We start from the raw sequence: 72,089 nt of genomic DNA, 5'->3' as shown, positions 1-72,089 counted from the left end.
TTGGCCCATGTATGCCTCTGGAGCATGTGGCCCCACTTGGTGGACCCCCGGGACCCTCCCGGTGGTCCCGGTACAATACCGATATCGCCCGAAACTTTTCCGGTTACCAAAACAGAACTTCCCATATATAAATCTTTACCTCCGCACCATTCCGGAACTCCTCGTGACGTCCGGGATCTCATCCGGGACTCCGAACAACATTCGGTAACCACATACAAACTTCCTTTATAACCCTAGCGTCATCGAACCTTAAGTGTGTAGACCCTACGGGTTCGGGAGACATGCAGACATGACCGAGACGTTCTCCGGTCAATAACCAACAGCGGGATCTGGATACCCATGATGGCTCCCACATGTTCCACGATGATCTCATCGGATGAACCACGATGTCAAGGACTTAATCAATCCCGTGTTCAATTCCCTTTGTCTATCGGTATGTTACTTGCCCGAGACTCGATCGTCGGTATCCAATACCTTGTTCAATCTCGTTACCGGCAAGTCACTTTACTCGTTCCATAACACATCATCCCGTGATCAACTTCTTGGTCACATTGCGCATATGATGATGTCCTACCGAGTGGGCCCAGAGATACCTCTCCATTTACACGGAGTGACAAATCCCAGTCTCGATCCGCATAAAACAATAGATACTTTCGGAGATACCTGTAGTGCACCTTTATAGTCACCCAGTTACGTTGTGACATTTGATACACCCAAAGCACTCCTACGGTATCCAGGAGTTACACGCTCTCATGGTCGAAGGAAGAGATACTTGACATTAGAAAAGCTTTAGCATACGAACTACACAATCTTTGTGCTAGGCTTAGGATTGGGTCTTGTCCATCACATGATTCTCCTAATGATGTGATCCCGTTATCAACGACATCCAATGTCCATGGTCAGGAAACCGTAATCATCTATTGATCAACGAGCTAGTCAACTAGAGGCTTACTAGGGACATGGTGTTGTCTATGTATCCACACATGTATCTGAGTTTCCTATCAATACAATTATAGCATGGATAATAAACGATTATCATGAACAAGGAAATATAATAATAATCAATTTATTATTGCCTCTAGGGCATATTTCCAACAGTCTCCCACTTGCACTAGAGTCAATAATCTAGTTCACATCGCCATGTGATTAACACTCACAGGTCACATCGCCATGTGACCAATACCCAAGAGTTTAAGGTTTGATCATGTTGCTTGTGAGAGAGGTTTTAGTCAACGGGTCCGAACCTTTCAGATCCGTGTGTGCTTTACAAATCTCTATGTCATCTCCTAGATGCAGCTACCACGCTCTATTTGGAGCTAATCCAAATAACTGTTCTACTTGGAGCTATTCTAAAATGTTGCTCCATTATATGTATCCGGTATCTCTACTCAGAGCTATCCGGATAGGTGTTAAGCTTGCATCGACGTAACTCTTTACGACGAACTCTTTTACCACCTCCATAATCGAGAAAATTCCTTAGTCCACTAGTTACTAAGGATAACTTTGATCTCTGTCCCGTGATCCATTCATGGATCACTCTTGTACCCCCTTGACTGACTCATGGCAAGGCACACTTCAGGTGCGGTACACAGCATAGCATACTGTAGAGCCTACGTCTTAAGCATAGGGGACGACCTTCGTCCTTTCTCTCTATTCTGCCGTGGTCGAGCTTTAAGTCTTAACTTCGTACCTTACAACTCAGGCAAGAACTTCTTCTTTGACTGATCCATCTTGAATACCTTCAAGATCATGTCAAGGTATGTGCTCATTTGAAAAGTACCATTAAGCGTTTTGATCTATCCTTATAGATCTTGATGCTCAATGTTCAAGTAGCTTAATCCAGGCTTTCCATTGAAAAACACTTTCAAATAACCCTATATGCTTTCCAGAAATTCTACATCATTTCTAATCAACAATATGTCAACAACATATACTCATCAGAAATTCTATAGTGCTCCCACTCACTTCTTTGGAAATACAAGTTTCTCATAAACTTCGTATAAACCCAAAATCTTTGATCATCTTATCAAAGTACACATTCCAACTCCGAGATGCTTACTCCAGTCCATGGAAGGATCGCTAGAGCTAGCATATCTTTTAGCATCCTTAGGATCGACAAAACCTTTCTGATTGTATTACATACAACCTTTCCTTACGAAAATTGGTAAGGAAACTCGTTTTGACATCCATCTGCCAGATTTCATAAATGCAGCTAATGCTAACATGAATCCGACGGACTTAAGCATCGCTACGGATGAGAAAATTTCATCGTAGTCAACTCCTTGAACTTGTGAAAAAATCTTTGCCACAAGTCGAGCTTCATAGACGGTGACATTACCGTCCACGTCTGTCTTCTTCTTAAAGATCCATTTATCTTAATGGCTTGCCGATCATTTGGGAAAGTCCACCAAAGTCCATGCTTTGTTCTGATACATGGATCCTATCTCGGATTTCATGGTTTCTAACCATTTGTCGGAATATGGGCCCACCATCGCTTCTCCATAGCTCGTAGGTTCATTAGCAACATGACCTTCAAGACAGGGTTACGTATCACTCTGAAGTAGTACGCATCCTTGTCATCCTACGATGTTTGGTAGTGACTTGATCTGAAGTTTCATGATCACTATCATAAGCTTCTACTTCAATTGGTGTAGGTGCCACAGGAACAACTCTTTGTGCCCTGCTATACACTAGTTGAAGAGACGGTTCAATAACCTCATCAAGTCTCCACCATCCTCCCACTCAATTCTTTCGAGAGAAACTTTTCCTCGAGAAAGGACCTAATTCTAGAGACAATCCCTTATTGCTTTTGAATCTGAGATAGGAGGTATACCCAACTGTTTCGGGTGTCCTATGAAGATGCATTTATCCGCTTTAGGTTCGAGCTTATCAGCCTGAAACTTTTTCACATAAGCGTCGCAGCCCCAAACTTTTAAGAAATGACAGCTTAGGTTTCTCTAAACCATAATTCATACGGTGTCATCTCAACGGAATTACGTGGTGCCCTATTTAAAGTGAATGTGGTTGTCTCTAATGCCTAACCCATGAACAATAGTGGTAATTTGATAAGAGACATCATGGTACGCACCATATCCAATAGGGTGCAACTATGATGTTCGGACACACCATCACACTATGGTGTTCCAGGCGGTATTAATTGCGAAACAATTTCCACAATGTCTTAATTGTGTGCCAAAACTCGTAACTCAGATATTCATCTCTATGATCATATCATAGACATTTTATCCTCTTATCACAATGATCTTCTACTTCACTCTGAAATTACTTGAACCATTCAATAATTCAGACTTGTGTTTCATCAAGTAAATATTCTCAACATCTACTCGAATCATCTGTGAAGTAAGAACATAACGATATTCACTGCATGCCTCAGCACTCATTGGACTGCACACATCAAAATGTGTTGCTTCCAACAAGTTGCTATCTTGTTCCATTTTACTGAAACCGAGGCTTTTCAGTCATCTTGCCTATGTGGTATGATTTGCATATCTCAAGTGATTCAAAATCAAGTGAGTCCAAACGATCCATCTGCATGGAGTTTCTTCATGCGTATATACCAATAGACATGGTTCACATGTCTCAATCTTTTCAAAACGAGTGAGTCCAAAGATCCATCAACATGGAGCTTCTTCATGCGTTTTATACCAATATGACTTACATGGCAGTGCCACAAGTATGCGGTACTATCATTACTATCTTATATCTTTTGGCATGAAAATGTGTATCACTACGATCGAGATTCAATAAACCATTCGTTTCAGGTGCAAGACCATTGAAGGTATTATTCAAATAAACAGAGTAACCATTATTCTCCTTCAATGAATAACCGTATCGCGATAGACATAATCCAATCATGTCTATGCTCAACGCAAACACCAATCTCGATGATAGAGGGAGCGTGCGATGCCCTGGTGCTACTAGGAGTACTAGTAAAGTACACATTAACATAATGTATATCTAATATACTTCTATCGACCTTGCCAGCCTTCTTATCTACCAAGTATCTAGGGTAATTCTGCTCCAGTGGCTGTTCCCTTATTACAGAAGCACTTAGTCTCGGGTTTGGGTTCAACCTTGGGTTTCTTCACTAGAGCAGCAGCTGAATTGCCATTTTATGAAGTATCCCTTCTTGCCCTTGCCCTTCTTGAAACTAGTGGTCTCACTGACCATCAACGATTGATGCTCCTTCTTGATTTCTACTTTCGTGGTGTCAAACATCGCGAATATCTCAAGGATCATCATATATGTCCCTGATATATTATAGTTCATCACGAAGCTCTAGCAGCTTGGTGGTAATGACTTTGGAGAAACATCACTATCTCATCTGGAAGATTAACTCCCACTCGATTCAAGTGATTGTTGCACTCAGACAATCTGAGCACAAGCTCAACAATTGAGCTTTTCTCCCTTAGTTTGCAGGCTAAGAAAAATCGTCGGAGGTCTCATACCTCTTGACGTGGGCACGAGCCTGAAATCCCAATTTTAGCCCTTGAAACATCTCATATGTTCCGCGATGTTTCGAACACGTCTTTGGTGCCTCTACTTAAACCATTTAACTGAACTATCACGTAGTTATCAAAAAGTGTATGTCCGATGTTCACAACATCCACAAACGACGTTTGGGGTTCAGCACACTGAGCGGTGCATTAAGGACATAAGCTTTCTACTGACCGCATAATCGCTACTGTCAACTTTCAACTATATTTTCTCTAGGAACATATCTAAACAGTAGAACTAAAACGCGAGCTACGACATAATTTGCAAAAACCTTTTGACTATGTTCAGGATAATTAAGTTCATCTTATGAACTCCCACTCAGATAGATATCCCTCTGGTCATCTAAGTGATTACATGATCCGAGTCAACTAGGCCGTGTCCGATCATCACGTGAGACGGACTAGTCATCATCGGTGAACATCTTCATGTTGATCGTATCTACTATACGACTCATGCTCGACCTTTCGGTCTCCGTGTTCCGAGGCCATGTCTACACATGCTAGGCTCATCAAGTTAACCCTAAGTGTTTTCGCTGTGTAAAACTGTCTTACACCCGTTGTATGTGAACGTAAGAATCCATCACACCCGATCATCACGTGGTGCTTAGAAGCGACGAACTGTAGCAACGGTGCACAGTTAGGGGAGAACACTTCTTGAAATTTTTGTAAGGGATCATCTTATTTACTACCGTCGTCCTAAGTAAACAAGATGCATAATCATAATAAACATCACATGCAATTATATATAGTTGTGACATGATATGGCCAATATCATATAGCTCCATTGATCTCCATCTTCGGGGCTCCATGATCATCTTGTCACCGGCTTGACACCATGATCTCCATCATCATCATCTCCATCATCGTGTCTTCATGAAGTTTTCACGCCAACGACTACTTCTACTTCTATGGCTAACGCGTTTAGCAATAAAGTAAAGTAATTTACATGACGTTCTTCAATGACACGCAGGTCATACAATAAATAAAGACAACTCCTATGGCTCCTGCCGGTTGTCATACTCATCGACATGCAAGTCGTGATTCCTATGACAAGAACATGATCAATCTCATACATCACATATCATTCATCACATTCTTCTTGGCCATATCACATCACATAGCATACCCTGCAAAAACAAGTTAGACGTCCTCTAATTGTTGTTTGCATGTTTTACGTGGCTGCTATGGGTTTCTAGCAAGAACGTTTCTTACCTACGCAAAACCACAACGTGATATGCCAATTGCTATTTACCCTTCATGAGGACCCTTTTCATCGAATCCGTTCCGACTAAAGTGGGAGAGACTGGCACCCGCTAGCCACCTTATGCACCAAGTGCATGTCAATCGGTGGAACCTGTCTCACGTAAGAGTACGTGTAAGGTCGGTCCGGGCCGCTTCATCCCACAATACCGTCGAAACAAGATTGGACTAGTAACGGTAAGCATATTGAACAACATCAACGCCCACAACTACTTTGTGTTCTACTCGTGCAAAGAATCTACGCAATAGACCTAGCTCATGATGCCACTGTTGGGGAACGTAGCAGAAATTCAAAATTTTCCTACGGGTCACCAAGATCTATCTATGGAGAAACCAGCAACGAGGGGAAGGAGAGTGCATCTACATACCCTTGTAGATCGCTAAGCGGAAGCGTTCAAGTGAACGGGTTGATGAAGTCGTACTCGTCGTGATTCAAATCACCGATGACCAAGTGTCGGACGCACGGCACCTCCGTGTTCAACACACGTACAGCCCGGTGACGTCTCCCACGCCTTGATCCAGCAAGGAGAGAGGGAGAGGTTGAGGAAGACTCCATCCAGCAGCAGCACAACGGCGTGGTGGTGATGGAGGAGCGTGGCAATCTCGCAGGGCTTCGCCAAGCACCAAGGGAGAGGAGGAGGAGGAGAGGGAGGGCTGCACCATCAGGCAGAGATCAAATCGCGTGTTATGGGCAGCCCTAGGCCTCATATATATATATATATATATAGGGGAAGGGGAGGGGCTGCGCCCCTCTAGGGTTCCCACCCCCTAGGGGCGGCGGCCAGCCCTAGATGGGTTTTGGGGTGCGGCCAAGAGGGGAAGGGAGAGGGAGGCGCACCAATATGGGCCCTAAGGCCCATATCCCCTTAGGGTTTGCCCCTTCTCCCCTTCTAGCCGCATGGGCCATGGTGGGAGGTGCCCTAGCCCACCTAGGGGCTGGTGCCCTCTCATACTTGGCCCATGTATGCCTCTGGAGCATGTGGCCCCACTTGGTGGACCCCCGGGACCCTCCCGGTGGTCCCGGTACAATACCGATATCGCCCGAAACTTTTCCGGTTACCAAAACAGAACTTCCCATATATAAATCTTTACCTCCGGACCATTCCGGAACTCCTCGTGACGTCCGGGATCTCATCCGGGACTCCGAACAACATTCGGTAACCACATACAAACTTCCTTTATAACCCTAGCATCATCGAACCTTAAGTGTGTAGACCCTACAGGTTCGGGAGACATGCAGACATGACCGAGACGTTCTCCGGTCAATAACCAACAGCGGGATCTGGATACCCATGATGGCTCCCACATGTTCCACGATGATCTCATCGGATGAACCACGATGTCAAGGACTTAATCAATCCCGTATTCAATTCCCTTTGTCTATCGGTATGTTACTTGCCCGAGACTCGATCGTCGGTATCCAATACCTTGTTCAATCTCGTTACCGGCAAGTCACTTTACTCGTTCCGTAACACATCATCCCGTGATCAACTTCTTGGTCACATTGCGCATATGATGATGTCCTACCGAGTGGGCCCAGAGATACCTGTAGTGCACCTTTATAGTCACCCAGTTACGTTGTGACGTTTGATACAGCCAAAGCACTCCTACGGTATCCAGGAGTTACACGCTCTCATGGTCGAAGGAAGAGATACTTGACATTAGAAAAGCTTTAGCATACGAACTACACAATCTTTGTGCTAGGCTTAGGATTGGGTCTTGTCCATCACATGATTCTCCTAATGATGTGATCCCGTTATCAACGACATCCAATGTCCATGGTCAGGAAACCGTAATCATCTATTGATCAACGAGCTAGTCAACTAGAGGCTTACTAGGGACATGGTGTTGTCTATGTATCCACACATGTATCTGAGTTTCCTATCAATACAATTATAGCATGGATAATAAACGATTATCATGAACAAGGAAATATAATAATAATCAATTTATTATTGCCTCTAGGGCATATTTCCAACAGACTGCTCATCCACCACTGTACCACAGCCCATTCAGTGCCGGCCTTGTCCACGGCACCGGATCTGCTTCGCCGGTACTCTCGTCAACCGCCACGCATCTGCAGTGGCTCATTCGTACTCCCCACTGGAGACGCTTCGTCCACACCCCCTGGAGCCGCCCCACCGACGCCCCCATCGACGGCCTCTGGTCCTCTTCGCTGACACCTTCCTCAACCCTACCGGAGCCGCTTCGCCGACACCTTCCTCAACCCTACCGGAGCCGCTTCGCCGACACCATCGCCAACCCTACCGAAGTAGCTTCGCCTATACCATTCTCAACCCTACCGGGGCCGCTTTGCCAACTCACAAGTCCACGGCCTCAGATCCGCTTCCTCGCACCCTCATCCAACCTACCGGAGCAGCTTCTGACGCCCCGTCCACGGCCGCAGATCCGCATCGTCGACAACACCCTTAACCCAACCACCGAAGTAGCTTCTGATGCCCCGTCCACGGGCGTAGATCCGCATCATCGATGCCATCCTTAACCCAACCACCGGAGCAGCTTCTGACGCCCCATCCATGGCCACAGATCCGCGTCGTCGACACCATCCTTAACCTAACCACTAGAGCAGCTTCACCTACACCCTCGTCCACGGCCACAGATCCTCTTTTCCCACACCGTAATCCACCCTACCGGAGCCGCTCCACAAACACCCTACTGGACGGTTCTAGATCTCCTTACCGGACCCTGACAGCCAGCACAGCGTCATCACCCTCGACGATTGTAACCTGATTCCCACCGTCTGGAGAGATGCCAAGCACCCGCCACGACCTAAGTACTTGTCACCTTTAAACCCGTCCAGGATCACCTGCCCGATGTACTTCAAATATACTAACCGGTCGTTGTTACCTGTTATGTAGCTGGCAAAAACTACAAGGACGATGTTTCTTTTGGATCTAACAGCTTGACCAACCAAGATCCTGGACTGAGGCATTTCTATGATCTTGTAAGCGCGTCTCTCTCTCTTGTATTGTTCTGTGCTTGCCATCGTGCTTTGCTAGGATTTTCGACCAGTATTCCCTTTGTGCAGACAATGATTTCTACTACTGGCTGCTAAATTAGATATGTAGATGTCATACATGATACTACCTCGTACCTCCGTTCCTAAATATAAGTCTTTCTAGAGATTCCACTATAGGCTACATATGGAGCAAAATGAGTGAATCTACACTCGAAAATGCATCTATATACATCTGTATGTGGTCCATGCTGGAATCTCTACAAAGACATATATTTAGGATCAGGGGCAGTACATTACACAAAATCGTAGGTGGCATGTAGGAATTCCAGTGCACTACATTAGGCTCCCTTAGAGTGCCTGCTAGTCCAGCATACAGAGTCATGGCTAGTTTATGGTACGCACACAATCGTTAATTGGTGGTTTAAATATGCGCAAGGGATATGCAATGTAGTATCATGTAGAGATGTCTGAAATTAGCCATGTCAACTTGCAGATAGGGTTACACAATGAAAAAGTACAAGATGTATGTGGCAATTTCATGGAACATCGCAAAAAAGGAGAGGCAGCGGTGAGCCTATACAGTGTGCTATGGTACGTCACTCCTCTATTGCAATCATCGTGACATGTTATTTGTATGCCAGTTCTATTAGCCAAGTTTCTTAGGGACAGTTATTACGAGTTATCCTAAGAAAATAAGCACATGTGAATATAAGCTCCATGTAATAAGCCAACCAGTTCTTTTCATTGCGTTTTTAGCTTATCTTTGGTATTATCAGTGGAAAGTCTAGATTGCATTATATTTTTTTCATTTTGCTGCCCATATGGAAATTAATTTGACTTGCAAACATCACAAATTGAACCCAATGCAGTAATTAATATGATAGGAAAACAAACCATCACTGTTTGCTCAAAATGCAAATACAAAGATACCATCTACTTGGCACAATCTACTTTGGTCAATGTTTTCCATAGAGATCCCATTGCCTAATTTAAACGAAGAACGCATGACCCACAATTAAATGAAGAACAATTATTTATTGAAATTCGATGGTCCAAGTGGCTGGTTATTATCGTATAGCAGCACCACTTGAAAGCATCATATAGCAGCAGCAGCTCATAGCAACTCATCATACAGCAGCAGTAGTCTGCAATTCATCATATACCAGCAGCAGCTCATAGCAATTTATCATATAGCAGTAGTAGGAGTAGCTCATAGCAATTCATCATATAGCAGCAGTAGGAGCAGCTCATAGCAATTCATCATATAGCAGCAGTAGGAGCAGCTCATAGCAATTCATCATATAGCAGCAACAGGAGCAGCTCATAGCAATTCATCATATAGCAGCAGCAGGAGCAGCTTGTAGCAACTCATCATATAGCAGCAGCAGCAGCTCATAGCAGCTCATCATACAGCAGCAACAGCTCATAGCAATTCATCATATAGCAGCAGCAGGAGCAGCTCATAGCAATGCATCATATAGCAGCAGTAGAAGCAGCTCATAGCAATTCATCGTATAGTGGATCAGAATGAAAATTTGGCAAAAAATCAGAGGAGATCCTCACCTTGTTGGATGAGCTCATCCTTCAACAGCACCTCAAGGCCATGGCCTGGGAGGAGGGGAGGGGAAATAAGGTGCCTTCTGCCACAATGTGGCATCAGCCGTAGTTGTGCAGCGCCCGCCGGAGTAGTGCGTTGGATGAACCACAGTGGAGCAGCTGCTGGAGACCATGAGAATGAGGGGTGGCGCCAAAGGGAGGAGCAGCCAGGGAGATTTTCCCCTACCCGCCGGCCATGTAGCCTAGCTGGACATAGCTTCATCGAGGACCAGGCCAGATGGGACCAGTGGCGACGGCTCGCTGGAGGAACCCTAGTGCTGCAGGCAGGGGATCGAGGTAGATGGAAAGGGGAGAGGAGATGCAAGCGGGCAGGGCAATGAATGCTTGCGTGTTTGATTTTACTTGAGGGTCAGGTGTGACATGGGCGTCAACAGTTGCATTTTGAGTGTAATATAGGCAGACAACAGAGTCATTTCACTATTCCCCTTCCCTTCAATTTTTAGTGAGGTTCTACCCGAAACACCCCCCTCCAAAGCGAAATTAGTTAAGCCCAAGCCCATAACTCAAAAATGAATTCCTTACATCTTTTATGGCTTATTTTGACAATATGCCCTGAAAAGGCGGAATCGAACTGGCCCTTAACCTGCAATTCAATTGTGTGTGCAATGATGAATCACTCATGCCTGCTATCTGTATATTTAGGCATCATCATACATGGCATAACCTAATACATGTGCATTCCATTGTAGAATCTGGAATATGCAATGTTTATGTTAGTTCATACGTTGCACATGATGTTTAAATGCCCCTTAAATCTGGTCAGTCAAGTGATGGTCTTTAAGCCTCCTTCTTTGCTTCTTTTCTTGATATGTAAGATTTGCTCACACATCTGTTCAATTGCTTGTTTGCATCAGCCAGCTATACTGGGATTGTTTGCTTTCATTACTTGCTGTTCTTGACCTAACACTCTAACAGAGCTTGTCAACGATTTAAACACTAAGGGCTGCTATAGTGGGGCCTTGTCTAACACATAGGTGACATAAAGGTTTGGCTGTACACTACAGTAGGCTCTTCAAGAGTACCTGGAGATCCAGTTAGAAGGTATGCCTAGTTTTTACATAGTGCAGACATAGTAAATGCTCATTTCATTGTGTGGAAGTGCAAGAGATGCGGCATGTTTCATTATGTGGTGTTGTTTTGTTATAATCTCGTCCTTTTGTGTTCACAGACTGGAAAGTATGCATATTTATCTTCCAAGGAGATGAGTAACTAGTTTGTGTCACCTTGTAGAGGGGGTGCAATGAAGATAAGATTGAGGATTTCCAAGTACAAGATGTTAGGAAGGAGCCTTGCAAGAGAAGTAGGAGCTGCACTGAGCCTCTTCAACCTGCTAAGGTAAGTCACTGTATGTAACTCCACAGTTCAATTCCTTGTTTGTTTCAGGCATAGTTAATTTTCTCTTTTCAATTGCTTTATTTATCCTCAGTTAATGAGATGCCCAAATAATCATGCCTGATGTTCGGCACTTGTATCACTATTAGTTGACATAATTAAAGGCCTTGCCATTTAATTACTCTGCCGAAGTGTGCCTGAAGCTTTGAAGTCTATTAACCAACTATTATTGCATGAGGCTCACAATCTAGTTTACACTACGCTAATGATTGCATAGTTTTGCCTGCTGTAGTATGTTTGTATGAAACCCTCTGCTATTCATTATGCTCCCTAAGAATTTAATTGAGGCACATAATGGCCAACTGCTTGCTTGCTTATACGCAATGTGTTGTCTAAATTTGTAACTTGTCTGTGTTTTCGATTGGGCCCCAACATCATGCTCCTCTGGTGAGCTAAGAGGGATTTCTGTATGTAGGCTGCACAGACTATCTTTTTTATAATTTTTAAAATATCACCTGCTTATGCTTCATGACGTGTAACATTTTTTTTGAAAGTGACGTGTAACATTGTAAGTGCATCTAGTGCCACCCCTAGTTGGTTTTGGAGTATTGACGACAAACCTAGTTGAGGGACTAATGTGATTGTGAGAATTGTAGGATAACACAGGTAGAAGTCCATCATTGATTCGGTTTTCCTACCAGAGATGACCCCTAAAAATGTATGAAGACATTGAAGTCAAAGGTGGTATGTGAAGACATTCACATTGAAGACTATGACAAGAGAAGACATCGCATGAAGACTATGGAGCGCGAAGACTTAGATCTTTCGTAGTTCTTTTTCTTCTTTGTTGAGTCATAGGAACCACCGTACTGTTAAGTGGGGTCCAAGAGAACCAGTCAGAATGACTGAAGTGATGCTTAACCAATCCTATGTCTTCGAGTGAAGACTATGAGAGCGAATCTTGTCCAGAGTTGGACAAGTCAGCTTTGCTTGTAGCCCAAGTAAAGTTGTCATGTGTGTTTGAAATCTGACCGTTGCAACACGTGTCAGTTCCTTAGTGACCCAGGGTCATTTCGGACAAATCAGGTCGGGTTGCCTAGTGGCTATAAATAGCCCACCCCCTACAACCATAAATGGTTGGCTGCTCAGAGTTAAAGTACGGCTTTTGTCGTTTGAGAGCAACCCACCTCGAAGCCTTTGAGAGAGAATTCCTTGAGAGGATAAAGCCCTAACCACCCAGAGCCAAAGAGTGTTAGGCATCACTTAAGTCTTCCTGTCTGTGTGATCTGAAGACTTATTACACTTGAGGACTGTGAATCCTCCAGCCGGTTAGGCGTCGCGTTCTGAGCATCCAAGAGTCATTGTGGATCGCCGGTGAACGAAGTCTGTGAAGGTTTGGAAGTTTACCTAGAAGACTTACCAGAGTGATTGGGCGAGGTCTTTGTGACCTTAGCTCAAGGGGAATACGGTGAGGACTAAGTGTCCTGAGCTGCGTGCTCAGGACTAAGTGTCCGGGACTGAGTGTCCTCATGTTTAAATACTTATCCGCCCTAACCAGACGTACAACTGTCACATCAGTTGGAACTGGTCTACCAAACCTTTGTCTTCGTCACGCACACTGGTTCTATCCTTCTCATCTCTTTATTTACAGGTGGCTCTTGTGAAGTCAATGCCTATTTGCTTTATCTATTTGTCTTCACTGTGTACCTGATCCTTACTGCCTAGCTGCTATTAGTCATTGTGGTTTCACTTCATTGAATGCTTGACTATTGTCTGTCTAGAGTAGTCTACCTTCCGCTGCATGGAAATAGGTTCATTTCTATCATTTGTCTTCGAAACTTCCATGTTTTGAAGACTTTCATAAAAATCGCCTATTCACCCCCCCCCCTCTAGTCGATATAACACACTTTCAATTGGTATCAGAGTAAGGTACTCCCTTGTTCTGTGTGATTTTGGTTTAACCGCCTGGAGTTTTAGTTATGTAGACCACAGGTATGAAGACTGTGTCACGCCCCATCTTTGACGGTCACGAGTATCCCAAGTGGAATGACATGATGAAGAAGCGCCTAATGGAAACGAACAGCAAACTGTGGACCGTCACTGAGATTGGTCTGACCGATCTATGCAAGATGGCGGAAGCTGATGACATTCGCAAGTACACTCTTCTCAACCTCACGGCGAAGGACGTCATCTGCTCCTGTCTATCTCAAAATCAGTTTAGGAATATCCTGCATCTCGATCATGTGAAGCTCATCTGGGACCGTCTCTCTGAGGTCTATGAAGGTCATCGAAATCGTCATGATCCTCGGTTCGAGGGCTTTAAGGAGTCTCTCAAAGTGATGACATTCGAACCAGAATCATCATCTTCTACATCATGCCTTATGGCAAATGATGCTAAGGTAATTGAATGCTATCTATCTGAATCCAATGATGATGAATCTGGTGATGAATTTGGACCCAGCTATGCAAAACTTGCTTCCCTTGTCACTAAACAACAGAAAGCTATGGAACATATTAAAAAACTATTAGACAAAAGCAATGACCTATTGGATGCTGAAATGACTCGATCTCAGTCCTTAATTGAAGACATAAAAAATCTTCATGTTAAGTATGAGGAACTTGAAAGTCGTCATGAAACGCTCTCAACAACTCATGAAGAACTCGAGAAATTGAGAGCGGCTCATGAAAATCTTCAAAAGGAAAACGAGTCACTTCGCGTCGAACAGATCAGTTCAGCTCAGGAAGGTTTTGAACCACCATGTCTTAAACGCATTGAGCGTGATAACGCTACTTCTGCTGCTGAATGTTCTACTGCTGCTACTGTTGCAATATCTTCAACTGTTGATATGGAAACTAACCCCTCTACTGAGGACACCACTGCTATTGCTGATGAGAATGCTAGGTTGAAGACACTGCTTGAAACAGGGATGTACAAAAGTCTCAAAGGGCATCAGACACTATGTGATGTCCTCAAAAGGCAGATCCTGAACCAAAACCCTAGGAAAGAGGGTGTTGGGTTCGTAAGGAAAATGAATGCTGATGGCTCTTACTGGAAACCTGAGCAATACCCCAAAACCACATGGGTTGCGGCAAAGGAACCTTCAGCATATCCATCCACCCTATCTGGCTTCACTTGTGCTAATCCCATTGTTATTGATGAATCCTTTGATGCAAACTATAAATTGTTCAAGAATCAGAATGGTGAAGTGTTTGCCAGGTATATTGGTACTAACTGCAGGAATGGGCCGCCTATGAAGAAGGTTTGGGTGCCGAAAAGGTGTTTGGAGAATCTTCCTGTGAATGTCGTCATGACACCACAAGTGAAGAAGTCAAATCCCAGACCACAGGCTTCATACATCCCAAAGGCTTCATATAGACAGAGGACTCACCTGAGTCGCACTAATGCAAATGTTTTGCAGGGAAGCCATACTCAGGCCTATGAATATGAGCACGGTTCATCAAACCGCCATGTTCATAAGACCAAGAACTATTCTGCTTATTCTTATGAGTACTATTGTCCACATGCAAGACTTTTTGCTAGGGCTCCAAAGCCAAAGTTCTCAGATGCTGCACTTAGACTCATTGCTTCGAAGCCACCCTTGAAGATGTGGGTGGATAAGAAAGCTTAACTCTCTTTTGCAGGGAAAGGTCTCCAGCCGAAAACCGAAATCGTCTAACACTATTGCTGGGGACCTTAAACATCTTGTAGGGCGCAAGATCAAATGCCCAAATGGTCTTACTATATACTTTGTTTCTGAATCGCTTGCAACTTGCCCTATCAGTCCTAACCTCGATCTAAGCTTTAATAATCCACTGGTTCGTCAAATGTTTTTGCTTCACAATTCTCTTCGTGAAGCCTATCCCCCTAACTACACTATAGGGTACGACACCAACTGCTTTAGAATGGATTATTGATAGTGGGTGTACAAATCACATGACTGGCAAGCGAAGCCTTCTCATGGACTCAACTTTACGTTCATCTGACAAAAGTCACATCACATTTGCTGACACTGGTAAAAGCAAGGTATTGGGTCTAGGTAGAGTTGCAATCTCAAAGGATCAACACATGGATAAAGTCATGCTTGTTGAATCCCTTGGTTTCAACTTAATATCTGTCTCAATGCTTTGCGATTTAAACATGATTGTGATGTTTGGAAAATATCCTTGCCTTGTACTAATGGAATCTGACAAGTCTCTAGTGTTTGAAGGGTATCGGAAAGATGATTTGTACGTGGTAGATTTCTCAGCAGGACCACAACTTGTAGTATGTCTTCTAGCAAAAGCTTCTGAATGCTGGCTCTGGCATCGAAGGCTAGGGCATGCTGGCATGAGGAACCTCCACACCCTTGCAAGGAAGAAGCATGTCATATGCATCGAGGGCATCAAGTTCAAGAAGGATCACTTATGCGGTGCCTGTGAAGCAGGAAAGATGACGAGGGCCAAGCATCCCTCGAAGACAATCATGACAATGACTCAACCCTTCGAACTGCTCCACATGGATCTTTTTGGTCCCACTCATTACTCAAATCTCACTACTACTGCTTGTCTCTATGGCTTTGTCATTGTTGATGATTATTCAAGATATACTTGGGTGCATATAATCCTCTACAAGACTGAAGTGCAGGATGTCTTCAGACGCTTCGCCAATCGAGCAATGAACAACTATGACGCCAAGATAAAGCACATCAGAAGTGACAATGGCACTGAATTCAAGAACACTGGCCTGGATACATATCTTGATACTTTGGGCATCACACATGAATTCTCAGCTCCGTACACGCCACAGCAGAATGGCATCGTCGAACGCAAGAATAGAACACTTATTGAGATGGCTCGGACGATGCTTGATGAATACAAGACTCCAAGAAAATTCTGGCCTGAAGCCATTGACACTACATGCCATATAATCAACCGTGTTTATCTTCACAAGCTTCTGAACAAGACATCCTATGAGCTCCTTACTGGCAAGAAGCCAAATGTCAGTTACTTCAGAGTATTTGGCGCCATGTGCTAGATCAAGGATCCACATCATACTTCAAAATTTGCACCAAAAGCACATGAGGGTTTTATGCTTGGATATGGAAAGGATTCGCACTCCTACAGAGTCTTCAATCTCTTTCATTATAAAGTGGTTGAAATAGTGGATGTGCGGTTCGATGAGACTAATGGCTCACAAAGAGAGCACCTACCAAATGTGCTAGATGAAGTTCCATCCAGTGAATCAATCAAGCTTATGGGAACTGGAGAAATCATACCTTCTGAAGCTCAACCTAAAGAGGAACTTATCATCTCTGCACCTGATCAACCTGAAGACAATGCTCAGCCTGAAGACAATCCCTCTAACAATGACAATGATCAGCAAGAGCAAAATCTTCGTCCTGTACATCCTCGTGTTGCAAATGAAGTGCAGATTGAGAGAATAATTGATAGCATCAATGCACCAGGTCCACTCACTCGTTCAAGGGCAACACAGCTAGCAAATTTCTGTGGGCACTTCACATTCGTCTCAATAACTGGACCCAAGAAAGTTGAAGAAGCCTTCATGGAACCTGAATGGATTCAAGCTATGCAAGAAGAGCTTCAACAGTTTGAGCTGAACAATGTATGGGAACTGGTTAAGCGTCCTGATCCTCGGAAGCACAATATAATAGGCACCAAATGGATATATCGCAACAAGCAAGATGAGCATGGTCAAGTTGTCAGAAACAAAGCTCGTCTCGTTGCTCAAGGATACACTCAAGTTGAAGGGATTGACTTCGATGAAACATTTGCTCTTGTGGCTAGACTTGAAGCCATACGCATACTGCTGGCCTATGCAAATCATCATAACATACTTCTATATCAAATGGATGTGAAGAGTGCCTTTCTCAATGGCAAGATTGAAGAAGAAGTGTATGTTGCACAACCGCCTGGCTTTGAAGATCCAAAACATCCTGACATGGTGTACAAGCTCAACAAGGCACTGTATGGCCTCAAACAAGCTCCTCGGGCTTGGTATGACACACTCAAAGACTTCCTGAAGAGCAAAGGCTTCAAATCTGGTTCCGTCGACCCCACTCTCTTCACGAAGACATACGATGGTGAACTGTTTGTGTGCCAAATATATGTGGATGACATTATCTTCGGCTGCACCAAAAATACAGTGAAGAGTTTGGATATATGATGCAAGAGCAATATCAGATGTCCATGATGGGTGAGCTGAAGTTCTTCCTTGGTCTTCAAATACGTCAGCAACGCAACGGCATCTTTATATCTCAAGAGAAGTATCTCAAAGATTGCCTGAAGAAGTTTGGTATGCAAGACTGCAAAGGCTTCACGACGCCAATGCCAGCCAAACATCATCTGGGTCCCGACGACAATGGTAAAGAGTTCGATCAAAAGGTATACCGCTCCATGATTGGTTCTTTACTTTATCTATGTGCATCTAGGCCAGATATTATGCTTAGTGTTTGCATGTGTGCTCGATTCCAAGCGGCACCAAAGGAATCGCATCACTTAGCTGTGAAGCGAATTCTTCGATATTTGGCTTACACCCCAACTCTAGGATTATGGTATCCAAAGGGCTCAGAGTTTGATCTGGTTGGATTCTCGGATGCTGATTATGCTGGTGACAAGGTGGATCACAAGTCTACATCAGGCACATGTCATTTTCTGGGACGATCACTTGTATGTTGGTCTTCAAAGAAGCAGAACTGTGTATCTCTCTCCACTGCTGAATCTGAATACATTGCTGCTGGATCTTGCTGCGCTCAGCTTCTGTGGATGAAGCAAACACTCAAAGACTATGGCATTCATCTGAAGCAAGTGCCACTCTACTGCGACAACGAAAGCGCCATCAAGATTGCCAACAACCCAGTTCAGCACTCGAAGACAAAGCACATTGAAATTCGTCATCACTTTCTCAGAGATCATGTTGTGAAGGAAGATATTGATATCATACACGTCAACACTGAAGAGCAATTGGCAGATATCTTCACCAAGCCCTTGGATGAGAAGAGATTTTGCAAGTTACGGTGTGAGCTAAATATCTTGGAATCCTCAAATGTCCTGTGATCAGGCACACATCCTAACACTTATGCATATTGATGACTTAGATGTGCAACACATGAAGTAAAGTATATCTTCAATCAATGAAAACATACATTCTAAGTGTGAATACATTAATGTGGAATTTGACTTCGGAGCGTCACGATAATTGTGCGCCGTGTCTGGGTCTAATACTTCCTATACGGTGGGTAACGCCACCACCAAATTCTTCTGTTTGAAGTGTTTTGCCCATGGCGTTACATTTGCTATGTCTTCACATTTTGTTTATCTTCATTCTCAACTTGTCTTCATGATTATCCTCACTATGTTGGTTTGGTTGTCTTTCTCACACATATATACATATACTAGTGTTCTGTCCTCTACAGCATTCACTTATAGCTATGTCTTCTTGTTGAAACTTTTGAACTAAGTGAATGTGATCGGACCCTAACCTCTCTATGCTTTCTATCTCAAACTCTATCTCTCCAAATCATATGCATTCTCTTGAAACTGTTGAATGTCTTCTCCGCGTCCTTGTCAGCAGAAGATACAGAGACAAACATTAAGTCCGCTTTCAATGACAATTCCTTCACCTGAAACCCGGAGAAGTGGGAACGACCACCCGGCAATCCAGGCATGCGTGGGAACATGGAACAACCTCCGATATGTTGCATGATGGCCACGTGTCCTTCAGATGTGAATCGCCAGGGGCACCTGTGTAATAACACTGCGTCGTCCCTGTCCCTATAAATACACGTCTCACCACAGTCATTATCCTTTCTTCCACTCTCACACGAACCCTAGCGCCACCGCTAGCCCTCGACGATGCCGGCGACGAAGCGCTTAGCTGCCACGACCTCTCCGACGCCGTCTTCACGTCGGCCGCAGACATCGTCTTCTCCGTCATCGCCGTAGGTGTCCTCCATCGCCAAGTTAGGGCATGGACGATCGAACTGCTCGGCCTCTTCTTCCACTCCGTCTAGCAGTTCTTGGTGTGGTAAATAAAACTTCCTTTTTACGGCCCCTTTGATCCTATAGATTCATCACTTTCTGCCACAAGAAGATTCTATTCACACAAGTTGGATCTATTTCATACTGCATCTCAGAATATGCCTAGTATGTTCACTTATGCTTCACAAAGTAGTTAGATTCCTCACTTGTATTGAACCATGGATTCGTACAAATCTGGAACCAACTCTTTATCTATGAGTGAATGTCTTCGCACGATGAGGTCAATGTCTTCTAAACTGATTTATCTTCAAAATCTTCTGAGAATGCATATGACCTCTTCCCCTTCCCTCGCACCTTAATGTTGTCACAGGTACATGTCCGTGGGAGAATCCCTTGGTTCTCATAGTCCGCATTCATTTGCAGAATTCTTACGGTATCATATAAATTCTCCCAAAGCCAGTTCCTGTTTGTCCAACAAGCGAAAGCCTTTGAAGCCTTTGAACGTGTTGAAGCCATTCAGTTTGAAGTTCATGGCTGCAGAGAAATCAGTAAGGAAGGGTGGCAGACAGCATCGTGGGGGAACATCAAGAGATTTGCCTGATGACCTCTCAGAGCTTTACAAGACAGATCCTGAAGAGGATTACAATCAGCGCAAGACACGAATCCAATGGATTCGAAGATATTGGGCAGAACAATGGTTCAAATACCGGTTTGTGAACCAGGAATATGCTGAGAAAAATGCCATCAAGCGACCTTGGGGAGACATCCTATACAAAAATCTTCAACCCAGGTCCAGAGACGAAGCCATTGATCAAGGCTTCTATCCCTGCATGGTCCGAGGACCACAGTCTGCAGATGCACACCCATCGTCACTACTATGGTGTCGTGACGACAATCTATTCAGACGCAACTTCCAGTTTGCCAAGAATTCAGCGAAGCAGAACAAGAAGTCATTGGGACTAGACTTCAACCCTGGTCCCTCTGCTCCCCGTGCCAATGGCACCCACGAAGCTGAACCCAATCTTGTTGGGCCCTTCTACAACCTGGAAGGTCTCATCACTCATATCATGGTTCAAGGGACAGCCGTGGATGAGCCTGTAGATGACGCTGAATCTGATGAAGCGCCTGCACCGCTGAAGCCAAAGAAACTGAAGCAGCCTAAAGCTTCAAAGCCTGGCTCAGCACCAAAAATCTCATGGGCGAAGCCACTGGCTACTGCTCCTCCTGAAGACAGTGTGTAGTCTGAAGATTTGTCACGCATCTCCAAGCCCTCGAGAGTCCAGATGCCTCTGCAACACACCAGCCAAGAACTGACTGCCGCTGCTATTCTGCGCGACGATGCCATTGATCTGTCCAGCGATGAAGATCTTGCAGATGACGCTCTTGAGCAACTGATCAAGAGCAAAGAAGAAGCAGAAATCTTCAATGATTTGCCTCTCTTTGACGTGGCAATCATCCACAACTTCATCGATGAGTGGTTTGACACGCCCAACCTCAGCTTTGAAGATCTGCAACTTCCAATTGGCCTCAGTGTCGCATTCCATGGCGCCATTGCTTCAGAGCTAGCTCTAGCTCAGCGCATTGTTGAACTGAAGCAAAAGATCAACTTTGAGAAAGCTCAGTTCAAGAAGCATATGGCCAAGCTCAGCGTGCAAGAGGTCAAGAACTTCAAGATCATGCTGCACGAGCTCAAAGAAGTCTTTCTCAAGAAGCGTGAAGAAGCTCAAGGTCCTCGTGAGCGCATGAAGAGCCTGGCTGACAAGTGTGTGCAAGGCTACAACAAGGCTGAGAAGCGCAAGGCCCTTGGGCGTCCTGGGATCGATCCCAGGATGGCTGCAAAGAAGAAGAAGAAGCCCGCTGTGGCCGAACCCGACGCACCAAGGCAGGAAGCACATCCCATTGTCTTCCCAGCCAGCATGACTGGCTTGAAGCCAAAGGTCAGGTCAACCGCTTCATAACTGAAGAAGACGACGACTGCTGAGGCTGAAGACCGAAAGAGGAAACATCCTGAAGCCTCTGATGCTGCTCCCTCTAAGAAGAAGCGCAAGACCAAGAAGGATCGGGCTGCTCCCATAGAGCCCTTAGTTGTTGAACCTATCTCAATGGTTCGCCCTACATCTACACACCAAGAGCTCCAATTGATTGTCCATGAACCTGCTTCCACAAAGGCTCAGCAGCTGAAGACATTCCAGCAGTTGATCCCACCACTACTGAAGACATTGGTCACCATGACAATGTTGAAGATGATGCAGTTCTTCCTCAGATCGAGCACCAACAGGTATCATCGCCTGTGCTTACGCACAACGAACTCATCAGCATTGGTCGTCCTCTGACGCCAATTGCTCAAGATGCATCATGGGCTGATCACCCACAACAACAAATCACACCACCCCGGCAAGAAGAAGAAGACGAGTTTGAGGCCCAGCCAACTCCATCTCCAAAGGCGTCGCCAGCGTTCCGCAGGCTTCGCAAAGGATCAAGGTCTCAAGTCCCTCCTTCCAGCATTCCAGAAGGAGAAGTGCCTCACCAATCTGTTACACGTCAAGTGTTTCCAGGTGCCACTCCTACTGTGACTGGATCCGAAGCCAAACTGGCTGAAGATGTTCCGGCTGCATCAGCCGATGAAGAAGAAACCCCAATAGTTGCTACACCCCCGTCTCACCAAGAAGTTGTTCTCGAGGAGAACATGTCTGTGCCCGACCCTCCAGCTCATCAAGTGGAGGTTGAGAATCTTGAGGCTGCCACCACCAACACAAATGAAGCCAATGACGTAGTCATGGCTGAAGCAAATGTGGAGCCTACACCAACCCATGAACCAGAAGTCAGTGATGCTACTGCTCCTGTTCCCGCGCCTGCTGCTGGTCCTCAGTTTGACTATCATGTTGAGCACAGGCCTCAGGTACAGAAGCCAATGCCAAGGTTGCCCAGGTTTCCAGGTCCTGCATCAGCACCTGGATCCTTTAATGTCAACGGCTTCAAAGTAGACAACACTTTCTTCAATAGCTCCAAGAACCCATACTCAAGGGAAAGAATATCTTCTGATCGGTTCTGGAGCTATCCGCGGCGAAGTTATTACTCATGCATTCTATACAATCAAGGTCGCATCTTCCCTCATATGCGTCTTGACACCGAAGCAATAACTGGTCTACCCTGCTTGGAAGAAGCTCTGGATTGCTTCAAAGAGGTTGGATTGTTGCCTTTCGTCACCGACCAAGAGCACTGGAACGAAGAGTTGCTGCTCCAATTTTATGCCACTCTTCACATACGTGGCTACAACAGAGATCCGAAGACTTGGGTCCTCGAGTGGATGACAGGAAATGTTCATCACGAAGCCAAAGCCTTTGATATCATTGAGCTCACTGGTCTGCCCACTCCTGGAGATCTCTATGAACCTGGCTGTCAGCTTCACAGTGAAGCTATGGAGAGCATCTTTCAGAAGCCTGAACCGAACATGAGTCAGATGCTTAGTATGATGAAGCCTTTGCCTCCAGATGCTGCATATCCTAAGGAGTTCTTTGTTGAAGACCTTGAGTATCTGCCACGCACTATCTATCACATTATGAGGCGAACTCTCTGGCCCATCAAAGGACATTCTCCACATGCAAAGCTGGAAGGTGCAATGAAGACTTTGGTCTTCTATATTCTTCATGGCAAATGCTTCAATGCACAAGACTTCTTCATCCGCCAACTTGCTGCATCAGGATCTGATCTTTTTGGCTTGAAGTTCTACGCTCCATGGATAATGCGGCTGATCAAACTTCACTCAGCTATCTCATATCAGCCCTCTGCTCGAAATCATCGGATCTTTCTGCCTGACGTGGATATGTCCGTTGAAGCCATCTATCAAGAGCCTGCCAAGGAGCCTCTTAGTCTTCAGAATGCTGAGCATCAAAGTTTCTCTCAAAACATTGAAGGAGTTGAAGCAGTCACTCGTGTTTATCCTCTGGCTGGTACTACACGTGCACCTCATCGTGCCCTCACTGAAGCCACTGAAAGCACTATTGCCCAACGGCCCAAGAAGCGATCTCGTGTTCTCAATGACCGAGAGCTTCTGGTTGCCCTTCATCAGAAACAGGATAGGCATCATGACTGGCTGAAGCACCAAATGCAAAGCCTCTTGGTGGATGTCAACCGCATTCGCAATCTTGCCACCAAGAATGCCTTCGTTGCCCATGAAACCTGTCGGCGTACATGGAAAGGGCTGACGCTTATGTGCTCTGAGGATGATCTTCATGAGGATGGCTTCTCTAAACGTTTCAAGTTTGACTCCACACCTCCCTGAAGGACTGTGCTGCGACGAACTCCGTCTCTTGAAGACTCTGAGTTCTCTTCCTCCGCGGCAACCGTGAATGCCAAAGTGATTGAGGACGAAGACGATGCTACTTCACCACCCCCTACTTCAGCATGCATCGACACTGCCCCGAGTTTGTCTGCACCACCTAACAACACCAATGACCTTGCTGCTTCACCTACTCCTCATGGGAACGAGTAGATGCTCTATGTCTTCAAACCTTTTTGGTCCTTACTGACAAAAGGGGGAGAAGCATATGAGTTTGATAGTCTTCAAGCGGGTCCATATGGGCAGTTACTTTATGTTTTGCCTAGTGTTTACAACTCTCGCTTTGATACATTTGGTTCTTTGAGTTGTAACACTTAAATTCGATGGTCGTCTGCTACTTATTTGCTATTCTGCGATGCGATGATAAATTCTGCATGTGCGACGATAAATTTTGCACTTAGATCATTTGCAGACGTCCATTTTTCATTATGCATGTCATTATATTCACATACTTCTCATGCATGATGAATTGTCATCATAAGTTGAAGAGGATCTCCACAAGTACAACCTGCCATGTGCATTTGCATTCCAAAAGCAAATTCCTTATATGCACATCTTCAGGGGGAGCCCTTGCAACTTATGAAGACAATTTCTTATCATTTACAATTTCACATATTATATTCCCCGTTGAAAACTTCAACTAGTTTGTCATCAATCACAAAAAAGGGGGAGATTGTAAGTGCATCTAGTGCCACCCCTAGTTGGTTTTGGAGTATTGACGACAAACCTAGTTGAGGGACTAATGTGATTGTGAGAATTGCAGGATAACACAGGTAGAAGTCCATCATTGATTCGGTTTTCCTACCAGAGATGACCCCTAAAAATGTATGAAGACATTGAAGTCAAAGGTGGTATGTGAAGACATTCACATTGAAGACTATGACAAGAGAAGACATCGCATGAAGACTACAGAGCGCAAAGACTTAGATCTTTCGTAGTTCTTTTTCTTCTTTGTTGACTCATAGGAACCACCGTACTGTTAAGTGGGGTCCAAGAGAACCAGTCAGAATGACTGAAGTGATGCTTAACCAATCCTATGTCTTCGAGTGAAGACTATGAGAGCAAATCTTGTCCAGAGTTGGACAAGTCAGCTTTGCTTGTAGCCCAAGTAAATTTGCCGTGTGTGTTTGAAATCTGACCGTTGGAACACGTGTCAGTTCCTTAGTGACCCAGGGTCATTTCGGACAAATCGGGTCGGGTTGCCTAGTGGCTATAAATAGCCCACCCCCTACAACCATAAATGGTTGGCTGCTCAGAGTTAAAGTACGGCTTTTGTCGTTTGAGAGCAACCCACCTCGAAGCCTTTGAGAGAGAATTCCTTGAGAGGATAAAGCCCTAACCACCCAGAGCCAAAGAGTGTTAGGCATCACTTAAGTCTTCCTGTCTGTGTGATCTGAAGACTTATTACACTTGAGGACTATGAATCCTCCAGCCGGTTAAGCGTCGCGTTCTGAGCATCCAAGAGTCATTGTGGATCGCCGGTGAACGAAGTTTGTGAAGGTTTGGAAGTTTACCTAGAAGACTTACCAGAGTGATTGGGCGAGGTCTTTGTGACCTTAGCTCAAGGGGAATACGGTAAGGACTAAGTGTCATGAGCTACGTGCTCAGGACTAAGTGTCCGGGACTGAGTGTCCTCAGGTTTAAATACCTATCCGCCCTAACCAGACGTACAACTGTCACAGCAGTTGGAACTGGTCTACCAAACCTTTGTCTTCGTCATGCACACTGGTTCTATCCTTCTCATCTCTTTATTTACAGGTGGCTCTTGTGAAGTCAATGCCTATTTGCTTTATCTATTTGTCTTCACTGTGTACCTGATCCTTACTGCCTAGCTGCTATTAGTCATTGTGGTTTCACTTCATTGAATGCTTGACTATTGTCTGTCTAGAGTAGTCTACCTTCCGCTGCATGGAAATAGGTTCATTTCTATCATTTGTCTTCGAAACTTCCATGTTTTGAAGACTTTCATAAAAATCGCCTATTCACCCCCCCTCTAGTCGATAAAACACACTTTCAAACATTATTGTTAGTCCTGTTTTGCCATGTAGTACAAAATATTGTCTTGTTCGCTTCACTGTTGTAACTATATTTTTACCCTAGTCATGTGTACTTACAGAAACATTTCAAGATGAAGTGACATCAACACAAAGATCTGCGAGCAGTGCGACATGGCCGTTACCGAATGATTATGGATTGGAATTGGAATGTGCTGATGTTCTCAAGCATCAACTAGAGGTGGCAAGACAACGTGTACATGATTGTCAACGTATAATCAACAAGTTGAGACTGGACATGCAGGTATTAGATGCAGGAGTCAAAAAAATGAAACAAGACACTGAGGTAACCATGAAGGAATTGGAGATTTTGCAGACTGAAATTTGTGCTATCTCAATCCGGCCAATCCTATTTTCTGAAGAGATTATAGTTCAAATGGAGTTAAGTTGATGCGCGTCCATGATGTATGAGCTGTATTTGCCCAGTGTATGTAATTTTCTGTTTGTGTATGCTTTATTATCACCTGTGCCGAACCATAATGCCCAGTGGATTATTCTACCTTTCTATGCCTTGATCTCTTTGTTGTATAGTGTATGCTTTTTAGAGGTGGTAGTATTGAGTAGGATAATTCTTTGAATATGCTATATCGTTCAAACGGGGGCCAACTCGCCCGACCATGGCCCTTCACGGGCTGTCGGATCCATGGGCCTTCTACGTCTCGTAGGATCCACGGGCCTTGTACGTCTCGTAGGGTCCATGAGTCTTCTACGTCTCGTAGGATCCATGGGCCTTCTACGTCTTGTAGGATCCATGGGCCACCGACTCATTTATGGGTCTTGTACGGGCCTTTAATGGGCCGTAGACTGGCCTTTAATGGAAATCGTACGTTTTATGGGCTGACCATAACGGGTCGTTAATAGTCCGTATTTGGTGATGCTATGAAAATGGCCCAACAGACTAACGGTCCACGAACGGGCCGACTGTAACGACGGGCTGAATTTGACCCATAAGCAGAAAATGACAGCAACGGGCCGTAAGTAACCGAATGCTGCAAATGAGCCCAAGAATAAATGGGCCCTCGGAAGGCCGAAAGTTAACTTGGGCTGGAAACGGCCCAATGAAATAACTGGCCGTTAATGGGTATAAAGTGATACACTATTCATTATGGGCCAGTTTCACCATGGGCCGTTAATGGGTGTAAAGTAATACACTGTTCATTACGGGCCAGTTTCAGCATGGGCCGCTAACGGGCCAAGAGTTACAAAGGGCCTCATATGGGCCGAAAGACGTCATGGGCTATACATGGGCCAGAAGTGAAAACGAGCTGGAATCATATTGGATGGCCCAGATGATGCTACTGGGCCTAATTCAGAAGGGTGTAACGGGCCTTGGGTTAGTGGGCTGTAAATGGGCTATATGCGAACAGGCCGTTAACAGGCTTTCCATGGGCCAGCCCGCCAGCTTTTGACCAAGTCAAACGGGCCAGCCTTTTCACAGGAATGGGCCACTGTTGGGCTGTGCCACGTGTCGACGTATCATAGGCGCCTTCTGTCCAGTGAGTGGATGACATCTGTCCCAACGATGAGCTGACACGTGTTTCCTCTAGCCAATGATGATTTTACACGTGGAAAATCCCCATTGGTCGGGGCTATTAATGGGTTATCGGATCCAAAACCCGACCTGATAGCTTAATGGCGTTCCGTTACGGTGGATGCCACGTGTCGGTCACCCTTGACGAAAGCACTTCTGTGACGCGCGATTTATCGTCATGGAAGTGGACACTTCCGTGATGATAATTTTGGTAATGTCATGGAACACTTCTATGATAGCACAGGTATGACTATCTTGATTCTGTCATAAATTTGTCATGAATGTACATGCATGACAGAAAACACGACCTACTGTGACAAACACGTATCATCACGGAAGTGTATTTTTTGTAGTGTCTAATGATGTCTAGATATACGTAGAAGAGTAGCAGCAGCAACAACAACAACACAACCCTTTTTGGATACTCAACTTAGCTAGCGGTTAGAGTTAGTTTCTAGCTCATTACTAACCCTGAACTAACTCCATCCAAAGAATTGTTTGGATGTCAGGGTTAGATTGACAAAAAATGCACTAGGAGAACTAGCTCCAATTAGCACCTCTTGGGTTGGATAGTTTTTTGGGTGGGTTATAGATGCAACTAGCTCAAACTAGCCCTCATGTTTAGATATACTTTAGGGCTATTTGAGCCCGAACTAGCTGAAACTAACTATAACCCCTGGATACAGCAACAGTTAATCAGTCGATAATTTGTAAGAATACACTAAACTCCTTCCGGCCCATAATATAAGATGTTAATTTATCTAATATGTGAGTATATTGGATGCTATAAGATACTCCATCCGTTCCTAAATATTTGTCTTTTTAGAGATTTCAAATGGACTACCACATACATATGTATATAGACATATTATAAAAGAGTGTTGTGCTACATCATTGTGCAATTGCTGTTTAGCTTCTAATATTAACTTGGTACTTTTAGGTACATATGTCATTGGTAAAGATCCGCACTTCGACCCTTTCTGTGTATGGGGCAATGAGATATCGATGAACCAGCATCAAGTGATGAAGCTGATAAAGATTGTTAGTAAAATGGGTCCAAAGATGGCAATTAAACTATTTGTTTACACTTTGTCCAAGACAACAACGAACTGCAGGATGGTCAGTAAGAACTCTGCAGCCTTCTTTTTACTGCCCATAACGAGTTGTGTTAGATGATAACGTCTGAATCTTTTTCCTTTGCAGTGGTTGCCAAAGCAGTTTACTCAAGATTACCTCTCAGACTACATGATTGGTGGGCATGCAAAGGTTAAAGTATTTCTACCAGAACATGGTGATTATCTAGATGTTTTCATGAAGACCGTGAAGGTTGGGCGGTCGGCCATCACAAGGGGTTGGACTAGAGTCGTGTGTGCCTTCTGCATGGAGGAGGGCACAATATGGGCATTCCGCTTCACCTTGTTCAACAACCATAATATATTTTGCATCTTTCTTTATCGTCTTTAATAGTACAAGTATATAACTATGGTTCATCATTCTTTATTTGGTTCTTATGTAATTCTTGAACATATGTACCAATGAATTGAATAATGCATTCGTTGTTTGAACCTGATGGATATGAATAAAGCTATATCACACATTCAAATCCAAATCCAAATCTGGTACAATTTGGAAAAGCAGCAATTAAATTAGGGTGAAATTATGCTCACCAGGTTGTTACGGCACACACGGTTGGTAAAACACAAATGTTTGCGATATGCACCATAATCCGAGACAGTTCACAGAGAGGAAACGTGTGCAAGCATGCACACAGTTGCCGTTTGCAAACTGTGTGCGATGTCAGACAATATCACAAACGGTGCGGGCAAACTAAAGGTTTGTGTTAGTTGCCTTATCGTACACGATTCGCAACCATGAACTGTTTTTGATGAAGTATGCATCGTAAATGTTGCACCACAGGATAGCGCGTGCGATAGTTGTCGTGTACGACGATGTTACAACGGTCCGACGCTTCGTAATCCTGTCCGACACTCAGACGACGATTAGCTAATCTTCTTAACGATGAACCGTTTGTGATGGGCCGCGCATCATACACGTTCTATAATAGTGAACCGTTTGTGATGGGCCACACATTGTAAATGTAGCACCACAGAATACTGACTGCAATGGCAATGCGAGCAGAAACGAGTAGAAGTACTATAGGGGCCCTATCCCCGGCGGTTTCTGGGTCGTGTGGGAAGGACCCCCTATCGCCCACACTCACTTGGCGACGGTTCCAAATGCCGTCGCGAAAAGGGGTTAAAAACCGTTTGTTTAGGACCGACGCGCACGAGTGGATGGCGATGGATTCCACCCTTCGGAGCCCCAAACGGACTCCAGATCAGCCCTCCCTGTGAAGAACAGGAGGTGGCGGCAGCTCCGTATCATAAAACGCGGCGAATCCTTCTCTCTAATTTTTTCTCTATGAATAGGTACTTATAGAGTTGGAGTTAGGGTCGGAGGCGTTCCAGGGGCCCCACAAGCCAGGAGGGCGCGCCCCTGGGCTTGTGGCCCATGGGTGGCCCCCCTCTGGTATCTTTTTGCGCCAATATTTTTATTTATTCCACAAAAATTCTTCGTAAATTTTTAGGTCAATCCGAGAACTTTTATTTCTGCACAAAAATAACACTATGGCAATTCTGCTGAAAACAGCGTCAGTTTGGGTTAGTTCCATTCAAATCATGCAAATTAGAGTCCAAAATAAGGGCAAAAGAGTTTGGAAAAGTGGATACGATGGAGACGTATCAACCGACCACCGAGACGGGAAGGAGCATGGCAGAAGAAGTTGGCGCGATGATACGTCTCTAACGTATCTATAATTTTTTATTGTTCCATGCTATTATATTATCTGTTTTGGATGTTTTATATGCATTAATATACTATTTTATATTATTTTTTAGACTAACCTATTAACCTAGTGCCTAGTGCCAGTTTCTGTTTTTCCTTGTTTTTGACTTTTACAGAAAAGGAATATCAAACGGAGTCCAAACGAAATAAAACTTTACGATAATTTTTCTTGGACCAGAAGAAGCCCACGAGACTTGGGGAGGAGGGCAGAAGACCCACTCGGGGGCCACAAGCCCCGCGGGCGCGCCCGGAGAGGGGGCAGGGGGCTTGTGCCCCCCCCCCCCCCCGTGGCTCCTCTAACCCTAGCTCCAGCACTAAATTCCCAAATACCCCCCTACACTAGAGGTCACACAAAAAATACTTTTTTCGCTACCGCAAGCTTCTGTTCTCGTGAGATCCCATCTTGGGGCCTTTTCCGGCACTCCGCCGGAGGGGAATTCGATCACGGAGGGCCTCGACATCAACCTTGCCGCCCTTCCGATGAAGCGTGATTAGTTTCCACAGACATAAGGGTCCATAGCTAGTAGCTAGATGGTTTCTTCTCTCCCTTTGATCTTTAATACAATGCTCTCCTCGATGTTCTTGGAGATCTATTCGATATAATCTTATTTTGCGGTGCATTTGTTAAGATCCGATCAATTGTGGATTTATGATCATATTATCTATGAATATTATTTGAGTCTTGAGATAGCTTATTAATTCTCTTCGATCTATCGATTTGGTTTGGCCTACTAGATTGGTTTTTCTTGCAATGGGAGAAGTGCTTTATGATGGGTTCAATCTTGTGGTGTCCTCTCCCAGTGACAGAAGGGGCAGCGAGGCACGTATTGTATTGTTGCCATTAAGAATAAAAAGATGAGGTTTATATCATATTGCTTGAGTTTATCCCTCTACATCATGTCATTTTGCTTAATGTGTTACTCTGTTCTTATGAACTTAATACTCTAGATGCAGGTATGATTCGGTCGATGTGTGGAGTAATAGTAGTAGATGCAGGCAGGAGCCGGTCTACTTGTCACGGACGTGATGCCTATATTCATGATCATTGCCTTAGATATCGTCATAACTTTGCGCTTTTCTATCAATTGCTCAACAATAATTTGTTTATCCATCGTATGTTATCTTCAAGAGAGAAGCCTCTAGTAAAACCTATGGCCCTCCGGGTCTATTTTCCATAATATTATTTTCAGATCTATAAAACTAAAAATCCAAAAATACTTTGCTGTAATTTATTTATATTTACTTTATTTTATTATTTACTTATCTTTTATATCTATCTTTATTAGATCTCACTTTTTGCAAAGTGACCATGAAGGGATTGACAACCCCTTTTTCGCGTTGTGTGGAAGTGTTTGTTAGTTTGTGCAGGTGCATATATTAGGGACTTGTTTGTGCCTCCTACTGGATTGATACCTTGATTCTTAACTGAGGAAAATACTCATCTTTACTTTGCTGCATCATCCTTTCCTCTTCAAAGGAAAAATCAACGCAAACTTAAGAAGTATCACACGACGGTGGGGAAGACTCCATGGACGACGTTTACCCTGTCGCTTCCACTTCATGCCAGCTGCTGGGAAGCCAGCCACGGGAGGCGCAGAAGGTCGAGGCGGCACCGATGGGGTTGGCGAGGCATGCAAATCGATGGGCGGTGGCTATGGGTGCTTCATTCTGTCGACTGGGGGTGTGACGAAGCGAGAAGGCATGGGACCGAGGAGATCGACGACGACGGTGGTGGCGGCGGGGGGAGGCGGGAAGCACGGATCGAAAATGTACCTTCCACCAACTAGCGCGAAAGATAGAGAAAATGACAAATCGGAAGGGAGGGGAAACTAAACATATGCGACAGGAAGGCCGAAATGTACCAGCCCCCTCTATTTTTCTTTCTGGAATGGGCCGTTTTACGGGACTTATGCTTTGATCTGTGTTGAAAAAAAAGACTTTGAAGGCGTACTACCACTGCAGGCGTCGTTAGGCCATCTCCACCGCGTGACCCTATCCTGTCCGCCCCTGTCCGTTTGGGGTAAAACAGACAAACCAGACGACCCAGCGGCAGACCCCATTTTGCTTTTTCGCCCGTTTCGTGTCCGTTTCACCCCATCCCTGGACCAAAGTTGGTCTCGTTTTGAGGCAAAATCGGACACGAGCTGGACGTTTTTTGCGTCCCTGCTGTCCGCTGTGTTCGTCTGCACATGGGTCTGCCCCCCTGTCATTGAAAGCAGAGGGACCCACCCAACCACCCACCCATCCCCTCTCTCTCTCCTTCATTTGCACTGTTCCTTGCATAGCTCGTCGACGCCGCCGGAGCAGGGCACAAGTACGCATGCCAGCCACTGGCGCTTGGACCGGAGCGGCGCGGCGTCGGCCGGAGCAGGGGAGGACGGCAGCGGGGCGAGGCGAGGCGCGCGCGGGCGACGCGAGCGGGCGTGGCGAGGCCGCACCCGGCAAGCGCGCGCGGCCGCTGGTGGTTGCGGCACCGGCCGGGCGCGAGGGCTCGGGGGGCGAGCAGGGAGCGCGACGGCAGGCGGGGGTGCGAGGGCGCGGGGGCGAGCGGGGGGCGCGTCGGCAGGAGGTGCGCGGGGCTGCCGGTCGGGGCGAGCGGGGCGCGCGTCGGCGAGGAGGTGCGCGGGGCGATCGGGGCGAGGAGGTGCGCGGGGCGAGTGGGGCGCGCGTCGGCGAGCGCGGCCACGCGGGAGCGAGGGCACTGGGCGGGCAGGCCGCGGCGCAGCGCGAGCGGGGCGCGGGCGGGGGGCGGCGGGGCGGGGCGCGCGCCGGCCGGCAGCGCACGCGCGGGGCGGCGCAACGCGGGCGCGGCGCGGCGCATCGCAGGTGCGGGCGCGGGGCGTGCAGGTGCGGGACGGGCGCGACGCGAGCGCGCCTGCCTGCCGGCCGCAGCGCGGCGCGAGCGCGGAGCGGGTGGGGCGCGGGCTCGGCCTGGGCGACACAGGCAGGGTGCGAGCAGGGTGGCGACGGCGAGCGGGCAGGAGTGAGCGGGCGCGAGGGCAGACGAGCTTGGCATCGGCGGCTGCACCGACAGAGCGAGAGCACGAGCTCACGGGCGGATGAGGCGTGCGGCTGAGACGGACATTTTAAGGTCGTTTGGTGCGTTTGGCGTCTCCAACCCTATTCAGACATGTATGTTCGTTTTGCCATCCATTGTCATTCGAAACGGACAAAATTTGGACAAATTGGACGTCCGTTTGAGGTCGTGCGGTGAAGTTGGCCTTATTACACGTGTAGTGCTGAGCGTCCGGACGGAAACCTTCCGGAGGGAGCCGAGCCACCAGCGAGGTGGCCGTGTCCTCTCCCCTGTTCCAATGGCGCGCCGCCGCGTGCTCCTCTACCTCAAGCCCTTCGATGTCTACCCTCCGCGCCCTCTCTCCGGCGCCTCCTCCCTCACCTTCCCGCCACCGCCTCCGCCGCCGCGCGCCGCCAACCCCAAGGTCCGCACATGTCTCGCCCACCCTCTCCCTTTCGAGAAACCTTGGTTACGCCGGCGTTCATGGTTGTCGATGCGTCCGAGGGGGTTCCCCGTTGACTCCCAAGTTCCCGTGCTCCGGCGGCCCGTTGGGATAAATCGGTGGTGGAGTGGAGTTCACCTAGTCGTTCAGAAATCGTGAACTTGCGCTGGTGAACCGATGTTTTTTCAAGGACCGTGCTTGCGCTGATCCATTGTTGTCTGTGAGCGTCTTTGGCGTCTGGCTGTTTGTTTTTTCATCTCCATTTTAGTTACAATACATGTGGTTTGATCTTTCCATGTGCTGGCACGGAGCACACCAGCTGTTTGTTGAAATACATGTGTGGAGTATGAGCTCTGGCCAGTGACTAGGACTCTAGGCGCTGTGTTGTATGAACTGGTGGGTACCAGGAGTCCTTGCTAGGCTACAATGTGGACTTCCAGTTGGATCTCAGCCTCAATTACTGTCCGTTATTGAGAAATCTGCCATCTTGCTTGTCAAATCAACATCTGTTAGTACTACTGGGAAAAGTTGCATAACTAGCTGAATCTAACAAGTTTCATTTCCCACTTTCTTGCTGCATAACCATTTTTACCGACATGAATTAAGGGTTTCGTGCCTCTTATCGTCAATTTAATGTCTTGCTGCAGATCTTAAGTTATCTGGATGATCGATGCAGAGTCCACAAGGACACAATCAATCTCTGTAAGAGTATACTACAGCGCAAGCCCCTTGACTGGATCTCAGTGCAGCGAAATCATTTGACAAATCCAATACGTGATGTGGATCTTGTTATTACCGTTGGTGGTGATGGCACACTTTTACGGGCTAGCCATTTTTTGGATAGCTCGATTCCCATTTTAGGTGTTAATTCGGATCCTACTTGTTCTGATGAGGTTAGTTCTTTCCATGATTGACAATAATCATCTATTGAAACCAATCACATTAGCAATGCTTGTTGACTACATTTGCATATGTTCTTCTTTGCACGCTTCTAAGCAGACTAATGGTCATACATGTGCTTGATGTGTATGTGTATGGTTTTATAACTCCATGCAGGTTGATGAGTTAACTGAGGAATTTGATGCAAGAAGAAGCACCGGATATCTTTGTGCAGCTACTGCCTGGAACTTCGAGCAGGTATGTCGCTGTTGCCTAGTCTTCTTGCTTGGGGATCTCAATTCATTTTCTTACAGAAATCACACCACTCTGCTTTCTGTTATAGCGTCGGAACATTTACTGAATTTCTTGAATGTTACTGTTCTCTTGAACATGACATATTCTCAGATACTTGACGCAACCCTTGCTGGCAGTAGACACTATTCAGAGCTGTCAAGAATATCAGTGAAACTAAATGGATCCCAGCTACCGACTTATGCTCTGAATGATATATTGGTGTCACACCCCTGTCCGGCAAGTGTGTCGCGCTTCTCATTAAGGTACTGACTTTGAGCCTTTCTGTAAATATTGATGACTTCTGTGATCAATTCTAACTGGCATTACCATTTCAGAAAAAGAAGCAATGGGGAGACCTCACGTTTGATTAATTCTAGATCAAGTGGTCTCAGGGTCGCAACAGCTACTGGATCAACTGCTGCCATGCTATCAGCAGGAGGATTTATGATGCCAATATCAAGTCGTGAGCTTCAGTATATGATAAGGGAGCCCATTTCACCAACGGATGCCGACAAACCACTGCTGCATGGATTAGTTAAGCAAGAGCAACATATGCTTGTTGTTTGGTACAATCAAGAGGGTGCTGTGTATATTGATGGTTCTCATGTAACATATCCAATCCAGCATGGGGATACACTTGAGATCTCCTCAGATGCTCCAGTCTTAAAAGTTATTTTACCAGAATATCTGTTAAAGCAGGCATCTTTATAATGAAATAACGGTATCACTGTTCTGATGCTTGACTGCTTATTGATCTGGCATGATCTTTGAGGCAAGTGGAGTTCTTGAGTACTTTAAACTACTACCTCTGTTCATTAATATAAGACGTTTTGGCAGTTCAAATTAAACTGCCAAAAGGTCTTATACTAATGAACAGAGGGTGTAATATATAAACATATCGTTATATACAATAGACTTAATTTGCGATATCAAACGAAATAGTAGATGGTGATTTTGTAGTTTACCCTTTTTGAAGCAAAAGCAACATTAGACCGTCCGAGTTTAGATTAGAGATAGTGTTTTGTCAGAATCTTAATAATCTTATCCTTCCAGCAGTTCTGAAGCAGAGAGTACTTTGCATTCTTAGTAGAATTAGGCATTTTTATGTTAGTAGCTACATTTTACTGCCAGAATAGACATAGTGGCCTAGCCCTAGTGGTTCTTACAGGTGTACAGATCTGAAATACATCTAACATTTAAGTCGCAAAATGTCTCAAGCTACCATCAACATCTAAAGATGACGAGTCACTGGTGTTGTTACATGATACTTGTGCCGTTATGCTCTGGCTCTCACTTGGATTTTCCCAGAAGTTTCTGCGTAGACCACTTGAGCTCAGGCTGTTTGCAGCAAGGCTGAGTTCTGATAGGAAGGGTTGCAGGGGGGTATGGCCCTCGAGCAGGCTCACCGCGTTGGACATCTTTGGTCTAAGTGTCGGTGCTGCGTTGGTGCATAAGAGAGCCACATTCAGCATGAGGAGTGCCTCTTCTGTTGAGTAATTGGATCCTAAGTCTGGATCTACCAGCTCCAGGAGAGTTCCTCTCTCATGTAAAACACAAGCCTGGAACACATTTAAGAGACGCAATTAGCCTCTTCCTTACAGCGTTCAAGGTATGTATGCGAGAATAAAGCATGAACTGTCAGAGTTTAGCATTTTGTTTCACTACAGCGCACCCCCCTACATGAAAATTATACAGTTTCCTTCAACTATTTTCTCAAATGACATTCTTAATTTGTTTCCCTAGAGGCAAAGATCATGAGTTTTAACAATTTGTGATTTCAATTCTACTCCCTCCATCCGAAAATACTCGTCATCAAAATGGACAAAAAGGGTTGTATCTAGAACTAAAATACATCTAGATACATCCCCTTTTATTCATTTTGATGACAAGTATTTCCAGACGGAGGGAGTACTATATTAACGCGAACTGATTCTGAAAGCATAAAAATTTCCATAATCTGATGTTGTCAACTAGCATCCATGCCTCTACATGGTGACCAAATTATTTACCAGAGTTCTAAATTAGAGGTTAGATCAAATTCATCCATATCTAACAGAAATTTGGGCAGATTTTGTATGTGTCCAGGAGAGGTTTGGTTGTAAGGGACAGAAGGCTAAGAGCCATGTTACCGTTCAAGTAGTAAGTTTATATTACACATGTTAAATAAAACTATGATTTATGCCCTATTACGCTGACAGTGTGTCTAACTGTTTTTTGTTTGCACAAATATTTGTCGGAGGCACTTATTAATTGCTCTGGATGTGAGGTGAACATATATGAGTCTATTCAGTATGGTCCATATTATTGCGAAAGGGGGACGAAGGTTTAGAAGTTACCCAATCGAGAAGATAAACAAAATCTTCCTTTGGCCTGTAGTTTGTGTTGCTTTTTCCACTCACGATTTCCAAAGCAACAACCCCAAAACTGTAAACATCAGCTTTGTCTGTCAAATAACCACGCATTGCATACTCAGGAGCCATGTATCCACTGCAAGAATGATAAAATAATCAATCAGCTGTAAACTGTGCAGGTAAATGGAATTATTTAGAAAGATATGCCGAAAAGTAATATCCATCAATAGTTGTTTGAATGAAAAATTAAGAATACTACCTTTTAAGCATCCCATTGCATGGAAAATGTTAATCCAGAGTTGATTGCATTTTTTTGTCATTTATGTATGCATGCAGGACAGCCAACAGGTCCTACATTTATGCGGGTTTCTGACCAGCTTACCTGATGTTAACTTTTATTTCTATGGATGTTCTGTATGTTTGCCAGAGGTAAATGTTATACTCCCTCCGTCCCTGTTTATATGATGCCCACATATTTCGAGATTCAACCTTGACCATCAATTTGACCAACGAAACGTTGGTTATGTGCCATAAAAATTATATCATTGAATTCATATTCGAAAAAAGTTCCTAATGTATTAATTGGCCAAATTATGGTCAAAGTTAAATCACAAAAACGAGGACACCATGTATATAGAGCCGGAGGAAGTATTGTTCATCACTTCACTATTAGTTTACTTTTAACTGCTTTATCTTCTTATCGTTTTGTTATATATATCAAATGGGAATGTGTGGATAGAATTTTGCATTTTGGAAAAAAAGTATGTAATTGAAAGTACTTACATTGTTCCAGCTACTTTTGTGCTTATGTGGGTGTGACCATCTTCATTAAGCTTTGCTAGACCAAAATCTGAGATCTTAGCATCCAAATCTTTGTCAAGCAGTATATTGCTAGCCTTGATATCTCGGTGCACAATCCTTATTGCAGACTCCTCATGCAGATATGCCAGACCCCTTGCTATTCCCAGGCAAATCTTACGTCTCGTTGGCCAATCCAATGCCAGTCTATATTCTTCAACTGGATCGCACAATACAAATTATTCATGAGTTCTAACATGCAACACTAGTTAGGGGGAGCACCAAGAAATATAGGAAGTAGGATTACCAAAGAGAGCACGTGCAAGGCAATTATTTTCCATGTACTCGTAAACTAGCAAGAGCTGGTTTCCTTCTGTACAACAGCCATACAGCCTGACAAGGTTTGGATGCTGGAGTGCAGATATCATGCCAATCTCATTCACAAATTCACGATTCCCTTGCTTGGACTTTGATGATAGCTGTTTGACAGCAATAATGGTGCCATCGGACAACAAACCCTGCTAGCACAAACAATGTTTTGTTATAAGAATCGTGTAGTTTAACTTGGGTTTGTAGAATTTAAGCATGGGAGAGAGCGAACACTGACCTTGTAAACCGAACCAAAACCACCTTCGCCAATCTTGTTGGCTGGATCAAAGTTTCTCGTTGCTGCTTTGATTTGTCTCAAGGTAAATGAGCCAATTTGGAGGTCAAGTGCCCGGAGATCTAATAAAAGTTACCATATGGTCAGAAATGTTCAGAATGTATAGTTTTAGATTATGATCTCCACTAGTTTTATATTGTTATATACTCCCTCTGTCCCAAAATAAGTGTCTCAACTTTGTAATAACTTCAGTACAAAGTCGTACTAAAGTTAAGACACTTATTTGGGGCGGATAAAGTTAGTACAAAGTCGAGACACTTATTTTGGGACGGAGGGAGTAGTAGTCATCTTGCTATTGCTTGTTCTGCTGAGAAGTGGAAAGTAGAGAGATGCTGTAGATGGTGCGTATGAATGGTGAAGCAAAGTGAAAGATAGGCACTAGTTTCTCATTGAAGGTATAAAGAACAGACCCAGTGCTGGAAGCTCCCACACCAGGTGGGGTCTGGGAAAGGATTATACGAGGCAAGCCTTACCCCTACACAGTGCAATGCAGAGAGGCTGCGTCGAACCCAAGACCTCTTGGCACAGGTGGGGAGAACTTCACCACTGTGCCAGGCCTGTCCTTCTTATCATTGGGTATATAAATAGAAAAAGGTTGATTCAAATATATTTATAGCACCTTGATTCACCAAGTTCTTCCGTCGTCGCTTAATCCAGATACCAACAACAAGAGCAGTGAATATCGCAATAATTGGGCCTCCAATCAGCAAAGCTTTAGATGTCCTTGAAATTTTCGTTCTACTCCCAGTTTGGGGAGGTTCAACAGCCAAAGGAATCTGGAAGTCTGAGTATGAACACACATAAACCAAAATCACCAGATCATTAAAGAATAGAGTATTTCTCCTTGAAAAATTGTAATGCAAGAAGTCAGAGGATGCCGTCATGTGCTGTTCCTTGTTAAATGCTGTACCCTTGCCCACAGTGATTAAGGGAGCACATTATGCAAAATTCAGAAATAATGTGTTAAAAAATGACATACTTGGAGTTACTGATATTGCAGATATTAGAGGGCCATAAAATCCTCTATATGGAATGCCTGTTGTCCCTCTTCCTGCCCAATAGAATTGAATCTTCAGTGTATGATTTGTGACATATGCTGTGAAAGTCTTGATGACTAGCTTTCCAGCCCCACCAGCAGATTGCTCAATATCAAAATCCTCTAGCACCATTCTTCCCTGAGACCATACAATATCTTGTTACTATCGCAGGAGCTAACAAGATACAGCTATTATTAAAATGTAAAAGATCGAATATCTGCCTATCTGCTCATACCTGTATGAACACATTGAATTTTCTTTTGCCAAGGCTGCGGTATGTGCTGTCATTGGTGAATATAATTTCGGCAAAATGGAGTTTAACTGTGTAGCTCCCATTATGCATACAAAGCCCATAATATGTGAGCGAAAGAGGAGAAAGGCGCGCTTTTGCATACAGCTTGGAGTTGGGCATGGTCAGTTTTGATGTGCTTGACGCAATGTAGTTGTCATCATTGATGTTGTCGTCCATGAAGTTCCCAGTGCTGCTGAATGCCCAGTTTGAGTCTGGGCTTACATACAACATGGAAGCACCTTTTGGTGTGGTGTCACCTTCATATTTTACGCCATTGACAATTGCTTCTTTGTCTCCACAATTGATATGCAAGGACGATCTGTCTGTGAAAATGCGTAGAACAGTATTACATACAGCTTCAATGGTCATCTCTGTTTGGCTTCTGTGTTACAGATTTTTTTTTAGTGTTTTGGCTTATGTGCTTAACACCAATGAACTTTTGCATAGGATCTAATTACATCCTTGTGAGTTATCTTGTTGCTTGTGTTTCTTTAGAGTTTATCCTGATAATTTTACAATCTAGTAATAGCGATTTGTAACTTATTCTGATTCATTGGTAAAGTTAGTCTTGTTTTTCACAATCATGAGCGCCGGTATGAAAAGCGTCAACAAACATCTGTTTGTTCTTCCCATTCGTTGGTGGTCAGAAGCAACTGCGGAAAAATAAATACTGGGCATCAACTCACATTGTCCATTCGAAGCACATGGGAAGTTCTTCTTCAAGCATGGCTGGACATTATTTCTGCACAAAAAGGTAGAATCACCCAGAGTAAAAGATGTTATTATGTCTGGATTGGTCTGTTGGTCGAAAGTTCTTTAGTCTTTTGAAGCAACATGATAAATAATCTTACAAACTGTTCATTTCAGGTGAATAACTCTCCACTAGATTGCTGCAAATTGAAGAGTCACATGGAACTATTTAATTATCTCCACAAGTGTTGTGACGGGAAAAAACTCAGAAATTCTGATACAGATTTCTTACGCGCTCCCTTGACATTGAGTAGGACGACCTGAGCTCCCAATCGTGAAATTATTAAAAGAGAGGTCCCTGCATTTGATAGTTTAATGGTAAATTTAATTATATCAAGTAAGAAATACATTTTCTGAGTTCAGACTGTTACAGATTCAATCATAGCACTAGCAGTCATATTACATTCTCTTAAGCTTTAAGATTCATGTATGGGCATAGCTATTTTGTTATGCAGCCAACAGAATTATTTAACAGACAGAGCAGATAGAGGCATGCCTGTTTAGCCGACGGAGCAGATAGAGGCACGTCTAAATAATTTCTAAGGAAATGCTAACTGCGGTTGCTTGTGATCAAGAAAAACATCTTATAGGTTTTTTCCCGTCATGAATGAATTGGGCATCAACACCTAATAATACTTTATATCTTAGAGATGTTAACTCTTACGTTCTGAACTTTTATGACAGCTTTTAGAAGATTCAGGAAAAGGAAAATATGTGATAGAATTTCATGGATATCTGCAAGTATTAGCATCTAAGAGCGATGCATATTTAGAGTGTGCATGTACGCATGAACTTACACAATGCTGTTGCTTCGCAATAGCCAATCAGGTATGTTCCCAGTGAGTGAATTTCCAGTTAGATATCTGCAAGATTGTTTTTGTTGAGGTGCATTCAGGAAAGTAGCCCAAATAAAATAGCATGCCCAGTTCAATTTATTGTAAATACCAACTTACATGTAATCTACGGTTCCCCTATTAGTGAACGAATCTGTTACTTTTCCGGTCAGTTCATTAAAGCTCAGATCCCTGCATAGAGAACATTGATGATAAAAACATGTCAACAACGAGTACATTTAGTGCTGACATATTTTATGTGTACCCCCAACACGCTGCATTGATCTATAGTCTATACATGGAACCAACGTGATGAACTTACAGATGCGTGAGATTTTCCATGCTCCATATGTAAGAAGGGATTCCTCCGCTGATTGAACAATTCCTAAGGACCCTACATATACAAAAATTCATATGTATATGAGAACCTATGTACAAAAAGCCTGGAAACTCAGCAGATTTGAACTTACAATGCTTTCATCGATTGCATTCCTCTTAGATCCGGGAAAACTGATCCACTGCCTCTCAGATCACTAATTCTCCTGGTTAACAGAAAAATGCAACAAGAAATTTCTGCTTTAGTTTAACACTTCTACCCAATAAATAAATTGCATGGTGCAGCTGGAATTACGAAAATCTCAAACATTTGTCATCGTACAGATCAGAAAGGTTTGTCAATTTGGATAAGCCCGGGGGAATAGGCCCTTCCAGCAAAGATCCTTCGATTTGCCTGCATCATGAGAAATCCCCTTTAATAAATAACATACTTGGGTATCTGTGGATTTCCAATCTGTTCTGTCATGATCTTTCCAACTTACAGTTTTCCAAGCTTTGTCAGTTTAGCCAAGAAATCAGGAACTCTCCCAGATAAATTGTTTCCAGAAATCCTTCTGTTAGGAGATTCAATAGCTGAACATTACAAAATGAGTCTGTAGTAGGCAACAGGGAAAAACAAAGATCTTAGTATCCTTACAAGTCGGTCAAATTGGTCAGCAAGGAAAGAGCAGCCGGCAGGGGTCCAGTGAACTCGTTGGTTGATATTATCCTGAGCGAAGATATATAGGTTAGGCCATAAGGAACTATGTTCACCAAATACCAGCAACTCTTGCCTGCTGTACAAAGCAAAATACTCACAGCTTCTCCAGTTGCGTGAGATGCCCAATTTCAGCTGGGATTTGCCCACGGAACTCATTTGCTTCAATGCTCCTTCGGATTATAATTTTCAGATTGTAGTTAGAAAAGAGAACTCAAAAGTAGAGAATCGAAGTTGTTTTCACCAAATTTCTTGCTTACAGGTTAGTCAAGGTTGTGATTCTCGTAAGAGCCATGGGAAAAGGCCCTGACAATCTGTTTCCCATTAGTGACCTGCAGGACTTTGGCATGAACAGATGAATGACATGCTGCATAATTCTGTTTTACGGCTTTCCGTTTCTTATAATTATGCAAAATTTTGTGGCTTAACACGCGGAAATAATTGAAATTCTAATCATAGGGAACAAGTAGAAATTTGATTTATAAAAATGTATTTCACATTATTGCATGCTTGTCCAGTTTAGTTTTTCCGTTGATGTAAAACATAATCTTGTTAATATGGACTAGTTTATCAATCTTCTTTCCAAACATAAGGCATGCATATAATTGATGATTTTTCTCTGTTCCCTTGTTTACTTGTCGTTTATGACTAAACAAGCTTTCTTAATATACTTTTAGGGAATGATTTCCGTGCTATACTAAACCAGGTCTCGTAAATGAAATTAAGGGCATCGTCATGGATCTCATCTCCCCTATGGCCTGGTTAGAAGACTAGCAATTTTAACGCATCGACAAGACGGCGGCGATGAAAATGCTGCTTATTGCTTGATTTTATTCTTCATGGATTCATCCTAGACTATATTCTGCACTGCTAAAAAGGTTGGTAGAGCACTGCACAAAAGATGCCTGGCATTTTGAAAACCGTGCTTGGGAGTAGCCTAATTTGTTGGCATCTGAGATGCTTTGCATGCCGACATTCCAGTCACGCTCCATAGATAAGATGGGGACCGTGCCTTCACCAGTTCCACCCAAAATGTAAACATTTCTAGTGGCATATTTTTCTTGGATAGTCCAAAATAGCTCCACATGCTACATTTTGCTGTACTACTCACTCAAAGATAACAATGGGTAAGGTGAAGGGCGAGGCCACTCACAGTCCTTGCAACTTCATCCGGGCCCACCGGTCAGGCACCGTGCCATGGAACAAGCTCCTGCTTAGGTCTCTGCAACATTGTAATATGGAATCATGGTGTTATTATTCTCTTGAGAAACACCTTAATAAGTTTATGGCTTAGACTGAATTTTTTTGACAAGGCTTGGATTAGTTTGACTGGCTGTTTAGTACTTACAGCTGGAGGAGATTAGGGAGATCAGCAAAATCTGGTGGGAGCTGGCCGGTGAAGTTCTGGCCCCTGAGGAATCTGCGAAGATGTTCGGAACAGCGCAAAAGGTATGTTAGAGCACAGAAATATGTCAGCATGATCTGCTCAGTTCTAGTCTAGTAAGATCAATTTTACAGGTATCCCCTAATGTTTTACAAGAAGGTGAGAAGCGCCAAGGAGTCATGCATGCATACATACATCTCAGTGGCATGGCACATGGTATTGTTGTCGAAGGAGCAGTCACACTCCAAGCCGCCGCCGGAGCCACACGGATTGGCGGAGAAGTTCCAATGCGATATTCCCATATTCACCGCGATCCGGCGAAGAGTGCGCACTGCAAGAATTGCAAAAAGGAAAGAAAAGAATCATGAACACGGCTTGAGCACATCCTTCTTCTCCATTACATTTACATCCACTTGTACGCGGAGGAAGGAAGCACACAGCAAAGCAGTAGCCTACAGTACTTGTTGCTACAGGGTTTGCATTCCTTTGGAAGAAAAGATATCCAAGATTCTCGATCTTCCTCTGTTGTTTAGAGATTTTTTTGCATGTATTCTTGAACTAAAGTGAGGCAGTGATTCGTTCTTTTTGCAGAACTCATCTAACAGTCCCAAGCAAAGAAGACCAAAATGGGAGAAGCAAAGGGACGAAAAAAGGGAAGGATGAGGAGAAAAGAGCAGGCAAATTAAGCCTGGGAAGCAAAAGACATGCTCTGCTTATCACAGTCATCTCTCTTTCTAAACCAGCGAGCCGAACGCGGAGGAGAGGGGAGGGGAATCGCCCGATGGCAGAGATGGAGCAATGCATTTGCAGGTGCTGAGCACACGTACCTTCAGCAGGGAAGAGCCTAGAGGTAGGAGGGAGGGCATCAACCCCTGGAGACGAAGAGCCATGGACCTCGGCAAGCAGCCCAAGGAAGAAGAGCAGTCTCCAGCCGCATGCGCATGGCATCCTCCGCGCCCCCATCTCTCTCCTCCAGCTCCAAGGTCCAACCACGCCAGCTGATGTTCCTAGTCCAAGTGGAGCGCAATGGCAGTGGCGAGGTCCGTCTCAGACTCTCGGGAGAGGATGAGTGGAGTGACTTGGCTTTCTATGCAAAAAGGAAGCAGTCCAAGTCCGTCCAGGATCTTTCCAATTTTCCGAGCGAGTGCAGTGCGTCTTTACTTTTCCCTCTCTTCTCCCAGGGGCGCAGTGCGTCTTAACTTTTCTGATTTTCTCCGGCATGGTTCAGGCCCTCAGACTGTGCCCGCATTGCTCCGCGAGTACGCACAGTTGCACTTGTTTTGGTACTGCCGTCCCGTGCCCTGCGCAGAACGTGGACCTGGGTCGGCCGCGAGCTGTGAAAACTCGCAAAAATAGAAGGCCCGCGTCGTCCCAGTACTGTTTTTTGCCGTATACGACGCTGTGTCGTTGTTGGGCGGGCTGGAGTTTTATTCTCTTGCTTGCTCTTCTTTGGGTCGTTTCTAATTCTGGCCTCTCTTTTTTTCCCCTAATATATTGCCCTGAAACTTTTTAATCATGTTACCTGCCTATGGGAATGAGTTCAGAGAACTGTTTCTGGTTCACATGGAAGAGATTCTCGTGTAAATAGTTATGGATTTTACCCCAGAGCTGCTGCCCGGCCTCATGGGCGTCTTTGTCTTGGAGCATCAGATCTGGCATGTTTTTCTCGCGCAGCATTTATCAAGGTCCCCCAACCCCCTGCGATGCAAATAAAAAAAGGCATTCAGCATCGAGGTCGACATGGGCCGTCGCCGTTGTTGCCGTCTCCATCGCCCGTGTAATGTTGTAGTAGTAATACCTCTTCTCCAGCCTGGCGGCTCGCCCTGGTCCAAGTCAGCCTCTGACCATCTTGGTCAACACTGGGTCCGCATGTGCAAGACATGCCCATGACCACCATCTACACAATCGCCTCACCATCTTTTATTTTTGGAGGGAAAATCACCTCGCCACACAAACTTACCACGATGGCAACTTTTTTTTGGCAACTTGAATTGGTAACCCATATTTTTGCCGCCCTGTTTTTAATTTGGGTCGGCAGTGCACTCAACGCGCTGACCCATATTAGCCCGCGTGGCCGGCTTGCTGTCGTTTCTCAACAAATATACACACATTTTGTATAGTTTCACAATCAACCAAATATATCATAGTTTCACAACCCAAATAAATATAGTTTACAAAACCGAGTAAAAATTAAATTGTTTCAAATACATTTAAAAAAAGATATATCTATTGGTTTCAACATGAGCCCACATATATTCAACCAAATCATCTTGCGGCTAAATGTGAGTTTCTGAATCACGCATTTGATGATGAAATTGGATGAACTGTGCAAACGTTGCCGCTCCTCCTCCATGCTCAGGCACAACATTGTCATCCTGAAACTGAAACCCTTGATCGTAAATACGTTCTGGACGCCCATCTTCTACGACCATATTGTGCATGATCACACAAGCAGTCATCACCTCCCACAACTTCTTGGTGCTCAAAGTTCTACCAGAATACCGAACAATACCCCATCGAGATTGCAGAACACCAAAGGCACGCTCGACATCCTTCCTAGCACCCTCTTGCTCTTGGACGAATCTTTTCCTCGTCTCTTCGATAGGGTTGGAGATTGTCTTCACAGTAGTGGTTCACTGAGGATAGATACCGTCAGCTAGGTAGTATCCTTTGTTGTAGTTGTAACCGTTGATGTTAACATTCACCGGCGGGCTATTGGCTTGGGCAAGCCTTGCAAACACCGGCCAACGTTGAAGCACGTTGATATCATTGTGCGATCCGGCCATGCCAAAGAAAAAGTGTCAGATCCAGAGATCTTGTGAGGCCACGGCCTCAAGTATGAAAGTGCAAACCCTGACATGGCCCCTATACTGCCCTTGCCAGGCAGAAGGGCAGTTCTTCCACTCCCAGTGCATGCAGTCTATACTGTCAAGCATCCCTAGGATGCCCTTGTTGGCATTGATCGCCAACAAGCGGGTTGTATCTTTAGCAGTCGGCTCTCTCAAGTATTCAGGGCCAAACACTGCAATCACAACCTTACAGAACCTGTACATGGACTCTAGGCACGTAGACTCGCTCATACAGACGTACTCATCAGTGAGATCACCGGGCACTCTGTGTGCAAGCATCCGGATAACTGTAGTGCATTTTTGATAAGGTGAGAAGCCAATCTTTCTAAGGACATCCTCCTTACACTCGAAATACTTATTGTATCCGATCACCCCCTCTCGAATACGGTTGAAAACATGCCTAGCCATATGAAAATGCCACCGGAATAGGTGATGTTTGAACAGCGGGTTGGCTGTCTCAAAGTAGTCCTTCCAAAGAAGAAAATTGCCGTTCTCTCGGTTGCGATTGCGATTCAACACTGGAGTGTGCCCCGGGATCGAGCCCCGAAACAACGGCCGCTGCCTATTAAGGTGGTCATGGACCAACACAACAGCCACCATCTCCTCATCATCGGATGAGGAATCGTCGGAGTCGCAGAGAAAATTGTGGAAAAAGAACTCGTCGGCGGAGTCCATTTGTACCTTGGGGGCAAACTGTCGAACACTTGTGGGCGTCGTCGAAGAAGTTGGCCGGCGAAGAGACGCGCGCCTCCCGTGGACCAGGTAGCTGGCCTGGCGGCGTCAGGCGAGCGCGGCGACGCAGGGCCACGGGGGGGGGGGGACTTGGTGCTGGCGACGACGTCGGGGTGGGAGGGGGGGGGGGAAGCTGCGGTGGACCAGCGGCGAGGCGGTGGTGGTGGCGACGTGGGAGGTGGCGGTGTGCGGGGGAGATGTGTGTGGGCGGCTGGGCGCAGACTGCTGGTAGGGACACTGGAACTGGGCGGCGAAGGCGACGGGGTGAGCGGGCGAGGGCTTGTTGTCGATAGGGATGGAAGAAAATGACCAACATGCCACCGACTGGTGGGCCAGGGGAGGAGTAGGTACGCATCACGCGCGTCCACTTCGTGTCGCTGATACAAATAAAGCCTAAATTTGGGTCAGGAATGGATCGGCAGGCGGACGAAAAGCAGACGTTCGTCCGTTTGAATCAGCGCATTAGGCGACTTTTATATCTACGACGATCAAATAGACACGCGCGGACGAAATAGATCGGCACGTTACAGTTGCTCCAAGAACAGTCGATGGCCAGGCGAGTGGACGGTTCAGGTGCAGGGACCAAACAGAGCAGTGGAGGCTCCAAGAGCAGATGAACTTGGTATGTCTTCATGTTAGTAGCTTATTAGTGCACTGTTGCCGTCGAAGACCTAATTAACATCATCCGCTCCTTGGACTGGATATGGGAAAAGTCACTAGTCAAAGAAAGCTCTACTACTTAATGGTGTAGGCCCTGTCGAATCAGGCAGCTGCTTGGTGGTTCAACTGTGTCTCTGTCACGGAATAATCATCGCAACGATTGTCAATGCACTCATATCTTGCCATTGATCGACATCTTATCATAAATCGACCAGGAATGAAAGATCCGTCCCGATTCTTCCTTCTAGCTGCAGTGAATGATGATATGAACACATGTGCATCCTTTTGCCGTATTTTCAGATTATAGACGCAAGGACCGAGCAAGAGATTGGAGTAGACATTGCATAGTAAATATGTCAAGGTCTAAATAATCAAAACATGCTCATTGTTCTGCAATGCAAATGAGAATTATATATCTTAGGCTTTACGATCGTGAAGATCAAAGGTCTCGATAATTTTTCCAGAGCTAAACATGGTTGCTAGTTCCTTATCAATGGACTGCTGTGCATATTGGTGAAGAAAACCGTCTTGAATTTTAGTTCAAAGATGTGTCTACTACAATAAGGTTTGCCCGGCTCCGATGAGGAAGGGGCGATGATGACGGCGTGCCTTCGACCCGCTCCAATGTTTGTAATCGTTGCTAGGTGGTCTATGGATCTAGATGTATTTTTTTTACTTCTCGTGTTCTTTGTACTACCTTGACAGTTGATAAATAGTCGTTAGTTTTCCCCTCATAGGAAAAAAAGGAAAGGCCAGCTCTGTTGTTCCAGTTCACTTCGGAAGAGTTATAAGTGTTCGTAATAACCTATCAACCATTGGATAATCTGAAGATTTTCCTTTCCGGCTTACCCATCATTTTTATCAAGTCAGCAAGTGGTGTACATAGATCTCTGGATGATTGAGTGTACCTAGTTGGAAATGTGGCAGCTCACACTCCAACTGATCTCCTTTTTGACTGGAAAAATTTGTAGGAGAATTGTTCAGTAGCATGCATACCTTTGACTTTTTTAAGGTGCCATGTCTCGGATCCAAGAATGAACAAAGATTGGAGTTCGGTTGATGGGGAACTAAATCGACCATTCAACTCTATGACTTGTTAATCCATTGCAACATTAAATATCTCTACTTTGTAATGGTGGATAAATGTGGCCTTGTTATGATTACTGCGAGTGGTGTTGTCATGATTATTGCAAGATTTTGTCACACTAGCATACCTAAACTTGCAATATATATGTAAGACATAATATGTCCCATTATTTAGAATTTAATGAGTAAGTCTATAAGTGAGAGGTGACTAAATCTGCACATTGTGATTTATATAAACGTAGGGAGATAGGAAAAGATACATACTTTGATCCATATCTTGGACATCAGTCTCATGTCTCACACAAAAGGATTTGACATCTTTCTATAAGATGTTCCCATCCATCTTCTCTTGATTCATCAAGCAACACAGTTGTGTTAGAACCATAATCCAATGCATTTACAATAGCCAAAGTTTTATGTTGTAGTTTGACACAAAGACATCTATGGTCTTCCTAATCTTTTCCATAAGGTGTAGAATGAAGACCAAATCAAATGTAATTAGCCCCACCCTTTCCTTACCGGAGCAACCACACTCACCATTGGCAGTGCTTACCGTCCATCAAGCACACCTTTTTACAGATCACCATGGAACTGACTGTGGACACCGCCACTTCATCCAATAAGAAGCTTAAATCTCATCAAGTTGACATCCCAAAGGCTTATAACTCTAGGAAGATGAGCGAGAACAATATCTCGAGTCATTTCAAAGACATATTTGGCATGTGCAAGGCCATCCATGTGAGCTAACACAAGGATCATGCTAGAACAAACAAAAGGCAAAGATGAGCCTCGATGAGCATTGCGTGAATGGAGAATACATCCCCTATCACTCCATGGAAGAAGTAAATGAACTTGAAGACTTTCCAGATCTGCTTGAGGAAGATGAAAATGAGGATTGTCCATCTTCGGCTCATGATGAACTTGATGTACAACGAGGAGTATTGGGGGCTATGTGCTAGCATAACTCCCTTTCCCTTTTTTGAGCAAAAAATTCACTTTCTTAACTTGATAAAATAGTTACATCATTAATAAGCAAAGGGATAATATAGTTCGGGCTTATCCAACCAAGCAAAACAAGTGAAGGTGTAGAAATTGATTAACCAAAAAAATTGGAGACACGGATGTATCCCGAAGTTCACACTCTTGGTGGAGTGCTAATCCCCGTCGGAGAGGTGTGAAAACTCCCAAATGCCATCAACTGGCCTAGCCTACTCTCCTTTGAGTCACCCCAACGGATGAGCCTCAAATCACTCGTGGTTGGTTTTAGTGGCAACCACAAAACCTTTACAAACTATCCCTGAGCACACCATATGCAAGGAATATTCGAGGCTAGACTCCTACCGTCTAGAGTCCCAAATATGGGTAACAATGTTGGTGATGAACACCTATGGGAATCACAAATTGGTTTGGTGGAATTATAGATCAGGTGATTCTCTTTCAATTCTTAAAGTGCCTCAGAGACCCAGGGTCACCCAAGAGAAATTTCTCAACCCCGGAGACCCCGGGAGCTGACCCATCCAGAGGGATAATGTAACACCCACGATGCGGCTATATCTCCCACGTGTCGGAGCACGACTTAGAGGCATAACCGCATTGTAGGCATGTCGCAAGAGGGGTAATCTTTACACATCCCATGTACTAAATAAGAAAGGGGTAAAGAGTTGGCTTACAATCGCCACTTCACACAATACATGAATAAAACATTACATCATCCAGAATACAATCAAGGTCCGACTACTGAACCAAAATAAAAGAAGACCACCCCTAATGCAACAGATCCCCAATCGCCCAACTGGGCTCCACTACTGATCGAAAGGAAACGGAACAACCCAACGAACACGATCTTCATCGAGCTCCCACTTGAGCTCAGCGGCGTCATCTACTGTTATCATCGGCACCTGCAACTGTTTGAAGTAATCCGTGAGTCACGGGGACTCAACAATCTCACACCCGCGAGATTAAGACTATTTAAGCTTATGGGTAGGAAAGGGGTAATGAGGTGGAGCTGCAGCAAGCACTAAGCATATATGGTGGCTAACTTATGCAAATAAGAGCGAGAAGAGAAGCAATGCACAGCCGTGAACTAGAAGTGATCCTGAAACTACTTACATTCAAACATAACTCCAAAACCGTGTTCACTTTCCGGACTCCGCCGGAAAGAGACCATCACGGCTACACACGCGGTTGATGCATTTTAATTAAGTTAAGTGTCAAGTTCTCTACAATCGGACATTAACAAATTCCCATCTGCCCATAACCGCGTGCACGGCTTTCGAAAGTTCAAAACCCTACAGGGGTGTCCCAACTTAGCCCATCACAAGCTCTCACGATCAACGAAGGATATTCCTTCTCCCAGGAAGACCCGGCCAGACTCGGAATCCCGGTTACAAGACATTTCGACAATGGTAAAACAAGACCAGCAAAGCCAACTGATGTGCCGACAAATCCCGGTAGGAGTCGCACATATCTCGTTCTCAGGGAAACACCGGATGAGACTAGCTACGAGTAAAACCAAACCTCAAGTTTCCTCGAGGTGGCCCCGCAGGCAGCTCGGTTCGGACCAACACTCAGAGGAGCACTGGCCCGGGGGGGGGGGGGGGTTAAAATAAGATGACCCTTGAGTCTGCAGAACCGAAGGGAAGGTATATGGTGGTAGGTAGGTGAATGGTAAAACCAAGGTTGGGCCTTACTGGAGGAGTTTTATTCAAGGTGAACTGTCAAGGGGTTCCCATAACACCCAACCGCGTAAGGAACGCAAAATCAAGGAACATAACACCGGTATGACGGAAACTAGGGCGACAAGAGTGGAACAAAACACCAGGCATAAGGCCGAGCCTTACACCCTTTACCAAGTATATAGATGCGTTAATATAAACAATAGATATTGTGATATCCCAACAATAACCATGTTCCAACACGGAACAAACTCCAATCTTCACCTGCAACTAGCAACGCTATAAGAGGAGCTGAGCAAAGCGGTAACATAGCCAAACAACAATTTGCTAGGTAAAGTGGGTTAGAGGCTTGACATGGCAATATGGGAGGAATGATATAGCAAGTGGTAGGTATCGCGGCATAGCAAAACAGCGAGCAACTAGCAAGCAAAGATAGAAGTGATTTCGAGGGTATGGTCATCTTGCCTGCAAAGTTCTCCGAGAAGACGAAAGCTTGATCCTCGTAAGTGTACTCAACGGGTCCTCGATCATGTACTCGTCTTCCGGCTCTACCCAAAGCAAGAACACGAGCAAAGGAAACGACAATCAACCACGTGCAATGTGCAAGCAACATGATGCAAAACATGGCATGACATGCGGGATGTGATATGCAATGCATATGCGTGCTCCGGAAGGAAAAGATTGAACCAGGCCTCAACTTGGCAAACCAAGTGTGCCGCTGGAAAGATGATTTGATTTCGGTCGAAATCGATATAAAGATCACCGGAAACGGATGCACGGTTTGCAAATGGCAAGCAAAACAAGAATGACACAATTCTGCGATTAACAACACGATGCCATCTAGAATGCAACAAGAAACTAAGCTACTGCACTCCAACATAGCAATAAAGCACATGGCAGTGATCTACTCAAGATGCTTGACAAAAGATGAACACTGAGCTACGGCTAAATCACACAATAGCAGGTTCAAACAAGCATGGCAAAAGTGCAAAAGATATCAGCATCACAGACTTAGTGAAAAAACTAACGTGTTAGGAATTAACATCAGGAAGCAATGTTTAGAGCAAGATAACAACATGCTACCGGATCGGATCATAGCAATACAAGGCATGGTATGAATCTACTCAAAGCATATAACAAAAATCCCTTACTGACCATAAGCCAAAAGGGATCAGAAGATATGATGGCACCTATATAAACATAGCAAGTTTCGTTAACAGATTCATACTTGGCAGAAAACTGGACATGGCATAAACAGAGTTACGAAGACATGTTTGCGAGCTTGATGCACTCAAGACAAGGCATTGCATGACAAACTAAGCATACTACCAGCAAGAAGACATGTTGAAGAAGCTAAACATGGCAAGAACAATCTCATAGCATGCATGGATCAACTACACCAACCTTGGCAAAATTGATTAACACGTAAACAATCTGCCAGGAACATTTTATAGCAAAAGTAGAGCAAGATTGAGTCATGCTAGGGCACTCCATAAATGCAAACAAGGACATGGATGGATAGATCACAACCATATCTCAAAATCATCCTTACTGAACATACTCAAAAGAAGCATGGATCACTCTGTAACAATATGAATACATGACATAAAAATAACATCAGGGAAATGACTTGGTGAAATTCTAAGTCCCTGAAATCAGCAATATCACGAGAGCTACTTTGCATGCTTGTGTTAGTCACCACAATGATCACAAAAATACATGGCATACACCCCTGTAAAGATAGCATGGCATATAACAAAACACATGTAGAGCTCATGCCCATAAGCAGCACACAATAATCATGGTAAAAATGACAAATGCTCAAGATCTGATAAGAAACATCACCTAACATTATGAAGCACTCTTGCAACAGTCATTAGGGCATCAAGATGGACTCAAACAATCATGGTGCAATGGAACAAAATGAAGAGCACAACATGATGAACATTTTGATATATTATGCGCATGAAACAGAGCTACGGTGATGAAGTTATGGCATGATGAAGAGGGGCACAAATTATGAGGATCTAAGGACTTAGCCGATTTTCACCTCGCGGAAAAGTCAACGGGCGGACGAGGATATCTGGGACAGAGCGGATCGGGACGGGGTGCCGTGTTTGGATGGATGAGTGGGTGGATCTGGTGCAGGCGGGATGGATCCGGCCGGCTCGCACTCCGGCGAGCTCCGGCGACGACGGTGGAGGACAACGGCGATGCGGGGACGGCGGAGCAGGTCGCCGGCGGGCTCCGGCGAGACGACATGGAGGCGGGGGCGGCTCGGGCTCCCTGGAGGCGCGCGGGAGGCGGCGAACTTGGCGGCGGCGGGCAGCGTTGCCGGGCGGCGCGCGGAGCAGGCGGCGGGGTCCGACGGGCGGCGGCGCGGTGAGGCGCTCGGGGAAGGCGCGCGGCAAGGCGCGGGGGAGGCGCGGGCCGGCGTGGAGGGCGGCAGCGCGGCGCCACGTGGCGCGGTCCCACTAATGATATCACCGCCAGCACCAAAATACATTTAGGGTCTAGATGGACTTTCAACCCTGGATGGAATTCGCTCCCTATGGGTATGATAAATCTCATGTTAAAGCAATTGGGAATTTAAGCATCATCCCAACTATTGATATTATAACGGTCAACAATGTTGGAAATATGCCCTAGAGGTAATAATAAATTAGTTATTATTATATTTCCTTGTTCATGATAATCGTTTATTATCCATGCTAGAATTGTATTGATAGGAAACTCAGATACATGTGTGGATACATAGACAACACCATGTCCCTAGTAAGCCTCTAGTTGACTAGCTCGTTGATCAATAGATGGTTACTGTTTCCTGACCATGGACATTGGATGTCGTTGATAACGGGATCACATTATTGGGAGAATGATGTGATGGACAAGACCCAATCCTAAGCCTAGCACAAAGATCGTGTAGTTCGTATGCTAAAGCTTTTCTAATGTCAAGTATCATTTCCTTAGACCATGAGATTGTGCAACTCCCGGATACCGTAGGAATACTTTGGGTGTGCCAAACGTCACAACGTAACTGGGTGGTTATAAAGGTGCACTACGGGTATCTCCGAAAGTGTCTGTTGGGTTGGCACGAATCGAGACTGGGATTTGTCACTCCGTGTGACGAAGAGGTATCTCTGGGCCCACTCGGTAGGACATCATCATAATGTGCACAATGTGATCAAGGAGTTGATCGCGGGATGATGTGTTACGGAACGAGTAAAGAGACTTGCCGGTAACGAGATTGAACAAGGTATCGGGATACCGACGATCGGATCTCGGGCAAGTACAATACCGCTAGACAAAGGGAATTGTATACAGAATTGATCGAATCCTCGACATTGTGGTTCATCCGATTAGATCATCGTGGAACATGTGGGAACCAACATGGGTATCCAGATCCCGCTGTTGGTTATTGATCGGAGAACGTCTCGGTCATGTCTGCATGGTTCCCGAACCCGTAGGGTCTACACACTTAAGGTTCGATGACGCTAGGGTTATAAAGGAAGTTTGTATGTGGTTACCGAATGTTGTTCGGATTCCCGGATGAGATCCCGGACGTCACGAGGAGTTCCAGAATGGTCCGGAGGTAAAGATTTATATATGGAAAGTCCTGTTTTGGTCACTGGAAAAGTTTCGGGGTTTATCGGTAACGTACCGGGACCACCGGGAGGGTCCCGGGGGTCCACCAAGTGGGGCCACAAGCCCCGGAGGGCTCCATGGGCCAAGTATGGGAGGGGACCAGCCCCAGGTGGGCTGGTGCGCCCCCCACAAGGGCCCAAGGCGCCTAAGGGGAGGAGGGGGGGCAAACCCTAAGGGCAGATGGGCCTTAGGGCCCATGCCTGGTGCGCCTCCCTCTCCCCTCCACCTGGCCGCCACCCAGATGGGATCTGGGGGCTGCCGCCACCCCTAGGGAGGGAACCCTAGGTGGGTGCGCAGCCCCTCCCCTCCCCCTATATATACTTGAGGTTTGGGCTGCCCAAGACACACGAGTTCCTCTCCTTCTTGGCGCAGCCCTACCCCTCTCCCTCCTCGTCTCTTGCGATGCTTGGCGAAGCCCTGCTGGAGTACCACGCTCCTCCTCCACCACCACGCCGTTGTGCTGCTGCTGGATGGGGTCTTCCTCAACCTCTCCCTCTCTCCTTGCTGGATCAAGGCATGGGAGATGTCACCGGGCTGTACGTGTGTTGAACGCGGAGGTGCCGTCCGTTCGGCACTAGGATCTCCGGTGATTTGGATCATGACGAGTACGACTCCTTCAACCCCGTTCTCTTGAACGCTTCCGCTTAGCGATCTACAAGGGTATGTAGATGCACTCTCCTTCCCCTCGTTGCTAGATTACTCCATAGATTGATCTTGGTGATGCATAGAAAATTTTGAATTCTGCTACGTTCCCCTACAGTGGCATCATGAGCTAGGTCTTTGCGTAGATTCTATGCACGAGTAGAACACAAAGTAGTTGTGGGCGTTGATTTTGTTCAATATGCTTACCGTTACTAGTACAATCTTGTTTCGACGGTATTGTGGGATGAAGCGGCCCGGACCGACCTTACACGTACTCTTACGTGAGACTGGTTCCACCGACTGACATGCACTAGTTGCATAAGGTGGCTAGCGGGTGTCTGTCTCTCCCACTTTAGTCGGAATGGATTCGATGAAAAGGGTCCTTATGAAGGGTAAATAGCAATTGGCATATCACGTTGTGGTTTTGCATAGGTAAGAAACGTTCTTGCTAGAAACCCATAGCAGCCACGTAAAACATGCAAACAACAATTAGAGGACGTCTAACTTGTTTTTGCAGGGTATGCTATGTGATGTGATATGGCCAAAAAGAATGTGATGAATGATATGTGATGTATGAGATTGATCATGTTCTTGTAATAGGAATCACGACTTGCATGTCGATGAGTATGACAACCGGCAGGAGCCATAGGAGTTGTCTTTATTTATTGTATGACCTGCGTGTCATTAAACAACGCCATGTAATTACTTTACTTTATTGCTAACCGGTATCCATAGTATTAGAAGTAATAGTTGGCGAGCAACTTCATGGAGACACGATGATGGAGATCATGATGATGGAGATCATGGTGTCATGCCGGTGAGAAGATGATCATGGAGCCCCAAGATGGAGATCAAAGGAGCTATATGATATTGGCCATATCATGTCACTATTATTTGATTGCATGTGATGTTTATCATGTTTTTGCATCTTGTTTACTTAGAACGACGGTAGTAAATAAGATGATCCATCATAATAATTTCAAGAAAGTGTTCCCCCTAACTGTGCACCGTTGCGACAGTTTGTTGTTTCGAAGCACCATGTGATGATCGGGTGTGATAGATTCCAACGTTCACATACAACGGGTGTAAGACAGATTTACACATGCAAACACTTAGGTTGACTTGACGAGCCTAGCATGTACAGACATGGCCTCGGAACACAGAAGACCGAAAGGTCGAACATGAGTCGTATAGAAGATATGATCAACATGAAGATGTTCACCGATGTTGACTAGTCCGTCTCACGTGATGATCGGACACGGCCTAGTTGACTTGGATCATGTAATCACTTAGATGACTAGAGGGATGTCTATCTAAGTGGGAGTTCATAAGATGAACTTAATTATCTTGAACATAGTCAAAAGGTCTTCGCAAATTATGTCGTAGCTCGCGCTTTAGTTCTACTGTTTAGATATGTTCCTAGAGAAAATTTAGTTGAAAGTTGATAGTAGCAATTATGCGGACTAGGTCCGTAAACTGAGGATTGTCCTCATTGCTTCATAGAAGGCTTATGTCCTTAATGCACCGCTCAGTGTGCTGAACCTCGAACGTCGTCTGTGGATGTTGCGAACATCTGACATACACATTTTGATAACTACGTGATAGTTCAGTTAAACGGTTTAGAGTTGAGGCACCGAAGACGTTTTGAAACGTCGCAAAACATATGAGATGTTTCGAGGGATGAAATTGGGATTTCAGGCTCGTGCCCACGTCAAGAGGTATAAGACCTCCGACGATTTTCTTAGCCTGCAAACTAAGGGAGAAAAGCTCAATTGTTGAGCTTGTGCTCAGATTGTCTGAGTACAACAATCATTTGAATCGAGTGGGAGTTGATCTTCCAGATGAGATAGTGATGTTTCTCCGAAGTCATTACCACCAAGCTGCTAGAGCTTCGTGATGAACTATAATATATCGGGGACATATATGATGATCCTTGAGATATTCGCGATGTTTGACACCACAAAAGTAGAAATCAAGAAGGAGCATCAATTGTTGATGGTTGGTGAAAGCACTAGTTTCAAGAAGGGCAAGGGAGAAAGGGATGCTTCATGAAAGGGCAAATCAGCTGCTGCTCTAGTGAAGAAACCCAAGGTTGAACCCAAACCCGAGACTAAGTTCTTCTATAATAAGGGGAACAGCCACTGGAGCAGAATTACCCTAGATACTTGGTAGATGAGAAGGCTGGCAAAGTCGATAGAAGTATATTGGATATACATTGTGTTAATGTGTACTTTACTAGTACTCCTAGTAGCACCATGGTATTAGATACCGGTTCGGTTACTAAATGTTGGTAAACTCAAAATAAAAAGCTGCCGAGTAAACGGAGACTAGCTAAAGGTGAGCTGGCGATATGTGTTGGAAGTTTTTCCCAAGCTTGATGTGATCAAGCATCGCACGCTCCCTCTATCGTCGAGATTGGTGCTTGCGTTGAGCATAGACATGATTGGATTATGTCTGTCACAATACGGTTATTCATTCAAGGAGAATAATGGTTACTCTGTTTGTTTGAATAATGCCTTCAATGGTCTTGCACCTAAAATGAATGGTTTATTGAATCTCGATCGTAGTGATACACATGTTTATGCCAAAAAGATATAAGATGTTGATGGATCTTTGGGCTCACTCGTTTTTGAAAAGTTTGAGACATGCGAACCATGTCTATTAGTGTATATGCATGAAGAAACTCCATGCAAATGGACCATTTGGACTCACTTGATCTTGAATCACCTGAGACATGCAAATCATACCACATGGGCAAGATGACTGAAAGCCTCGTTTTCAGTAAAATGGAACTAGAAAGCAGCTTGTTGGAAGTAATACATTTTGATGTGTGCAGTCCAATGAGTGCTGAGGCGTGTAGTGGATATAGTTATGTTCTTACTTCACAAATGATTTGAGTAGATGTTGAGTATATTTACTTGATGAATCACAAGTCTGAATTATTGAAAGGTTCAAGTAATTTCAAGGTGAAGTTGAAAGATCGTCGTGACAAGAGGATAAAATATCTATGATATGATCATAGAGATGAATATATGAATTACGAGTTTGGCACAGAATTAAGATATTGTGGAAATTGTTTCACAACTGATACAGCCTGGAACACCATAGTGTGATGGTGTGTCCGAACATCATAACTGCACCCTATTGGATATGATGCATACCATGATGTCTCTTATCGAATTACCACGATAGTTTATGGGTTAGGCATTAAAGACAACCACATTCACTTTAAATAGGGCACCACGTAATTCCGATGAGATGACACCGTATGAACTATGGTTTAGAGAAACCTAAGCTGTCATTTCTTAAAAGTTTGGGGCTGCGACGCTTATGTGAAAAAGTTTCAGGCTGATAAGCTCGAACCCAAAGCGGATAAATGCATCTTCATAGGACACCCAAAACAGTTGGGTATACCTCCTGTCTCAGATCCGAAAGCAATAAGGGATTGTTTCTAGAATCGGGTCCTTTCTCGAGGAAAAGTTTCTCTTGAAGGAATTGAGTGGGAGGATGGTGGAGACTTGGTGAGGTTATTGAACCGTCACTTCAAATAGTGTATAGCAGGGCACAAAGAGTTGTTCCTGTGGCACCTACACCAATTGAAGTGGAAGCTTATGATATTGATCATGAGACTTCGGATCAAGTCACTCCCAAACCTCGTAGGATGACAAGGATGCGTACTACTTCAGAGTGGTACGTAATCCTGTCTTTGAAGTCATGTTGCTAGACAACAATGAACCTACGAGCTATGGAGAAGCGATGGTGGGCCCGGATTCCGATAAATGGCTCGAGGCCATAAAATCCGAGAGAGGATCCATGTATGAAAACAAAGTGTAGACTTCGGCAGAACGGCTCGATGGTCGTAAGGCTGTTGAGTACAGATGGATTTTTAAAAGGAAGACGGACAATGATGGTAAATGTCACCATTAAGAAAGCTCGACTTGTCGTTAAGATGTTTTCCGACAAGTTCAAGGAGTTGACTACGATGAGACTTTCTCACTCGTAGCGATGCTAAGAGTCTGTTGGAATTATATTAGCATTATTTATGAAATCTTGTAGATAGGATGTCAAACATTGTTTCCTCGATGATTTTCTTGAGGAAAGGTTGTATGTGATACAACCGGAAGGTTTTGTCAATCCTGAAAGATGCTAATAAGTATGCAAAGCTCCAGCAATCCTTCTAAGGACTGGAGTAAGCATCTCGGAGTTGGAATATATGCTTTGATGAGATGATCAAAGTTTTTGGGTGTATACAAGTTTATGAGAAACTTGTATTTCCAAAGAAGTGAGTGGGAGCACTATAGAATTTCTGATGAATATATGTTGTTGACATATTGTTGATCAGAAATGACGTAGGATTTCTGGAAAGCATATAGGGTTATTTGGAAAGTGTTTTTCAATGGAAAGCCTGGATTAAGCTACTTGAACATTGAGCATCAAGATCTATAAGGATAGATCAAAATTCTTAATGGTACTTTCAAATGAGCACATACCTTGACATGATCTTGAAGGTGTTCAAGATGGATCAGTCAAAGAAGGAGTTCTTGCCTAAGTTGTAAGGTATGAAGTTAAGACTTAAAGCTCGACCACGGCAGAAGAAAGAGGAAGGACGAAGGTCGTCCCCTATGCTTTTGTCATAGGCTCTATACGGTATGTCATGCTGAGTACCGCACCTGATGTGTGCCTTGCCACATATCTGGCAAGAGGGTACAAAGGTAATCTAGGAGTAGATCACCAGATAGCGGTCTAAATTATCCTTAGAGGAATAAGGATATGTTTCTCGGTTATGGAGGTGATAAAGAGTTCGACGTAAAGAGTTACATCAATGCAAGCTTAACACCTATCCAGATAGCTCTGAGTAGAGATACCGGATACGTACAATGGAATAGCTCCAAGTAGAACAGTTATTTGAAATGGCTCCAAATGTAGCGTAGTAGTTGCATCTACAAGATGACATAGAAATTTGCAAAGTACATACGGATCTGAATGTTGCAGACCCGTTGACTGAAACCTCTCTCACAAGCATAACATGATCAAACCCAGAACTCTTTGGGTGTTAGTCACATGGGGATGTGACCTTGAGTGTTAATCACATATCGATGTGAACTGGATTATTGACTCTAGTGCAAGTGGGAGACTGTTGGAAATATGCCCTAGAGGCAATAATAAATTAGTTATTATTATATTTCCTTGTTCATGATAATCGTTTATTATCCATGCTAGAATTGTATTGATAGGAAACTCAAATACACGTGTGGATACATAGACAACACCATATCCCTAGTAAGCCTCTAGTTGACTAGCTCGTTGATCAATAGATGGTTATGGTTTCCTGACCATGGACATTGGATGTCGTTGATAACGGGATCACATCATTGGGAGAATGATGTGATGGACAAGACCCAATCCTAAGCCTAGCACAAAGATCGTGTAGTTCGTATGCTAAAGCTTTTCTAATGTCAAGTATCATTTCCTTAGACCATGAGATTGTGCAACTCCCGGATACCGTAGGAATACTTTGGGTGTGCCAAACGTCACAACGTAACTGGGTGGCTATAAAGGTGCACTACGGGTATCTCCGAAAGTGTCTGTTGGGTTGGCACGAATCGAGACTGGGATTTGTCACTCCGTGTGACGGAGAGGTATCTCTGGGCCCACTCGGTAGGACATCATCATAATGTGCACAATGTGATCAAGGAGTTGATCACGGGATGATGTGTTACAGAACGAGTAAAGAGACTTGCCGGTAACGAGATTGAACAAGGTATCGGGATACCGACGATCGAATCTCGGGCAAGTACAATACCGCTAGACAAAGGGAATTGTATACGGGATTGATCGAATCCTCGACATCGTGGTTCATCCGATGAGATCATCGTGGAACATGTGGGAACCAACATGGGTATCCAGATCCCGCTGTTGGTTATTGACCGGAGAACGTCTCGGTCATGTCTGCATGGTTCCCGAACCCGTAGGGTCTACACACTTAAGGTTCGATGACGCTAGGGTTATAAAGGAAGTTTGTATGTGGTTACCGAATGTTGTTCGGATTCCCGGATGAGATCCCGGACGTCACGAGGAGTTCTGGAATGGTCCGGAGGTAAAGATTTATATATGGGAAGTCCTGTTTTGGTCACCGGAAAAGTTTCGGGGTTTATCGGTAACGTACCGGGACCACCGGGAGGGTCCCGGGGGTCCACCAAGTGGGGCCACAAGCCCCGGAGGGCTGCATGGGCCAAGTATGGGAGGGGACCAGCCCTAGGTGGGCTGGTGCGCCCCCCACAAGGGCCCAAGGGGCCTAAGGGGAGGAGGGGGGCAAACCCTAAGGGCAGATGGGCCTTAGGGCCCATGCCTAGTGCGCCTCCCTCTCCCCTCCACCTGGCCGCCACCCAGATGGGATCTGGGGGCTGCCGCCACCCCTAGGGAGGGAACCCTAGGTGGGGGCGCAGCCCCTCCCCTCCCCCTATATATACTTGAGGTTTGGGCTGCCCAATACACACGAGTTCCTCTCCTTCTTGGCGCAGCCCTACCCCTCTCCCTCCTCGTCTCTTGCGATGCTTGGCGAAGCCCTGCTGGAGTACCACGCTCCTCCACCACCACCACGCCGTTGTGCTGCTGCTGGATGGAGTCTTCCTCAACCTCTCCCTCTCTCCTTGCTGGATCAAGGCATGGGAGACGTCACCGGGCTGTACGTGTGTTGAACGCGGAGGTGCCGTCCGTTCGGCACTAGGATCTCCGGTGATTTGGATCACGACGAGTATGACTCCTTCAACCCCGTTCTCTTGAACGCTTCCGCTTAGCGATCTACAAGGGTATGTAGATGCACTCTCCTTCCCCTCGTTGCTAGATTACTCCATAGATTGATCTTGGTGATGCATAGAAAATTTTGAATTTCTGCTACGTTCCCCTACAAACAACCCTCCAAATATGACCATGCTTAAGAGAACTAACTTTCGCCATCATATCCCTTTTTAACTTAGCATTCAACAAATCGCCATTGGAAAAATATTTGGCTCTGAAAATTGTTACGCATAAAGAATCCGGATTATCTAGAAGATGCCACACTTGTTATGCCAACATCGTGAGATCAAAGCACCAGATATCATGAAATCCCATACACCCTTGGCTCTTAAGAACACACATCTTCAACCAACCATTCAATGTATCCTCTGTTGGGTTTAGTCCCACATCGGTTGTGGGGGGAGATATAACACGACTTATAAGGGCGGGGGTGTCCCCTCCTAACAGGCTAGTCTTTTGGGGGGAGAGGGCCCAATGCCTCTCATAAGTCAGTGTTGCTCTCCGGTTGGGCCTAGTTGACGCATGTGGGTCGGAAACACTGGTGATAGAGGACCCGGGATTGCATAACAATTGATATCAGAGCCCAGGTGCCCGGAATAAATCTCGTTGGACTCACGGGTAGTCGGTCATGGTTGGTGGGCTGGAAACACTGGTGTTAGCGGGCCCATGGGTGACCGATGTGTGAGGGGGAGATTGTTGGGTTTAGTCCCACACCAGTTGTGGGGGGAGACATAACACGACTTATAAGGCCGGGGGTGTCCCCTCCTAACAGGCTAGTCTTTCGGGGGGAGAGGGCCCAAGGCCTCTCATAAGTCAGTGTTGCTCTTCGATTGGGCCTGGTTGACGCATGTGGGTCGGAAACGCTGGTGATAGCAGATCCGAGATTGCGTAACATCCTCTTTTGATTGTCCTCGTCTCGCCACCATTAACACGGCATCATGTCAGTTATTCCTTCGCAAGTTTGTTTAGGAATTTTGAAGGTTTACATAGCATAAGCGAGAATAGCTTGTACGGCAGATTTGAGGAGAACTTCCTTCCCTCCAATGGGTATCATCTTTATTTCCGTCCATTAGTTCTCATATTAATTCGATCAACGAGATATTGAAGACAATCTGATTTCTCCATACCCATGGAGACAGGCAAGCCCAAATCGCCCAAATATCTATCACTGAGAGCCTCTGTCATGATATAACAAATGGTTCAAATTTGTTCTCGAGTCTCCACTCCCAAACTGGAGCTAAAGAAGATGCTTGATTTTTCCACTCACCAATTGCCCCGGGGCCGCACAATAAGAATCCAAAATCAATTTTAAAGACTTACATTTTGTGAATTAGCTTTCGTAAGGATCAAAGAGTCATCAATAAATAGAAGATTGGTAATAGAAGGGCCTCTCTGCAAACCTTAACTCCAGAAATATTAATGCTCTCCTTCGCATGCACTAAAAGAGTAGCTAGACCCTCCCTACATAACAAGAACAGATAGGGAAACAAATGATCCCCTTGTCTTGATCCTCTCGTAGGCTTAAACTCTCACTTTCTTTAGAGTTAAAACGAACCTGATACTCATGAGTGGACACGCACTGCATTATCAAATTGACCCAATTTTCATGAAATCCAAGTTTCAACATAATTTCCTTCAAAACGGTCCATTCAACTCCTTACCCTTTTGGTGTCTTGATACCAGAACGGGGATAATTAAGTTCTATTCGGTTTCTGCGGGATTTTATTTTGTTGGGAGTTGCATGATCACAAGCTCCCGCTCCTTGATTTACTTCTTATTTGAGTTTGTGAAACTCTTTTAATAATCTTGCACCGTACTTTATTTGTGTGTCATGACTTGCTACTCATTATTTATCGTATGTTTCAGACTATGTGTTGTTATGCTTAGTTGAGAATCGTGGATCTAAGTTGAGTACTTTTATAGTTGTCGTATCTTGACCAATCTATCTCTCCATGATTATATATTGCCATGTTCTATATCAAGTCTTCTTACGCCATGGTACACACTAGTGCAAAAATTGTTTATATTTCATAGCTTGCACACTTTGAAGGGGAGCCTTGGCGCAGTGGTAAAGCTGCTGCCTTGTGACCATGAGGTCATGGGTTCAAGTCCTGGAAACAGCCTCTTACAGAAATGTAGGGAAAGGCTGCGTACTATAGACCCAAAGTGGTCGGACCCTTCCCTGAACCCTGCGCAAGCGGGAGCTACATGCACCAGGTTGCCCTTTTTTTTTCATAGCTTGCACACTTTGCACCCTCCGCTTCTAAAGATATGGTGGGAGCTCTTTCAATTCTATTTTGTCCATTTTGTGTATTCAAAAGCAGAAATTTCAATTGTGGACAAATCTAGGGAGAAAACTCTATATCGAAAGAAACCAAAACATTTTATGTTAACAATCTATTTTACGTTGTCATCAACCACCAAAACTAGGGAGATTAGATCCTCAAAAAAAACTAGGGAGATTAGAAGGACAACTTTGTGGGTTTTGTCTTAGTCACAAGTGATTAGGGTACTAATTGTATTCACGAGTATATGAGCAATGTGGAGGATATTTCACCAGGTACCTCCCAAAAGTACGGTAGTCGCACCTGTTTTGTTTGGCAGTGGAACATGACCTATCAAACGAACAAGGGGTACAAGTTTTCAGACCCGTGATGCAGTTAATAACCCTACTCATGATTATATGGGATTGATATTGATGTAGAGCACAATGAGGGTCTCGGCAAGTTGGGAGACAACTCGGCGAGTTCTATATGAGCGATTTAGATGAGATGGCGTGGACCAATCTTAAACCATAAGTTATAAAATAGACACACTTAACAATTTAACTAGACTATTTTTTCAAAATTACAAAGAGCATCCCAATGTTTCACGTCAAATCAACATCCTTCCTTAAGCCAAAACTTTTCGGCAGAATAACAATCAATCAATTTGCAGCTTCGAAGAAAAGAAGCAGAGGTTGCATTTCCTTTTCCTCGCACATACTGAGCACTTGAATCCAATCACCAACAACCTGGACAGACCAAAAGCCAGGTCATAGTAAGCGAAAAATCAGGAAAAACCTTCACTTTTAGTAGGTGCAGCGCTTATATCTGGTTACCTCAGCAGTCTGGTCATCATACAGGACCCAGTGCTCGCCATCGATAGCAAAACAGATATAGCGCTGGCTGTAGAAGCAAGCCTGCATGCAAAAACAGCAAACCAGGCCATGTTAAGTGTCTGATGAGTCTGATCGTATCAGTATAACAGGAAACAGATACCTGCATACATCGATCTGTTTTACAAACAAAACACATTTCACTAAGCAGTCTGTAATTTTGGAATAGCAAAGAGGGGTCTTTTATAGGCCTACCATTGACACCAGGGAGTGTTTGCTCCGTCGACTTGCACCAGGGTAGATAACGCCCAAATCTATCTCTGTCCCAAGGGCAGCCAAAATATGAGGTAGCATGTCCCTCACACTCCCATTTCCAGTCTGCCATCCCAAAGCTAAAAACAAAAGTTAAACGGGTAAGAAGAGATTCATGTTGATCAATAATCCCATTAACAAAAGAGCATACAAGCAGATTTTATAGTTGAATGATCAATTCTGTGCGCAGCAGCAAACGTTTTTTAGTCATCGACGGCCTAGCCCACTAGCCTGCGCTGCAATGGTGGTTTGCTGCTGGTACTTGACTAATAACCCCCCTCCCTCTGTTTTTCTGAAGCCCACCAAACTAGACACTCGACTAGGTTCGATCAGTCCTCCCCCCTACATGGGATGTGCACTGAGCCTTGTATCTGATTCTCGCTTTATTCGTCCTAGGACGACTGTAACTGACCCCCTACCTTTTCAATGAAAAGAAACGCAAGGTCTTTTGCGTTTTCTCGAAGAAAAAAAAAGGTTCGATCAGTCCAAGCTAGCCGCCGACTAGTCAGACACTAAGATGTCTTGACACGGCTTGGTGACTCAAGAACCTTTTCAGCAGGCAAAATCCTAAAAAACATTAAGCAAAGCACTATGCAAAAAGTTTAAGAGTACTACATGACCAAATGTCTGTTAGAATCTCCAGACCAAATATATATATATATATATATATATATATATATATATATATATATATAATAATTACTAATGAAGTATATTAAAAATAATAAAAAGATATAAAAGATTCATCTATGTGGTATATGAGGAGCGGGAGTACGTACTCCCAGGAGTACACAACCATTTTCCTATATATATATATATATATATATATATACATGTATATATATATATATCGAAAAGAAAGACATTTACCAACTGTGAAAACATGAGGGGAACTAGAGAGACTGTGGCTCATATGATTTGATTTTCCACAGCCACCCACATCAGGATCACAAGTTCTGTGGACATCCATCATCACAGCCTTCAAAATATCATCAAATGGATTGCCTGGACAGATCCTCTGTACCATGGAACAAACAATAAACCCAGGCACAACATATCAGCAACCATAAAGTACATAATACAATAAACCAGTAGAAGAACACAACTAACCATTGCATAATTAAGTGAACAATCATTGATATAATGGAGAAATGATGTATATTTTTGTTGTCTAGACTCTAACCCACAACTGTAGCAGATCATCCTTTCATGGACGTCTGCACCAAATATAGTGTGTGCAATGCAATCCTTGTTTGCACAATCCCATGAGCCACTACAATTGTGCTCGTGAGATTCAGCATGGTAGTCAGCACGATAAGTGTATGAATCATGCATGCGTCTTAAGATTGCCTCCAATACCTCAGATGCATCATTCATTTGTCCCTAATCATGGTCAAAGAGTATCAGATAGACAAAGGAGTCATTTGTAGATAAAGTGATCAGTCCGATGACAAAATGATGTATAAATATGTGTACGCACAAAACTACTATGAAAAAAAGACAGAAATATACCATCCGAATTAACTTCTCAGCGGGGAATGAGATGCTCAAAGCCATCCTCAAAGAAGTAGGTGCAACAGCCTCTCCTTCCCCCTTAGATACTTTGCTCAACTCGGTAAAAATATGACATAACGCACATACAACACAAGAAACAGCGCCAGGATCTCCAACATATTTATAGCGTGACGATGTTTTGAGCAGCTCATCTCGGAATCCCCTTAAATGCCATAATGACTGAATGTAGAGAAGAATAATTGTCATTATGTGAAACAAATCATAGATGCATGTGTCATAAATCGGATAGTTACCTGGATAATCACATTCAAGAGACAACTCTTGTCGTCATCATCACTTTTAAGACCAGACCCATGAACTACTTCCCCATTTGTAATACATGCTGCAACTGTAGTAGAGGGATCATAATCTCAAAAGATTATTGTAAACAACTAAGATGACAAAGAGACTAGGTGGTGTTAATATCGTAGCATACTGTTGGTACGAAGGATACAATTATACATACTGTTGATATCGTAGCTACTATTGGTATGAAGGATACAATTATCGTAGCATACTGTTGATATGAAGGATGCAATTATAAATGTACAACAACAGTAGAGCAATATGGAAGAAGACATAGTATCATAGGTCCTGATCAAACATATATCCGTACAAGTTTTTTGTTTGTTTTTTGCGGCGATATATCCGTATAAGTTGTTGCTTCTATAGATCATTTTAATAGCTTGTAATTGCAGCTCTTACCAGCTTCGTTACATATTGTTGTATTGATTATATTAGAGTCAGTTTGTACAGACTATTTTTTCCCTGAACTAATCTTCTCTATTTCCTAAGGCATCAAAGTTTTGTTTGTGATAAACCAACTCTTATTTATCAGGGTAATACGATATCACGATACAATTAAGCCTTACATAGAATTGTTCAGCATAAACTACTTAAATTACATGGTGGGCACGAGGAAAGCATGTTCTGTGATATATGAATAACAACTAAGCATCTGTAGTGAACTAGCAATAAGAGAACACATTAACACAATATCTGGGTTATTTGTTTTGAGAGAAACACAGCATATGGGTTATTATGATGCTAATTGGTTGTTGAATGGATATATGCACTATCTGTCGCTGTTCAAGGACCAAGATATTAGCTTGTTGAGAAGCAAGAAGGAAATCAGCAGCAAAAAGACAGTACTGGTGTAGCAATGCTTTGGCGCAGGTCTTCTAGGAAACGTCTGTAACAATCGTTATCATCCTGGTCCTGGATGCGTTCAATTTCTGATTGGATTGCGGCAGCAACTGAATATAAAGGTAACAGCTTTAAATATGTTCAGATGAAAATAACAGCAAGAAAATATCTAGCATACAATCCATTTATAACAAGCTTGCGTTTGCCATCCACAGGATAATGTGTGGGCAGAGAAAAAGAAAACGGGAATATGTGGACATGGCTATAGTGAACAAGAAAAGGTAAACGATTGTTATACATACTTCAATAACTATTGCAACCCCTCTTCACCAAAAAAGCAGGTTGTTTACATTAACTGAATTTTGGGACATGTCAATGTCCAAAACACATAAATCTCGTGAGCTGGGAGGTTGCAGATGAAAACATGCAAGGTTGTCATGCATGACCATCCTCAGTAATGATTCGGTAACACAATTCAAATATGATCAATTTGCACATAAATCTGTTAAAGTATTTCACAATCTTTAAGTTGTGCTCAGGCACTCAATCAATTTTCTGTACTATGAATGACTGTTCATAGAGGTGTTTATATACCATAGTGAGAAAAGAATGCTACCAATTTACTCAACTTAAATGACAAGTACTCTATCACTGCTTGACACTTACGTATAGGAAAGGACACCAATAAACTGCTAGGATTATTGTGATGCTGGTGCAATTTGACATAGCACGCTTCAAAGAAACAAAGTGTCCAGTGTACAGAAGGCACTCACATTCAGAAGGTGCTGAAGTACTTCTGGTTTGTTCTGAAAAATGTTTTGGATTTACCTTCTCCACAGTTTCCTCTGCTTGAGTTTCTTCCTCTTGCTCATCTGGGTGAGCGTCAGTTGTTGAAAGGCTGCAGCCGAAGTCATCAGAATCAAGCTGAGCCTGACTGCAAAAGTTCACATGAACAAATAGACTAAAGCCATTCAAACATGAATGTGCAGAGCCAAAAGGAAACCAGTGATGTTGACAACAAAGATAGTTTTATTGCTGCCTGTATTTGTTCATGTTGCTTATACTGAAGAAGAAGCAAAGCAATCACTATCAGTAACAGAACTTAGAAGTATTTTCTAATCAAAGTTCTTCTTCAAAGGAAAGAGTGAAAAGCTAGTGAATAGCATACATTTCCACTGATGCCTCCCTATCTGCACAATTCCCGGAATCATTTATAACCTCGTAGGATTGTTCGAGGCTATCTTTCCTCTGATCAGCACAATGTCCAGTTATGAGTGGCGGCGAGTCGGAGGCAGCCACCGGCCGCCGACGGATTCGGCTGCTGGCGAGAGGCGGAGGAGGGCAGATGTCAGCCATGCATCTTCAGTTAACAAGTGTATCTCTTCTTCAGTTAACGTCTGGCCCAGATTCACCCTCGACCCGACGATCGGACGGCTCGCTATGCTCGCCGTTTCACTGTACCGTTTCAGCCGGTTCCTGTAGCGTTTCATCTACGGCACTATAGCCGTCACCCTGTGCCAGCTGGGTTGTAAAGCTCACTCCCAACGTCTTGTAATGCATCGTTTTTCATGAGACCATTTCATTACTCAAACATATATCTTATAGTAATACAGAAACCCTAGCAGGTGCCTACTTTCCCCATTTGTTCGTGTGATCTAGATCTAATCCTTCCCAATTCCTCAATTAGGGTGTGCCAATTGGTATCATGAGCGTAGGTTTTCCTCGGTGACGCAGTAGATCGGAGCTGCGGCGGTGATTTCCCACCCTTCCCTCCCTCTTTCGTCGACGGCGACGATGTAGGTGGCGTTGGCGGCGGTGTAGGTGGCGCTGGTGGCGGTAGACCCATTCGTCGGCACCGTGTCGAGCTTGACTTGTCTGAGCAAATTGCTCACTCGGTAAAATCCCAGGTCGGCGGCGTGTGGTGCTATTCTGGTGGCGATCTCGAGCGACGGCGGCAGGGTTGAGTATTCAGATCCGATTCCCGGGCAAGTCCTGGGGGTAAAATTCCCTTCTGAATTACTTAGCCAAGATGGGGCGCGGCAAGGCCAGTCTCGACGAGTCGGAAATCGCCGAACTCCTGGCCATGAAGGGCGAATTTCTGCAGCACCGTGACGAAACCGCAGAGCTGCGTGGCGAAGTCGATGACCTCCGCAAGGATGTGCACAACATCAGCCTCAAGTAGGACACCATGGTCTCGGTGATGGACGGGGTCCAACAAGCTATATCCTCGTTGAACACTCAGCTCACAACCATGGCAGATGTACTCAAAACATTGACGGCCACTAGGGCCTCGACATCATCACCCGCGGGCCAACCAGTTTCTGAACATCAGCAAGCGAACAAGGAAACGCTGCACCAGAAGACAGGCAACTGACAGAAGAACTAAGAAAAAGACTGGCCTTGGAACAAGAGAAAACCCGATAGGTAGCGTCTGAAATCCCTCCCCACTTGGCACCTATTCAAGTGCCCAAACACTCAGCTCCCCCAGGGTTTGGAACTGTGACGCTCTCGATTCAATCGTACACTAATCATACACGCAAATGTGTATGATCAAGATCAAGGACTCATGGGAAGATATCACAACACAACTCTAGACACAAATTAAAATAACACAAGCTTTATATCACAAGCCAGGGGCCTCGAGGGCTCGAATACACAAGAGTCAGCGA

The 72,089-nt window shown here is 44.6% G+C and overlaps 2 protein-coding genes across 4 annotated transcripts; one reads left to right on the top strand and one right to left on the bottom strand.

Moving 5' to 3' along the window:
* The first annotated feature begins 33,510 nt into the window (after positions 1–33,510).
* Positions 33,511–35,818, top strand: LOC123103528 (probable NADH kinase). Its single transcript, XM_044525145.1, has 5 exons — positions 33,511–33,891; positions 34,557–34,802; positions 34,966–35,046; positions 35,194–35,345; positions 35,418–35,818. Exons 1-5 carry the CDS (start codon positions 33,511–33,513, stop codon positions 35,791–35,793), a joined length of 1,236 nt encoding a protein of 411 aa, XP_044381080.1. The 3' UTR covers positions 35,794–35,818.
* A 231-nt stretch (positions 35,819–36,049) lies between these two features.
* Positions 36,050–45,444, bottom strand: LOC123103527 (probable LRR receptor-like serine/threonine-protein kinase At1g07650). Of its 3 annotated transcripts, XM_044525142.1 has the most exons (24): positions 45,052–45,444; positions 44,420–44,555; positions 44,189–44,260; positions 43,994–44,062; positions 43,101–43,172; positions 42,942–43,013; positions 42,781–42,852; positions 42,626–42,697; positions 42,466–42,537; positions 42,278–42,349; positions 42,130–42,201; positions 41,928–41,999; positions 41,772–41,837; positions 41,207–41,272; positions 41,076–41,114; positions 40,911–40,966; positions 40,168–40,547; positions 39,875–40,070; positions 39,515–39,679; positions 38,839–38,957; positions 38,539–38,749; positions 38,217–38,451; positions 37,419–37,569; positions 36,050–36,641 (listed from the first exon to the last, which is right to left on the bottom strand). In XM_044525142.1, the coding sequence occupies exons 1-24, from the start codon at positions 45,185–45,187 to the stop codon at positions 36,279–36,281; spliced, it is 3,036 nt and encodes a 1,011-aa protein (XP_044381077.1). In that variant the 5' UTR covers positions 45,188–45,444; the 3' UTR covers positions 36,050–36,278. The 3 variants fall into 3 exon arrangements, with proteins under 3 accessions (XP_044381077.1, XP_044381078.1, XP_044381079.1); XM_044525143.1 differs by lacking the exon at positions 41,076–41,114; XM_044525144.1 differs by lacking the exon at positions 45,052–45,444 and having other exon boundaries at positions 43,101–43,180; positions 44,420–44,560.
* Between the last annotated feature and the right edge of the window lie 26,645 nt (positions 45,445–72,089).

The sequence above is a fragment of the Triticum aestivum genome, chromosome 5A, assembly GCF_018294505.1.
Source record: "Triticum aestivum cultivar Chinese Spring chromosome 5A, IWGSC CS RefSeq v2.1, whole genome shotgun sequence".
NCBI lineage: Eukaryota > Viridiplantae > Streptophyta > Magnoliopsida > Poales > Poaceae > Triticum > Triticum aestivum.
Note: the sequence above shows the minus strand (reverse complement) of the source record. Positions and strands in the feature narration are given on the sequence as shown.

Excerpts from the sequence above, each read along its gene's own strand:
- LOC123103528 (XM_044525145.1), top strand. The coding sequence starts at position 33,511 with ATGAGGCGTGCGGCTGAGACGGACATTTTAAGGTCGTTTGGTGCGTTT. Across the intron at positions 33,892-34,556 it reads CGCGCGCCGCCAACCCCAAG|ATCTTAAGTTATCTGGATGA; the intron begins GTCCGCACATGT and ends GTCTTGCTGCAG. Across the intron at positions 35,346-35,417 it reads GTGTCGCGCTTCTCATTAAG|AAAAAGAAGCAATGGGGAGA; the intron begins GTACTGACTTTG and ends TTACCATTTCAG.
- LOC123103527 (XM_044525142.1), bottom strand. The coding sequence starts at position 45,187 with ATGGGGGCGCGGAGGATGCCATGCGCATGCGGCTGGAGACTGCTCTTC. Across the intron at positions 42,538-42,625 it reads CTGACAAAGCTTGGAAAACT|GCAAATCGAAGGATCTTTGC; the intron begins GTAAGTTGGAAA and ends CTCATGATGCAG. Across the intron at positions 37,570-38,216 it reads ACAAAAGTAGCTGGAACAAT|TGGATACATGGCTCCTGAGT; the intron begins GTAAGTACTTTC and ends TCATTCTTGCAG.